This window comes from Drosophila virilis, chromosome X, assembly GCF_030788295.1.
Source record: "Drosophila virilis strain 15010-1051.87 chromosome X, Dvir_AGI_RSII-ME, whole genome shotgun sequence".
Taxonomy (NCBI): Eukaryota; Metazoa; Arthropoda; class Insecta; order Diptera; family Drosophilidae; genus Drosophila; species Drosophila virilis.
In genome coordinates, this window is record NC_091543.1 from 9,136,592 (window position 1) to 9,208,105 (window position 71,514).

At 41.7% G+C, this 71,514-nt stretch overlaps 4 protein-coding genes and 4 long non-coding RNA genes across 15 annotated transcripts in view; 3 read left to right on the forward strand and 5 right to left on the reverse strand.

Moving 5' to 3' along the window:
• The first annotated feature begins 1,207 nt into the window (after positions 1-1,207).
• On the forward strand, positions 1,208-4,164 carry LOC116652301 (uncharacterized). 3 transcript variants are annotated; one of them, XR_004305273.2, is made up of 4 exons: positions 1,208-1,363; positions 2,472-2,773; positions 2,850-3,166; positions 3,572-4,164. It is a non-coding gene; the product is annotated as an uncharacterized lncRNA (long non-coding RNA). The 3 variants fall into 3 exon arrangements; XR_004305271.2 differs by lacking the exon at positions 3,572-4,164 and adding an exon at positions 3,245-3,487; XR_004305272.2 differs by lacking the exon at positions 3,572-4,164 and adding an exon at positions 3,258-3,487.
• Positions 4,165-16,013: 11,849 nt separating this feature from the next.
• On the forward strand, positions 16,014-18,522 carry LOC138911368 (uncharacterized). Its single transcript, XR_011416916.1, has 3 exons — positions 16,014-16,142; positions 17,833-17,892; positions 17,974-18,522. It is a non-coding gene; the product is annotated as an uncharacterized lncRNA (long non-coding RNA).
• A 1,495-nt stretch (positions 18,523-20,017) lies between these two features.
• LOC6633468 (ubiquitin-conjugating enzyme E2 E1) lies at positions 20,018-21,109 on the reverse strand. 2 transcript variants are annotated; one of them, XM_015170000.3, is made up of 2 exons: positions 20,542-21,109; positions 20,314-20,474 (listed from the first exon to the last, which is right to left on the reverse strand). In XM_015170000.3, exons 1-2 carry the CDS (start codon positions 20,993-20,995, stop codon positions 20,446-20,448), a joined length of 483 nt encoding a protein of 160 aa, XP_015025486.1. In that variant the 5' UTR covers positions 20,996-21,109; the 3' UTR covers positions 20,314-20,445. The 2 variants fall into 2 exon arrangements, with proteins under 2 accessions (XP_002057059.1, XP_015025486.1); XM_002057023.4 differs by having other exon boundaries at positions 20,018-21,107.
• A 921-nt stretch (positions 21,110-22,030) lies between these two features.
• Positions 22,031-22,760, reverse strand: LOC6633469 (transmembrane protein 17B). Of its 2 annotated transcripts, none has more exons than XM_032440728.2 (2): positions 22,536-22,760; positions 22,031-22,476 (listed from the first exon to the last, which is right to left on the reverse strand). In XM_032440728.2, exons 1-2 carry the CDS (start codon positions 22,650-22,652, stop codon positions 22,087-22,089), a joined length of 507 nt encoding a protein of 168 aa, XP_032296619.1. In that variant the 5' UTR covers positions 22,653-22,760; the 3' UTR covers positions 22,031-22,086. The 2 variants fall into 2 exon arrangements, with proteins under 2 accessions (XP_032296619.1, XP_002057060.1); XM_002057024.4 differs by having other exon boundaries at positions 22,031-22,479; positions 22,536-22,752.
• A 396-nt stretch (positions 22,761-23,156) lies between these two features.
• LOC116652308 (uncharacterized) lies at positions 23,157-23,727 on the reverse strand. The gene is made up of 2 exons (XR_004305285.2): positions 23,499-23,727; positions 23,157-23,447 (listed from the first exon to the last, which is right to left on the reverse strand). It is a non-coding gene; the product is annotated as an uncharacterized lncRNA (long non-coding RNA).
• A 2,939-nt stretch (positions 23,728-26,666) lies between these two features.
• Positions 26,667-28,664, reverse strand: LOC116652305 (uncharacterized). The gene is made up of 3 exons (XR_004305283.2): positions 28,197-28,664; positions 27,974-28,048; positions 26,667-26,984 (listed from the first exon to the last, which is right to left on the reverse strand). It is a non-coding gene; the product is annotated as an uncharacterized lncRNA (long non-coding RNA).
• Positions 28,665-36,414: 7,750 nt separating this feature from the next.
• Positions 36,415-38,458, reverse strand: LOC6633470 (proteasome subunit alpha type-2). The gene is made up of 2 exons (XM_002057025.4): positions 37,023-38,458; positions 36,415-36,842 (listed from the first exon to the last, which is right to left on the reverse strand). Exon 1 carries the CDS (start codon positions 38,331-38,333, stop codon positions 37,629-37,631), a length of 705 nt encoding a protein of 234 aa, XP_002057061.1. The 5' UTR covers positions 38,334-38,458; the 3' UTR covers positions 36,415-36,842; positions 37,023-37,628.
• Positions 38,459-49,742: 11,284 nt separating this feature from the next.
• Pkcdelta (Protein kinase C delta) overlaps positions 49,743-71,514 on the forward strand; it is a 25,715-nt gene continuing 3,943 nt past the window's right edge. The window contains exons 1-7 of one of the 4 annotated variants that reach the window (XM_015170175.3): positions 49,743-50,163; positions 53,600-54,141; positions 54,985-55,313; positions 55,379-55,494; positions 55,553-55,638; positions 55,706-55,835; positions 70,533-70,634. In XM_015170175.3, the coding sequence (XP_015025661.1) occupies positions 54,037-54,141; positions 54,985-55,313; positions 55,379-55,494; positions 55,553-55,638; positions 55,706-55,835; positions 70,533-70,634 (868 nt within the window). In that variant the 5' untranslated portion in view covers positions 49,743-50,163; positions 53,600-54,036. Of the gene's footprint in view, positions 50,164-53,599; positions 54,142-54,984; positions 55,314-55,378; positions 55,495-55,552; positions 55,639-55,705; positions 55,836-61,460; positions 61,704-62,632; positions 67,360-70,532; positions 70,635-71,514 lie in introns of those variants that run through there. The other 3 variants (XM_032440649.2, XM_032440646.2, XM_032440648.2) reach the window with 3 other exon arrangements.

Here is a 71,514-nt window from a genome sequence, read left to right on the forward strand (position 1 = left end):
TCAGTTGAAAACCTTCTAATGTCAATTTGCCAGTGGGTTTACGTTGGGTCAGGGCAGTGATGCTTTTTGAAAAATGGTCAATAATATAAATTTCATCGGTAAACTAGGCAATGACAACAGTTTGCCGTCATTTGGTCATATTTATGCCCTTCTAGAGGTTTTTATAATTTTGTCAAGAAATATGTGACGCCTAGAAGAAGACATCTGCGAGTTGCGAAAGTATATGTAAATATTCTAGAATTTCCGAATCGGGCGACTATATATTCAGGAATAATCGGCGAAAATGATGTATTGCATGAAGAATCGGATCAGGAATACATTTTTGTGTTTCTTAATTTATCTTAACCAAACTCAGCTCAATTACCCAACATATTTGCAGCCCCGTTCCAAATTGGCCTACTCTTTCAGATATACATCAAAATATATATAGCTTGTATAGGAACAATCGGTTCGATAAGTCGAGGGTATTTAAATTTCGGTCTGTAGCTTTTTTGCTTTCGCTCCTGCTTGTAAGTATTTTTGTTGTTGCCTCGTTTTTCATTTTGGGCATTTTGTAGGCCAGTTTTTTGTGCAAGCTTCCGTTGCGCATTGTTGTGGTTGTCGTTATTGTTGTTGCCTTGCTGCTTCTTTTACTTCTGCTGTTTGTTTGTTTGTTTGTTGTTTCTTTTGGCTTTGGCTCTTTAGCTAAACGTCTGACCTCCGCGACGGGCGTTGAAGTTCACAGCTGTTCATTCGTAGGACTCCCATTTCTTTATTTCATTTCTTTTTTTTTCTAGCACTTGTTTCGCGTTTTACTTTTGCCCAACATCCGCATTTGTTTTTCTTTTGTCCCTTTCCTTTCAGTAATTTTTTTTTTTTTTTGGTATTTTTGATAATTTGTTGACCGTCACATTTTCCGCACATTTTGTTGGCCCGCAAAAGGTCCTGAAAACGTCTCCATTTCTTAGCGGACTTTATGACCAGCGCCGCATCTTCATTCCGGACTGCACTTCATTTCGTTTACGAGCATTCGTGCTGCTCTCTTTTCTCCTTTACTCAGGCAACCGTGCATTATTTATTTATAGGCGGACTCGCTCTAACTTGCCGCTTTGTCTATTCTTTACCCTAACCTGGCCAGGTTCTTACTTTAATATGAAATATCCAGTTTTCTTATAAGAAGCATATGTATTTTATTACTTTGGTCACACTTCGACAAACATCTCGATAGTGGACTTGATCCTATATAGTAGCCTGAAAAATATTTTCAATATATTATCAATAATTGGTTCGGTCAAAACTTAACTTGCCGGCTTGCCGACTTGGCGTTGCCACCTGGCGCACAATTTTGACAAGATTCGTCTGACGAGGGGATGCGCAACTTTTCGTAAGTATATTCAAGTGTCGTTATGCAACTATTAGCTCATTCAGCCTTGTTTTGTTTTAATTAAAACTGTTGACCGCCCAAGTGGTGTACCTCCCCTCTTTTCCCCTCCCCACTTACCCCATCGCAATATATAAACTTACACGAAACGCAGCCACAACTTCAGCTGAAGCTTCTTTTGGTCCCATCATCTTCGGCCGTTTCGCCTTTTACTTTTGCTCTCGGAGTCGAAGTTTTTTAGATTTGCTGAACCTTTTTGCAGGCGCATGTCTGTGCATTAATGTGGCTTATAATATGAAGAGACCTGCCCACCAACCTCCGCGCGCGCAAAAAAAAAAAAAAACCAAGGAAGAAGTAAAGTTGCCCAGTTTGAGAATCCCAGCCGGTTGTTTGTTGTTGTTGGGCAGCCACATCAAAGGCAAGGCCGCAATCCCTGGCAGATGCCCGGCTGCAGAGGAGAGAGTCCATCGATTGTGGTCGCATTTTTGTTTATGTTGGTTCCATTTCATTGTGCTGAATGAAATCTATCGCTTTTATCAGACGCTTAGCTTTGCGGTTGGCCTTTATTATCACAGCTAGCATTGATATTTGAGGTTTAGTTCCGCCATCAGCGCAGAGTATCACCAACTTGTGCCCTTGTTTATTTTTGATTGTGGCTGCAGAATTTATTCATCGCAACGTTTATTTATTGGCTCGTTCATATTAAAGGCTCAATCGCCCTCTTATATCCAGACAATGGCAACTGCATTGCGTTAGCATCGAATTAATCTGTATACTCATTAGACTAGCTATTTGAAATGTGTCAAGCGCTATAGGAGAGCTTTTGGTTAAGCTGAGGAGTTGTTTTTGGTTTGATTTTTAATGGCTTAACGGATTAATTAATAAATTAATCAATTAATGTGCTTTGAAAGCTTTCGCCTCCTTGGATTAAGTCGGTCAATTTAACATTAAGGCAATAAAATCCCAAGAGGTTTCGCATGCTAGTATTAAGTTCTCTTAAATATGCTTGGCGACATCTTTTACTACTTAATCCATTGATTAGGCGGCTAAGCAGCCTAATTGCATTCACACAAATTTAAGTTTATATTAAAAGCTTTCATGCACCTTTTAGAGCTTTTGGATTGCTTCTGTGATTGAATGGGAAAGTTAATCCTTGAACGCCGTGAATGACTGAATCTTCTTTGGATTGGATTGCAACACACACACAAAAGCTTTCATGCGCTTTAGAGCTTTTGAATTGTTGATTTGATGAAATGCGTTGTTATAATCTCAATCCTATGATTAGACGCCGATCAATCCTATGATTAGACGCCGCTAACGAAGCTCTTCTTATTATCTGGGTTTCGTTTGCTTAAACGCATATTTGATTTCATTTTTATTATTATTTTTTTTTTTTTTGGATCGATCCAGTGAGTGAGTATTGTTTTGTATGCTTTTTTAATATTTTTTTCGATATGATTAACCCTATGATTAATCTCCGTAAGATTAGATCTCCGCATTCATTGGATTGAGCTTACTTTTACGCATATTTTGTAGAGAAAATTAACGACATTTTGCGCTTTCAGTTGTTTTCTAATTTAAATTTATGTTTATGAGTTATGGCCGCTGCTCTGGCAGCGAGCATAAGACCCCAGCGCCCAGCCCCGAACCGAACTGAACCCGAAACCAGAGCCTATGGCCGAATACTATACTCTTGGCACCCCCTGCCACTGCCACTGCCATCCGCCCAGTCAACCGGTTGGTATCCAACCCAAAGCATGCACTTGTACAAAAGTATGATTATGAATTTTGGCTGCGCTCTTTGAGGTAAGCTATTAATTTTTAAGCATATCGCGGCGTACAGCACGAAAATGCCGCAAATTCATTACGAAACTCTGAGATTAGTTTTCTCGAGCAGAATAATTGCCCAACTGTTTGGATGCGTAGCGTCAATTAGTTTTTGAAATATGCGCCAAGCTGAGATACTTGATAAGCCGCGCCATGATTAATTGTGGCCCAGCCCGGGGTAGCCAAATAAATAACAATATACGCAGGCTGCGAACAAGAAGCTTAAAATTATTATAGATAATTAGTATGCAAATAAAAAACGATGCATCAAAAATAGCTTTGGCATATTCAAATAGAGTTTAATTAAGCCGATGGCTAGCAGTGAATATGGATATGGATAGGGAATATATATTTTTGTATATACTCTACTTTCCATACTTTCAGCTTCAACCAAAAGGAATTTGTAAAGACGCATACTTGAAATAAGACATGCGTTATGCTAAAATATTTTGAATCAATCTGAAGATTGGGCTATGAAATATTTACATGATTATAAATTAATTTATAAGGAGATAACAGACGGACAACAGGCAGAGGAGAAAGAAACATGAAACAAATGCCAAATATAGAACAAAAATATGAACAAGTTGAACGTTCATCAAATTAGGCAATGTAAAAGGAATTTCAATATTTTGATAGCAACCATTTGCTGACATTTTAAGAAATTCTACTTGAGTTACATTGGACTGTTTTTATGTTTTCCCATTTTTGTTTGTTCCTGCTGATGCTGCACTGTGAGAGTTGTGGAATCTTTGCTCTGGTTGGCCCCCCACACAAGGGCACTAAAACGGACAAGTACCGAGGCTGAGCATCAAGAAGTGTCCTTTGTGGATGCCCCCGAAAACTATGCAAGGCACAACAAGCGTTACCATGTAGCCTCAGCTCCCAGTTGTCAGTTCCTACTAAGGCTCAACTTCTGGTGAACTTGTTGTTGTACTAAAAAAAAAAAGAATAAAGGAGGACAAAAAATTCATTTATTATTAAAATCACTTTCGTTGCAATGAGGATTCCAAATGTGCTATCGTTTCGTTTCTTTTTATTGGTATGCGTGTGTAGCTCCCGCTCTATCTATCCCCCTCTCTTTCTCTCACTCTCTCGCTCTCGCTCTCGCTCTCTCTGTCTCTCTTTATCACGTTTGCCTCTTGCGTGGCAAAATCCTGACAGGAATTGTCTTCAACTAGCGTAGACTTTATGTCCTTTACCTCATGCCAAGCAGCATTGCTTCATGTTCTGCTCGTCATCGACGTTTCCATCCGTTTCTGCCCCGCCGGCTGCCACGATTTGTTATTGTTGGATTAACAAGTGTCATATGTGGTTGTCCTGCCCTTGGCACGCACCCCCAACCGCCCCGTTAGCCCTGTGGTAATGGCAACAGCTCTCGACGCTTTGCGCTCCACTGGCTCAAAGTCTTAGCCAGCCTCAGTCTCAGCCTGCAATCGGCGACCAAAGCCACGAGCTCGTCCTTAGCCACAGGCCCCAGCCACAGTCAGTTGCTCCTCCTAATAGTCCTTGTCTACCTGTGCATATTCTACACATTTAAGTCAAGTGTGCTTTGGAGATTTTGTAGTCGCTTTAAAAACCCACCTACCGCCCTACACACACGCCCACAAACACACACACACACACAATCCCGCAGCCATGTGTCCTGGTGTCCGCGCAGGGCGTGTTGCGTGTATTTTGGGCTGCGCAAATGTCAACGAAAGTGCAAATAAAATCTAATGTTGAAATCATTGCAAAAGTTGCCCTTTTCCACACACACAAGCACTCACACACTTGTTCACATGCGGAGGTGTGCGGGTGTGTGTATGTGTGCGTGTGTGCTTAATGTCCTTGTCGTTTGGTTTGTCGCACCCGCGTGAATTTGTTTTTATATGAACATTGCATTTTATTGGTCGGTCGACAACTGCGGCAACGCATCTTTTTCCATGGCTCTCAATAGCAATTTGGACAACGAGCCCAACACAAGCAAATAGGCCCCGTTTTTACATGTACCTGTCAAATTTAACAAGCACTTTGACATGTTGTCAAACTATATGTTGTTTATTCAAGCGTTCACTTTAGTTTAACTGCCCGCCTTGAATGCACTTTAAAGTTAAACAAGCTCTTTATCTGCCCTTTAAATATTTGACAAGCAGCTAGAATTGTAGTGTTGCCACCTTTGCCAGACCTTTACGCCTGGCAGCCTTCAAGCAGTGTTGGCAAACAATAAACGGCTTTCAGTCGACATATTCGAATATCCATTTAACAAGTTCTCTATCCGCCCTGTTATTCAACTTTTTCCTTTGTTGGGCGTTGCCACACTTGCTCATATTCGACAAAACCAACGAAGCTTAGTGCTTTGATCAATTTGAAACTAGTTCAAAAATTGTACCAAACAGGCTGATAAGTGGTTCAGTGTGTTGGCTTTCAAAGCACTTCAGACACAATGCAGAAATTTGGTCTGTTAAATATTAAACCAAAACGTATTTTTACAAGCCAACAATTTTTTTGCTTCTGAATATGAATTCTTTATTAAAAACAGAGAAATATGGTCAGAAATTTAAAAAAGTATTCCGTAGAGCTGTTCCCGTGTTGACTTGGTCTTATTTGACGTGCGGGTGTGGATGTAAGTGGGCTGTGTATGGATCGGAGGTGTGTGTTTGTTTGCTTGTGTGTGTGTGTGTGTGTGTGTGTGTGTGTGTGTGTGGAGGGGGTGTTGTCGGTCCTCACGAATATCGAATGATGTCGATTGGCAATTTGCTGCACTTGCCGCGGTACAACTGAATATTGAATATGAAGCGATTGCTTGCGACGGCTTTCTGAGCACGTTTATAAATATTTGATGTGCTACACACACGCACGCACACACACTCAGACTGCAGTAAAGTGTGTTATGTGTAATTGCGCACTATATACATATCCATATCCATATCCATATCGGCTTGCGCCACAACATTCCAACGGGACAGATTTAATAAAGCGCCAGCACCGAAAAGGTATCGCCTAAATTCAGAAATTCATTGTTGGCTGGCCAGATGATTATCCAAGCGGAGCTGAACAACCGCCAGGAGACAGCAACGAGGAGCCAGCAGGAGCAGAAGCAACAATCGGAAGTAGAGATGGTCGCGTGTCGCAATTGATTTCTTTGAAAACTCAAGTTTCCTACACAACCCTTAACAAAATGTCTAGATATTGGACTCATTATTATAATTGTAGCTATAATTCAATTTAATTTGAACTTTTAGCATTCTCACCCATTTTTCGCTCATGCGGCTGGATTTACTTAGAAACCAAATTCAGATAGAGCCTTAAACAGCTTATGAAGCTGTTAATAAACAATATTTCATTAGAAATCGTTAAAGATGTATACATTATGAATGCAAAAAAAAAGATATGCATGCATTTATCAATATATAATTAGAATTAGGCGAATTTGCAAACAAGTTTAATGAGCGAAAATGCAAAATACAATAATTGAAATTGAAATATTCATTTTATTATCTCACTTTTCACGCATTCCATCGCATCACGCGCTCATCTCTAGTGACAGACATAACAAAAGGCATCGTCTCAGTTTTATTTTTACCCCCGCTAGGGCTGCCCCCCTCGCAAACCCCTCTCCGTGACACACCCATGTTTTATTCAGTGGAGCCGCTTCGGTTATTGTATATCGGTGGCGTTGCCGCAAATAGTTTCATTTTGTAGTCATTGTATTTTCTCCGACTCAGCACAAAGCCAACCAAAATTGGCATAAATATTTGAGCACCTATTTCGTTGGCTGCTAGCGCCGTCTCCTGCTCCAAGGATAAATACAGTTATTGGGATGATATTTCTTCTTCTTTATCATGTTTGGATGCGAATCGTAATCAATGAAAATGTATCCACTTGCATTGATTCATTTTCCTATATTCAATTAATAGCTCTCTTTACCACAAACAAAAAAACACCGACATTGAAATTGTTCTCCCTTTAAAAGACCTTCACTTAAATATTGATATTGAAGTGGTTTACAAATATTTCCGAAAAACTGCCGTAACAACTAACTTGATTTCTCAAACATGTTTTAATTGAGATTTGTGCGAATGAGAGAAGCAACAGAAGTGCTTTGCATTTCCGCATTTATACATTGTGCACGTGTTTGCTCTCGAAGCCTCTTGTTAGTGTTAGGCAATGCCCAATTCTCAAACAGTGCTGCAAACGGAAGTGTGAGCTTAGCTGTTAATGTTCTGACACAAAAAGCAAGGAAAAGTTTTAAATACGCATGAGGATGTTATAAAACTGAATAAAGGAATGATTTAACGCTTTGGAATAGACGAGTACACTATACATAAATACCTGATCCGACTGACTGACTGGCTTTCAGTCTTTTCGCATGGCTACCTTGATCTTTGTAGCACTTCAGAGTTTCTTCTTATTGACGTTGAGTAGCTTCTGTGTGCTGAAATATAAATTCAAGAGTATTAAAAATGCTCCACCACAAAGCTAAAGAACCGCTTACCTGAGCACTTCATTCCACTAGAGCATACAAATTCAAGGCTTATCCAGTTAAAGTCCTTAGAGATTATAAGCTGACAGCTGGCGTAAGAATTCAGTCAAGTTTTTGTAGTTGTTGCTCTTGTTCCTTATAACTAGAGCTTTCCGAGAACATGGAATAAATTCAGTATAGTTGCAAGCACGATTGTGAAACAGTTCCGATTCGAAACTGTTCAAGGCCTGCAATTCAACCAATCATAAAACAAACCCAGGCTACAAGTGGCAAAAGATATTTAAGTTCTTCACATCAAATATAATTGGAAACATTTAGTCTAGAGGCTAAATTAGAAATAGGCACAATCATAATGTAAACCCGTTTGTTTAGTTGGTTAATTTAAATTAAATTAAGTTAATGACTTTGGCCGAATGTAAACGAGCAAATATCATTCAGATATGAAGTGCACCACATGTACATATATGTTCATACATATGAATATATATATGTACATATATACATATAGAGAAAGCGAGAGAGAGAGAGAGAGAGTGCGACAGGAGCGAGTCGGGTTAAGGGTTTATTTGTTGAGTACTTAAACAACAATTGAGCCACATTTCGGATGCAACTCATTTTCGATGTTAAGCCGAAATGTAAGCAAAAATCATGATGGCTTTGTTGCAATTACAAACGCAAAGCCCCGGCCGGACAGCTCAACCTGCATGTTGGGACTGTGACTAGCTGCCACGCCCCGACCGCCAGCCCGCCAGCCCGCCTGCCCGGCCGCCTCCTCAGAAAGCTGCTGCACATCTGTGTGCATCAGTAAATGTATCTGCATCTGCATATGTAAATGCAATCAAATTTGCAACGGTCATTTGGCCAGCCAACAGTCCAGCCAATCTAACGGCTATCATGTGGCATGTGGCATGTGGCATGGACGGCGCATTTATGTATTCATAAAGCTGCCGCTGCCGCTGCCGCTGCCTCACTGCTGCTGTTGTTGCTGCCACTGCAACTGAATGATGTTTACCTCATAAATAAATAATTGTTAAGCACAAATATATGTACACATTACATGGGCGTGGGCGGGGCTTGTTTGGACGGCAGCAAAGGGGGCTGCACTCCAACGGGCAACAGACAAATTACCAGCAGTCAAAAAGTAGCCGAATTTTCTTTGCCACCGGCCACCCACAAACCAGAGCACAGTCATAAAAAATTTCAAAAATAACCAAAAAACCGGAACAATTTATTTTGCATAGCCGAATATGGAATACCCTTCTACGGTGTTCTACCAACGTCATGCTTAAATTGTACTCATTATAAGAATATTATAATGGGCACGCATTTTTACATATTTTCAATTTAAGCCATGTATAAGCTGGTCTAAGCCGAAATCTGACCAGAAAGAAGTGCTTAATATCATCAATCTATGAAAAGGGTTAAGTATTTCGTTTTTGCAATAGGAAAATAACATATTAAGTTAACCAGCACTGCACTAAGGTACGCTAAAATGTGCTTTATCAACACTGCCAGGAAAAATGATTTATTGTGCGTTTTGTATTTTTTTTTTTTTTTTGTTTTATAAAAAGGGTTTAAAAATATTATTTTTTTTTTGTATTTAATTTATATAAAACCTAACTGAAAACGTGCTAATAGTAAAGAGCCCTCCATTTCAAACATACATATGTATGTACATATGTATATGAAATATGAAATTCGCCAACAAATCAGTTTCTTTAGACATATTGAACAGATTAAGTATTTCGAAATGCTGCACTGACAGGAGCTTGCAGGAGGTCACAAATTTCATAACAAATTGTTTATATCGATTCAGTCAAAGGTATGCATAAAATTAAAATATTCAAAATAATATTAAAAAAAAGTACTCAAATGAAAATCCACTTATACGCTGCCAAACCGTCTGACTGTTTGTGAGTGTGTGCGTGTACGGTGAGGGTTAACATTTTTATATGCAGCTTATGAGGGGATTATGCACAAGCCTATTAAAAGGTTGCCCTTCATTTTTGGCTTGGGCTGCGCCGTTGCACAGTTAATGGTTGCATGTGCAGCAGGTCGCTAATTGACAAAAGTTTCCATTATAGAAAAAAAGGCCCCTTTCCCCACCTGCGCCGACGCTTTCACGTGCAGCACTCTGTCAAGCAGCCACATATCTTTTTGGCCAATGCACGCCTCATCGAGCTAGACAGCAGCCACAAAGAAACTGCCAGGAGTCGCAGTGGTTAAGACCAAGGAGAAGCAGCAGTAGGGGTAGGAGGCGGAGAGGCAGGAGCGGCGCAGGAGAAGCGGGCACAACTGGCAACTAAACCAAATAAGTTCCACTCGAATGGCCACAAAGTGTGAAGCATCTCGCAGCGGGCGGCTGACAGGTGACAGGAGACAGCAGACAGCAGATGAAATGTCAGGTACTATATCATTTTTTAGTGTTGGGCAACCGCAGTGCAGCCGCAAAACGAAAGGGAGCAGCCGCACAGGACCACTGCAAGGATATTACCCAAAACATGGCACAGAGCCCAAAATACGTACGTTTCCGTGGCGAAAGTACGCGCCAAGAAGATATCCTCTAAAGGAACTTTGACAACTATGAGATTGTTAACTTAAAATATGTATCTAGCTTCGCTTCACATGGTTTTCCACCCATTTTCCGCTCGTGAGGGTGGCCTTCTAAGCATGAAGACAAAGCGAAAGACTTTTCCACTTATAAGGGTGAAATTATGGATTTCCTGTTGATCGTATTGACAGAAACTTAGCATATACAATTTTATATGTTTCGAATCTCTTGTATTTGAGATAAATGGGACGGAGATCATATAAGTGGAAAGGTTCTAGGTAATCTATAGATGCCTATCAATATAAGCTCTACCTGTTGTGCTTGTTTATGACACCTACTGTCTAATACAGGGTAACAGGATATGAAAGCCAGCAACCTTGAACACGAACACCGTATCCAGTATTCTGTGTACCCAAATCAGTATTGGGAAGGAGGCTAGCACTTGAATTAAAGATCTTACGGTACTTATTCCATGTGCTGAATGCGACAAGACGTTCCATATGCAGCCAGATACACTCACACACATAGACACACGCACACACACACAAGAGCATACACACTTGTGCTAAACCAATTTGTCTGGCTGCTTGTGGTGCCGTCTGTTTGTGTGTTAGGTGTGCGTGCGAGTGTGTGTGTGTGTGTATTCGATTGTAAACATTGCTGCTGCTGCTGCTGCTGTTGTTGTTGTTGCCAGCCCGGTGCAATCGAATAGTTGTCAAAAAACCCATCAATATTTTCTTATTAAATCAACTTTAACCATCAAAGGAAATTCCAGAATATCCGCACATTTCTGCTCTGCAATTTGTTGTCCACAACTTGTTGTGTTTGAGGCTTTGGGGAACTGCTCGAGCTGCCCACTGGGGCAAAAGCTGAAGCCACATTACAACTGAGCAGCAGCTGCTGCTGGCTCTTTGCTGTTGCTCATTTGTAGTGTGCGTTGGAGCAATGCGAAATGTTTAACTAGCTTGCGACCCATTTAATAGAAGCCCAGCAAATTGGCCAAATGCTTTGCCAGAGAGCTCAACAAGATTTCCGATTACCCGATATGAATCTTAGATAAAACACATTAACTCTTTGATGTTTCCCATGCAGTTCTCAAAGGGAGAGATCGTTATCTCGGGCAGTATACTTCTCAAAAGACTGTCCGTAGAAGCTGGCCAAGTTTTTGGCGGACAAAGCTTTAGGTTACTATATAAATAAAGCTAATGTGACTTATTTTAATATCTTTCGAAAACTTTGAAGTTGTTGCATATTATCAACTTTAAGCAATGTCTACTAGTTTGCGAACGACCACTTTTTCTTGGATCGGTTTGTTTCCACTATCTCAATCTATGACGATGAGCTCATGCTCACATCTCTATCTCTCTCTCTCTCTCTCTCTCTCTCTCTCTCGCTCGCTCTTTATGTCTCTCTCTCTTTCTCTCTCTCTCTCTCTTTCTTCGTTTCGTAAACGTTTTGTAAATGTGTAACAATTGCTGCCTCTTCTCTCGATATCATACGCGCTCGTAGATTCTTTAGGAAAAAGCGAATTCACATGAATAATTGATTTTTTAAATTCCTCCTTTGAGCATTCGTAAACGTTTTAGGGTCTTCAAAGCATGCTTGGCCACAACACAAATGGAAAATGTCTTTGCTTGTTTAGGAAGGCTTTTCAATTGATTGTAGGGTATCTACGCTTTGGTATCAAACAACTAGTTGTTCTGCCTTCTTGTTGATGTTAAAGACGCTGTCGACGTCGTCGGAGCTTTCTTCTCTTTGCAGCCTCATAAGAAATTCATAAGTATTTCCGCTTCTGTGATTTTTGATTCAGTAATTAAAATGCAACTGAGATTGCGCTACGAACGTGTGTGTTGGTGTGCGTTTGCAGGTGTGTGTGTGTGTAGAACATTTGTGCAAAGTAGAAGGATTTTTCATTTGCCAGGCGTGTGTTTGTTATTGTTGTTGTTTGTGTTTTGAGTTTTGTTGATATACTTCACACACACACATGTACAGCCACACCCACGCACACCCACACACGCACAACTTAAGTTACAAAAGGCGTCGGAACTGTTAGAAACTGTTATGCCAGGTGTTCAACTGCTGCAAATGCTTGGGCTATAAAGAGAGTTCGGCGAGTAGTTTTCCAGCTATGTGGACGCGTGGGGTGGCAATTCTTATGGAGAGACTGTGGGTGGATTTCTGGCACTGATTGCTTAAGCGCATTGTAGCCGAGCTTTGATTGCTTGAAATGGTTTCTAAGCACCTGCCCCGTCAAGGCACGGCAAATGCAACAGTCGCAAAACGCATTATCTGCTCTTTCAGCTGCCAAGTGGACAAGAAGTGGAGGTGCAGCAGAAATGAAAAACTAAAAAGAAAAAAATATTGATTAAATAAATGTATATGGATATAAAATACAAAAAAAAAAAAATGTAATAAATATATATGTATATAAAATCAAGATAGTGGCAAAAGTAGTAAAAAATAAAATAAAAATAATGCGGAAAATATAACATTCTGCAATTTCATTTACAAAAGTTTATCTACAAGTGCGCGATTGCCCGGCTAGGCTGGGGTAGGGGTGTGTGGCAGGTTGTGTGCCATCCCGGAACCAGAATGCGATTTAAGCAACAAGAAAAAGGCCCGGGCTAAGAGCCCTGCCTCTTGTGGCAGCAGCAGCGGGCCAAATGAAAGCAAAAAACTAATGGCATCAAAGAAGAAAATCAAATATTGCTCGAGTGCCACTGGCAGAAAAGCCACAGCAACAACTACAACAATAACAACAACATTCAGCGGTTGCCGTGTAAGAAAACATGCAGATGGTCCGTCAAAAGTTTTGGCTGTAACTCGCGAATGATAAACCGCGTCGGAGCTAAGCCAAAAGGCAGCCGGGCGGGGGCGCGGGGCAAGGTGGCTGGAGAGGCGCTGCCTTTCGAGGCGAACGAGTTTATATGATTTTGATGAATTTCCGTGGCAACGACGCCAAAATGAAAATGAAAATGAAAATGAAAATACTCAGCAAGAGAGACCAGAGCTGGGCAGGAGCTGGAGCGCGCGACTCGATAAGTAGCAGTTAGGATTTTGCTGCTCAACATCCGCGGTTCAAGACGCTGGAACAGAGTGTGGGCGAGTGCCGTAAATGGAGGAGCAGGGGGGCCAGGGCTGTGGCTCAGGCCGAGCTACCTGCTTTGAGTTTAATATAAGAAATTGCAGTGCGAACGATAAAAATCATTGAAGCTGCGACGGACAAGCCGAGGGACGGCCGACGCAATGTGGAGCCCGGAGAGATCGGACCGGGGCGTAACATGGACAAGTGAAGCCACTCGCACTAGCTCCCGCCATGGCACTGGCACAAAGTAATTTCCTGCAATTTAAACTTAAGAAAAATAAGGAAGCGTCTTTGATTTCCGTGTGAAATGATGTGCGCATCCGAGATTACAACAACAAGCGGAAGAGCTTTGAGGCACCGAACGAGCGGAGCACCTGCCGTTGGAAGAGTCGCAATAGAATTTAATGAAGAACTTGCTTGATTTGATTTATTATTTGCTTAGGTCCCGCGCTTAGCTCTATATTAATATTGGATTATGATCAAGCGACCAAGCTGCATTCACAGCTATTGCACACATCCTACGAGCTGCACTCGCATTGAAGAACTTTTATTTGTGCCGGCAAGTGTTCAGCCAAATAAGAGCGAACCGGTTCGTAGCTGGAACCGTCTTTAGTAATAAGTCTACTACAAACCTGTACTGTATGGTACTGTAAGGTTGGGCTTGAAATCAAATACTATTGGGAAGGATCCATCCTAAAAGCATCAATTGCATTTTAAATTATTTTTAAAATACAATTTTAATAAATTGTAATTATAATTTTACCATATTGGGCTCAGCTCATACTTTGCTAGCTATAAAATATATATTAAAATGTTACAAAATCTATTGAAATTAAAATTAATTAAAAGAGAGTTGCTTTCAATTAACACTTGATACCGCTTTCTTTGCGGATCAGTTTGCAGGCTCATGGCAACTGCCTTGTAACTTTGCCATTAAGTTGCTGCGCTCGCCTCTGAATGTATTTGCAGCGATAGTTTCTTTTAACGGTATACCCGTCTATGAGTATTACGTTCTGCTCCCTTTGCCATAGTACGTACTTTGTTAAATGCTTGTTATCTCGCGTTTAAGGAATATGTACTGCGCTCCACGACGAACTCGTTGCCATTTAGTAGCGCATGACGCCAGTTTTTGAGCTGTTTTTTCTATATTTATTTTCTTGCTCTTGCTGTTTTTTTTTTTTTTATTTTTTTGCCAGAGACATTCATTCCAATCAGACACTGGCTACCGATATACCGTTTGTAGGCTCACCCATGCCAGTGCCAAAAAAATGTCATGTATCGCATCTATTTCTGCCCAGTTTGTACTCTCGTTCAAATGATAATAGCGAGTATATTGGTCTCGTGGTATATCCATGTTGCTGCTCCTCCGTATGACCTTACAATATATTGAGCTACACCTACTAGGGGCGCACCTAGCTTTAAGGCTGAAGTTAGCTATAACCTTCGTCAAGGATTGCCCGCCTACGTTATTTGAAATCGCGAAATCTTTTATAGCTTGACAGCTGAGCTCCTTTTAAGAGCAATCCCATTAGATTACAGCTGCGCCTATTGCACTGTGAACGAGCATCGCGCAGTCAGTAACAGCCGACTGCAATATTCCAACTGGTTTTTTTCTTATTTACTTCTTTTTTTGTCACATTTCGGAAATGTTTGCGCCCAGAGCAGCAGCGGCAGCGGCATCAGCTCTTCCTTCTCCAACTGGCCGGCCAAATGAAATGCCTGAGGGCAGTAAATTTAAGCGGCTGGCAGCAGGAGCAGGAGCAGGAGCAATAGTAAGAGGCAGTAGTAGTAGCCGGCAATGGCCACGTGGCGTGCAGAGTATTTACCGCCATGTGCATAGTTTGCAAGTCTGCGCGGCCGTCGCGACACCTGCAGGAATGGCCATAGCTGGAGCTGGAGCTGGAGCTGCACTCCGACATGGCCACTAACAACATCAAAAAGTGCCAAGTGCCGAGTGTTTGCCTTGGTCAGCGCTGCCCAAGCCCGGCACCGACATTTAATTTTTGTTTTTTTCCTCTTTCCCCATTTTTTTTTTGTCACCATTTTTGGCGCTGTGACATTTTCTGGGCTCAGACCCATGCACCAGCCACCAGATCCAGACCGTGGCCTAATATGCTAGCCGTATAGTTGGAAGTTTTCTATTGGGGTTTTTTTTTATATTTTTTGTGCACTTGTTGGCTACTCTTTTATGCACATCGATTTTCGCTCAGTGCTTTTTATTTGCCAGACAAAATGGACAGCGGACAGCTGTAGGGCTGTTTGTTTGTCCACCGTTTGTTTATGTGCCGTTACTGGGCAGGAAGTTTTTAAAGCGACATTTAACAAAGCACCCAAACTCGGTTGATACACCCTGCTTAGACTCCCAGCTGTAGTGCCAAGAGTGCCAAATACCCAATGCCGGGGTCTGTCTGAATGTCGTCATTCCACGTTCTGACTTCAGATCGTATTCCAGATTAAATCGCAAATCACATTCTGCTATATAAACCAACATTAGTTCAAATTAACCCTACTTTGATCAACAGGTGCCTACTAATTCAGTTCTTTTGGATGCTTCATTCATTAACCAACACTGCGGGTCATTGTTTTGTGCTGGCAATGCTGCACCCAATAACAACTATTTAGATCCTGCTCATCTTTCAATTCAGCCCTGACCGGATCACATCAAGTGCGTTTTAGCTTAATCTTTCACAATTTATATTCACTATTCTTAGTTCACTTGAAGTTTCACAAATCATAAGAAATGTGTTCTAATTGAGTTAAATCTAGCAGTTACAATTTTTTAAATTTACCTAGGCTTAGAGACGAATTCATTGCGGCACTGAATATATTGTTGCATACATTTCGCAGCAAACATGTATGCATTAGACAACACTGGAACTTCTTGAAGGCAGCTGCATGGCCAATTAATAAAACTAGTTTACTTGGATAACTTAGTTTGTCAAGCTCTGCACATGGCAATACCCCCACAGCTCCAACCCTGCCCCTGCTCTATCAGTTGGTTTAGTTTGATTGACGGCGTTTGAGGCGGCGGCTACTGCATTTGCGTCTATGCCACCAAATCGTGCGACAAAGTGAAATGCACTTAGGTCTTGAATGTGTGTGTGTGTGTTCCTGTTAGTGCCCTGCATTTTGCAACATTGCATATTGTGAGGCACGCTTAAATTCAATTAAGCTACAAAGGAAGTTACACAAAACCCAAGGACCACATGCGTCCATCCAACCATCGCCCCATAGCAAAACGATGACAAAATCGACTACAACGACGACAATGTCAGTGTTGGAAAGCATAAAGTGAAACGCTGGACTACTTACTCCGTATGTTCTGCATAAGTTGTCGGGATGGGGAAGAAGTAGAATCAGGATAGCATTTCTACTGATTTTATCCAACTCTATGACAAATCAGATTTCGTCTTCTGTGAACCTATTACCTGTTAGGTCTGTCAACATTCTCTTAGCGGGATACAGATTTTAACCGTGCCGCAGCTTGTAAATAAGTGCTCTTTTTCGTTATCTTTTGGGTTCTGGGAAGAAGCAAAGTCTAAGTGAATCGAGACTAAACTGTTTTCACCTATCGCGTTGAACCAACCACACTCTTTAAGCTGTTGCCCTCCTGGCGCAAATCCATTGATGCACCGATTCGCTCAAGCATTCAAGCTCGCACTCATTCAATCACAACTGCTGCTTCGGTTGCCGCTTGTTTGCAATATTCGAACACTTCACGTTGCACTCGGGTATATTCAAAGGGTTTGTAACAAGACCTGGTCGAAGCATAAGGTGCACCTCGGTTCACATGAAACGCTCTTCTTGATGGAGAATAATTTGATTTATGTTCGCCAATTATCAAAACGAAATCAATTGCAATCGAGCACAGGATATGAGTTTTATTTTCTTATCAAGATTAAATTGGCAATTGAAAAAAAGATTCATTCAATTTGCCAAGATGTTTTCCCTTGTTCCGTTAAAGGCGCCAATTGATTTTAAGATGAATTTTATAAAATGATAGAATATTTTTGATTTAATTATTTACCTAAGGCTGGCATGATTATTGACTCTATTGAATGTTTAAGGCAATATAAATATTTCCTAGAAAAATTTACTTTCACTGAACTTGCAGTTACCAACACTGTATTTGACCAAAACTGTATTATATGTATTATATGTATTTCTCAGGCTAAGATTGGTATCATTAATCTCAGACTGCATTATCCACAGTCATTGCCTGAAACACAATCAAGCGCTCTAAAAGTTAACATTCGACCTCAGGCTTCTGATAATTTAGAGATAGAGTAGATGGTTATCGACGCATCGAGTAAAATATTTTCCAATTTTGTTTTTTGTTTTTTTTTTTTGTGCTCCACGCCTGAGTTGTGCAATAGAGGGATGTGTGAGGCAGGGGAAGATATGTAGATGAATGGATAGATGGCTGGTGGGTTGTTTGAGTGTGTGGGCGTATGGGCGTGGCCATGTAGCTGCTTTTTAATTTCATTTACACGCTTTTCAACACTGCTCAACATCAATCGAGCTCTATTCAAATGTTTTTCTAGGTGTTCGCCCAACTGGCTGACCGAAAGGACACACATATGTGCATCTATGTATGCATACGGGTAGGTAAATACATAAAGAATGGCTCTATGCACACACATGTACGTGCACGCCTGTATTTAGATAGATGTTTTACCTTTTAGCACGCACGCAGGGTTGCATTTGCTGAAGCATAAACCGAAAATGCGTCGCTTGATATCTTCTGCATGTGCATCTGGAACTGATGTTGATGATGACGCCCGATGCTCGGCTCCTGCTCCTGCTGCTGCTGCTGGTGCCGTTGCTGGTGCCGGTGCTGATGCTGGTTGCGTTGCTGCTACTATGTACAACTAATTCCATTAAAGCAAGCTCTAAGTTGATTTTCAATTGACTCCTCATTTGAGGAGGGCCAACGTGGCAGCGGCAGCGTCTGCGCTGTCAGCAATCAACATGTTCAATTGAGCATATCCTGCCTGGGCAGGACACAGCCAGAGCGACGCAATGTGATTACCCGACGCTATTTCGTACACACACGACAGCAGCAAGGAGCAGAGGTAGAAGCAGCAGCAGCAGCATCGCCCAGGACACAAGGACATCCTTGATGGCGTCTGTCCAGCGGGCGCCCGTTGGTTGCCTTTTACATTTCATTGGATTTTATGCGTTTTACTTTATGCTGATGTTTTTATTATTAAATTTCCCTGAATTTTCATTTACATTTTTTTGTGTTTCGCTTCACTTCTGCTTAAGCTTGCAACACTGACCTCCCTGCTCGCCGCCCACTTTTCGGTTGTTGTTGTTGTTGTTGTTGTTGTTGTTGCTGTTGCCTGCTGCTGCTGATGACTCCTCTTCATTTTCACACTTTTCATTCAATTTATCGCATTTCGCAAATTGAGTGTCGCTTTCCTTAGATGTTCTGTCCCGGTCTGCTTTATTCCCGTTTAACCTCCACTTCCACACAGCGGACGTGTCCAGGCACAGTCCTGATACCAATTGTGCTATTATCCTTCATCCGCTCGCCCCCGCCTCGACTCGTATTTCATAATTAGCCATTTTTAGATCTGCGATTTGAAGTCTATATACTTAAGCCAACAATTCATTTTAAATAACGATATTCATGAATATTTGGATAAAAAACACTCGAGCCTAACCCTAAAGAGACCCATATAAAAAAAACTGCTCAATTGAAATATAAATATTAATATAAATGGCGTTTATACAAAATATAAACAAGTGTTCAGAAAAAAATGCACCTACCCGCGCACGATTTTATTAGATACACATGCACACATATCTAATACTTAACTTACTGCAGAAGCCTAGAATTGCAAGGCCTACTTGAGTTCATGAGAATCACATAGAAGGGTAATATTTAAATGCGAAATTAGGACACACATGTTTTCATACATGCATGCACGCATATACATTAAATATATATATACACACGCACAGACATATATACGCCTGTAAGAGCTTTAGAAACTTTCGGAAATTTTTCTTAAAATAAAGTTTATTCCTGCAGCACACTAGATATTAAATATGGCAGTATACCGATTGTATTAAAAGTGTAAATATCTTTGCCCTAATTAAGTAAAACCCATACCAAAAACCGTCTTCGCTCTGCTCCAGGAGTTGCCAACTCTGCAGTTCAAGGCGAATGAATGTGTGTGTATGTGTGTGTATGTGTGTGTGTGTGTGTGGGTGTAGTCTTGTGTATATCGCAGCTTGCTTTCAACACCTTCAGCCGCTGCCCAAAGCCCACTGCTGCTTCCCCTCCCAGCTACCGCTCATTCAACCTATTCGCGTTCCAATTCATTTTTCAAGCTACCCGCACTACTCTGCCCCTTCCACCTACGCATCCCGACGACCCTTTGCCAGCTTCGCCTTGTGCACGCTTCATTTTTGGCAGCTCATGAATATTCATGGACATGAACGCGGAAAGGCTTGGCTAGCTATCTGGCGGCGTCAGCAGCTGACTGGACGGGGTGGTGCGCTCTGCGGTTGCTGTGGAGGGGGCGTGGGGGTATTACCAGCCACCAGACACCAGCCACTGCGCTGGCACATTATGCAAGCCATATTTTTTGTCCGCTCGCCGCGTTTACACAAATTGTTCACGCCCTACACTTAGCGCGGGCAAAGGCAAACCAGCTCCCATTCCGACCTATTCCCTGGAAGCTCTCCAAGAGGAGATTGTATATGTGTTTTGGTGCGTGTGTGTGTGTGTGGAGACTGTTTATTATGGGAATCTATCTAAAGTTCGCTACGACTGTGGTTAACGCTAACGGCAATTGAGCTGCTCGTCGCACTACTGAGCGCTGGCTCCTGCTCCTGCTGTGGCGCCGGGCTCTGCTGATGTTGTTGCTGCTCTTGCTGTGGCTCTTGCTCCTGGTCTGGCGCCGGATCTTGCTCCTGCATGTAGGGCAGCAGTAGCTCCTGCTCGAGCTTAGAGTTCGGCTTGGCCTTTGGCATTGCAAAGCGTTTCGTCCAGTAGCGCGCAACTTTGTCATGCTCCTTGCGATTGCATTTGTATTGATCGGCAATGCCCATGACGAGTGGATCGTTCGGATTGCATTCGCCGATTAGCACCCAAATGGATAGCAGAACCTTGGCAATGTTCATGACTGGCGACCAGCGTTCATTCAGCACATCGAGGCAAATGACTCCACGACTGTCAACGTTGCAGTGATAGATGCGCGTTATGAAACGGATTTGTGGCGGTCGGAATGGATACGCACCCGGAAAGCGTATGTCTAGCTTAAAAATGCCGCCCTCATAGGGAGTGCCGCTGGGTCCCATTATGATCGCTTTCCAATGGAACAGATCCTCCTTGTACAACTCGGCGCTGCAGTTCGGCGGCGGATTTTCAATGATTTCATTCAGTTCCCGCTTAATCCGCATTACCGGCCCGTTCAGCTGTGTCATTGGCGTTGCCGAGCCCATTCTGTTGTTGTTGTTGTTGGTGTTGGTGATGGTGGTGGTGGTGGTGGTGGTGCTGGTGGTGTGAGTGGTGCTGCTGCAGGCACCTCGCTGCTGTCCCTGACTAGTGCTGGGCGCATTCTCGTCCTTGTTCGCCTCATCGCCAGCTGGCAACGATCTGGCTGCCATCGTAGCCGACGGCTCCTCCACGGTCATCGTTTCGGTTGTGCTGCCTTTGGCTTTTTGAGGTGCCACGTTCGACAGGTTCGACATGCTTCCGGGTTTTAAAGTTAAACGGTTGTGCAATTTGGAAATTTGTTATTGGAAAAATTGTTATTGGGAATTTGCTATTGTTTTCTTGCTGTGCTCACATGATTTTAACTTACATTTCAGGAGTTTCATCGAAAATTCAACAAGAATTATATTCAAGAGCTACAAAAAGAACTCGAACTCGTTTCGATAAATTATCCCGATGCACTTAACGTATGCATCGCACAGAATCGCCAAATAGACAAAAGCGTAAATGCTAAAAAGTATGCTTTGAACACTCGGTAATCGCATTGCAGTGTGCATTAATTTTCATTTTATAAATATGTCACTAAACTAGTTGTCGTTAATCTTAAATTGTTTTAAGTTTTAGCTCTCCCGAAGCGATTGTCAATAGGCTGACAATGCGATAAGTCGTATGTACCCAGCTTATGTATAACGATAATTACATATCGCAATATTATAACCTAACAAATGTTGCTGTTAACCTACAAATATTCTAAAATTACCTATTTAAACATACATTTGAAGATAGAACAATAAAGCACGCAGTTTTGCCAAATGAGATGCTACCTTTTCAAGAGAATGTAGCGAACGCAATATTCTCCTGACAATGCCATCAAATGGCACGGATTCAAGGATCCGCCCATTCGCTGTATCGTCGTATTTTCGCTTGCTTAAGCAAGTCAAATGTTAATGAACTTAAAGAAATTAATTAAAGTGCCACACGAGCATCCACACAGCCACGTCTCATCTGCCACATGTGTGTGTGTGTGTGTGTGTGTGTGTGTGTGTGTGTGTGTGAGGATGGCTTAACGCCTGCGACGCCTTTATTGAAAATGACATCCGGTTCGGCCATCAAGCGGCGTCATTGGCCGCTGGATCGTCGCTTGTCGCAAAGTAAATGCAATAAAAGCAACACCAAAAGGGATTGGGGATTCAAGGTGTACACACAGACACACACATGGGGGCGTGGTCTGGCCTGGCCGTGCGCTGACAATATTGCAAAAACCTGTTAATTAAAAAGCAACCAACTACCAGATGCTCTGCAATTCAAACTGAGTACAGACATGTTTATTAACCCCTTATCCGGGGATTCACAACTTGTATAGTTGGCCAGGCGGGCGCTGAAGACGACGACGGCGCGCTTTAAGATTCGCCTCAATAGTCGACCAATTCGGCAGCGTTTCCACTTGGGACTTCTTGCTCCACAGTATGCCCACAGCCGCAACCAGCTCCAGTGCTATGAAGATCGCCCAAACGTTGCAGATGAGCTGCAGCCAGAGACTTTGATTGAGCAGCAGCCTGCGCAGGTACCAGAATGCGCACAACAATGGCAGACACAAGGCCAGTGTTGAGAAGAGCAACAATTTGGGTCGCAGCCCATGCGGGCTCAGGTTGAGGGTGTAGCCCACATAGATACGCAAGCTCTCGGTGATCACGGCCAATGAAAAGACCAGCAATACGGCCACTCCCAGCTGGCTCCACTGCTGCAAATTAACCAAATGTCAATATATACTCGCGGATGCTACGAGAAATTAACTACATAGATGAGCATGTAGAGCACATAGCTGACACACCACGTTGATGCTATATATAGATTGCCCTCCAATAGGATTTGCAATAAGAGATTGGAACGTATCGGCGACACAATATGCGGCATGATTTATATCTTTTCCACTTAAATTAATGCTGAAACTCAAACTGCCGTGTCCAGCACCAAGTTCTCTTGACAAACCAATTTATCGGCTTAACTTATCGAAAGCTCGCTTTCTCAAAATGTCTGTCGATAGTATCGACAAGCATGCCTTGTTGTACAGCACTGTTACTTGACAGCACTGCAGGCACTGCAGCTACAAGCTTAACTCCACAATTATGACCCTTACAAATATTACCTGGCTTTGCGCGTATTATCTGGGTTGGTCGCAAAGAATATTGTATAGTCGAAATGCCGCACACTTGTTAAGTGTATACGTGTATATATTGTCACATATGTTTCGCAGAGCATAAATATCTGCGCATGTTGAATGCTGGAGCCAATGTCCCGCGTAATACCACCTATGGACACTCATGGCCCTGAACATTCGACGGTATTGCGTAAAATTAACAAATGAGCCTGACAAACGCACATGAGCCGATGCGATGTACCCCAAAAGCCGTTTCGTCGTTTGCGTGTCAAACAGTTTCTGCACTCTCAGCTTTTATTGAATTCCATTACAGTTTCATGTCAGTCAACCGAGAGCGGCGTTCGTAACGTCATCATAAAAGGATGCTTCTGCACTGACCAACACCCAGCCCCCACCAGGACCGCCCTCTCCCCTTACGTTACTCGTTTTTATCTCCGCCTCTGTCAGCAGCCCAGGCACTTGGGCTGTTTGCCTTTTGCAGCCGCACGACCAATATAATGAAGAACAAAAAAAAAAATAAAGAGAAAAACATCATTGGACAGCCCGAGTGCCTGAAATTGACATTGTTGTCATTAATGGAAAATTGTTTTAGATGTTCTTACCATTAAGATGTCCAGACGGCTAGTCTAGTCGAACGCTTTGTGGCCTCGTGTCCGCGATGCATATTATGTAGTAAGTATATAGAAGCGAATATCTCATAGGCTGGGCCAACTTAATTAACTTTGACTAACAATTGGGACCGGGGAACATCTAGTTTTAGACATTTTCTTACACCGCATTAAATCTAGTTATGTCGATTACTCTTGGGCAAAAAGCGAACCGTTACATATCCTATCGATAGTTGGCCACTCGCAACTATCGACTATGGCAACAGTTGTAGCTAGCTGGTGCCCGATTCTTACGACTATGTGGCAACGCCATAGCTTGAATAACAGTAATTTTAATGAAATTATTTGTAGTACTCCGTTTCCGCACACTCCCTTAAAAAGAGGAAGCATTTGTTGGGCATGCTGGAATTGGTAGACTTTTGCATTGTTCCCACTGGAACTAGCCTGTACAGCGGTGACAGTAAACGGGATGCGCATCTGTTGGTGACAGCGGCAACTCGGCTAACAAATTTGCGGCTTTGAATGTTTGTGCTCACCATGCGGGTGCACCAGATTTGGCTAGTGATAATGGCAGACTATAAAGCAAGGCAGCCAGCTCCGGTCAGAATTGTATAAAGTACAAATAGAACTGTGTGTCTGGACAGACATCCGTCACAAAAACCAGACAAAGATGCTTATCCAATGTGCTTTAAGGAGTAGTTTAAGCTGCGTCTATGGAGCTGTACAAACAAATTTTTCCTAAGCACCACAACGACAACCCTTCAAATGCTAAAATTTTTTGTCTAATTATATTTATTTTGAACATTAAAAGCTAATTAAGTCAACTATAAATGGAAAGCAATATTGAATGAAGTCTTAGCTAATAAATAGTGACAAGATGTTCAATTGCAGAATCCGATTAGAATCGAAATAAACATGGCAGCGATAAGCATGAATCTTATTGAAATGTTGAACAAAGTTCAGGATATTGGAACATTTGACTAAAATATGGGTAAGTCATTTATATGGGTAAGTCATTTAGTTGTAGCCGCTGTCAGTGTTGAAAATGGCGAATGCAAATTTTAAAAAATATGTTATCGATAACAATCGGAATATGCATAACTAAGCCAAAATTATCTAGTTTCCCAGCGCGCTACCCAGTGCGTAGTTATTTAAATTAATGAACAAATATAAATTGTCTTTGGCTGCATGCGAGTATTTAATTGCCATTTTACCCACTGCATGCATGAGCCCTTTGACTGCGCTGTTAACCATGATAAATCCGTCAACTTCCGCCGGGTCTGCCGATTACAATAATGTAATGTCAATTAGAAAAGCAGCTAATTTCAAGCCCATTCGAAGTCATAGAAATGCAAATGCTTTTACAGTCGCACCAAATTTGAGCTATGGATAGACGTTGTAAGTGGAAGGGGGGGGGGGTTGGCAACAACGGTGCAAGTTAATTTCGTCAACTAAAAGAGAGAAACTTGTGCGGCTTCTTGAGTCAATCTGATGCGACACAAAAGCCGGCAACTGGCAACTGGCAACTGGTTGTTAGCTGAGCTCTGCTTAGGGCTGAGCCTGGCCAGACTCAATTAATTTAAGGGCTTTTCCCAAACTAAAAGCAACATTGCTGCGGTGCATTCGCTGCCAACTGCCAGCAGTAGACTATCGACTGCCAGCAACACGAATCCGGACTCACAACTGGCTTTGGCATTTCGCATTTGGCGGTCTTCTTGCGCAGATTTTCGGCCCAGGCAAAATTTAATTAAACTGCAAAATTGCCAAACTGGCTGAGAGCGGATGTATGTATGCGTGTGAGGGACGGTCTGGTGGACGGGGGCTGGAGCCACCAACTGCAGCCTGAAAGTTGGCATCTAAATATTATTTTACACCACGCTTTAACTGCAACTTTTGCATGCCTCATAATAATCATAATAATGCCGCGAGCAACAACTGTTTCATTAAAAGAAAAATAAAGCAAGTTAAATAGCGAGAGGGCTGCATTCAGATCATATGATGTCCTGGCCGGGGAGGAGATTGGGTGGGATGGGAGGGTGGGCGGCTGTTAACCTGCAGCGACTGGGGATTTGGGGGGTTTTTCGTCTCGGCGTATGTTGTTTTATGCGTATGATATTTTGCCAAGCAAAAGTTGTAAGGCAAAAGAAGATGTTGCAAGCAAGAAAAGGATAATTTCTTTACCACCATCCCCTAACCATCCCTCTGCCCCTCGCTGGCACTCTTAATGTTGTTGTTGTTGCTGCTGTTGCTGGCAACGCTTTTGGCGTGGGAAGCAAGGACTTGCTCTCTTTTAGTTAAATGTTTCAAAAGAAAAATTAAAAACTTTTTACAACAGCACACGCGAGCTGCCGCCACTGCCGCCGCTGCTGTTGCTACTTCATCTTCATAATATGCTGCAAGCTGTGGACGGGGCACGAGCGGAGGCTGTTGCAAGTGCAAGTGAAAAAAGTTAAGCGGCCAAAGCAGCCCAAAGATTACGTCGCCCACACACCCAGACACACACACACAACCGGCACTCCAAAGACATGTTCCACATGCGACTTAATCTTCACAACAAAAATGGGGGAGGAAAAAACAGAAAACAGCTTCTGGACTCGGCTGCATGTGGCACATGCCACACCACAATAACAAAAGAGCCGCGTGTTTATGCTTCAGGTGCGCTAAGATAAGTTGTCAAGTTCTTGGGCACACTTAAGCCCAAAGATTAACAATCTTCACTCCACTGAGAGCTGTGCTGTATATAAAATGGATATCTGTTTAATGCTGTGCTGGCCTTTGCCTGACTTTGTGAAATTGTGTCAATTAATTTTAAATCATATGAACTATTTTAGTTTACTTTTACCAATAAGTGTAAAATTCTTGATCTATGTATACTATACGATAATCTACATACCAAAATTTGCCTCTCCAGATCTTAAAGGCCCCAATATGTGCTTAAGAAGGTTGAATTTGTAATCGATTCTTATCGATTTCGCGTTCCAAATTTCTGGCGGACAGATGAACATGCCTACCTTGTAAAGGTTATTCCAAACTTCAGTCTAGTTCGAAGAGGATGTCCAATGCCAAAGGGAACTCTATAAAAAATGTTAGTTCATTTCGAGTGCTTACATAAGATACTTCGACACAATCCATTCACAAGAGCGACATAGTTTATTTAATATATTCGTTTTTTTTTTTTTTAATGAATATCTTTAGTTCGGCATCCACTTAGATTCCATTCAACTTTGGACTAGTTTGTGCCCATTTGGAGTGCCAAACAATTGTTGATCCATTTCAATGAATTATTTATGGCCACATTTGTCGAACCGACGATTTCTTTTACATAGACAATTTTGTTTAGAGCCGCTTTAAGGCTGTCCACCGTGCCCTGAACCGCCCCGCACCACCTCACTCTACCTCATCCCGCGCTGCCATACAGCGTCTTCACCTTTTGCACAGTTGGGCACATGCGGTGAACAGTGTGCAAAGTGTGGATGGGGGCTAAATGGAAAAAACAAGAAAAATTAGTAGAAAAAGACAAAAATAAAAGGCAAATAGAAGGAAAAGAAAGTAAACTTGTAGCAACTTTTTTATGCCTTTGTATAAGTTATCTTAATTTTATCATGCATTGTGTAACACATAAGGGATATACATTCTTGATCAACATTAGCAACCGAAGCGATATTTGCATGGCTCTGGCATTACATATGCATGTCAAAGCTGCCCGGATCGAAACACTATATCATATGCTTGCGATAAGCATGATCGCTCGTTAATGAAGCTCCTATCTGTTTCTCTAGATATCTTGAGCAAACTTATCGCTACCGAGCTCGACTTATGAGCATGGTCTTATCAGGATCGGACTACTGTAGCATACGGAAAGAAGAAGTCGATAAATAAGTTTGTTGCGTTTTTTAAACTCAGCAATGACGAGCTTCTCAATTCTGGCCATATAACTACACGCCATCAAGGGTATTTAAATTTCGTTCTGGCTGAGATATGAACTCCTCCTTATTTTTGTCTCATACATTTCTGCTCAGCTGCCTTGGCTGCGAGTTGACTGGCAAGTCTTGTCCTTGTCTCGGCATGTGTACACACGCCATCCAGATCCGGATGCGCCCGCTTCAGTTGCCCCCCCACCCCCTCCATATCCTAGCCGGCCATGTTGCTGCTGTTGCAGCAGGGCTCTCGTAACTTTTGCTAGTGCGGCGACATCTGCCAATGTTTTGAACATTGCAATACACACACACACACTCACACACACACAGGGAGGGACAGAGAGTTGGGCACGGGGGTGGGGGTGGGGTACTGAGATACGGGGACATGCGAGCCAAGTGTCTTTGCCGAATGTGTCGCACACGCAAAAGGACAAACTCCTTGGCAAAATAATGAAAAAGTAACTGAAAGTCGTATTTGTATTTTCCTTCAGCATCAGCGTCAGCTTCGTTGCCGTCTCGTTGTAGCATGCTACCAGCTATAGACCGGCTCACCTTCCCCACTCAGCATCCGTCGCCTCAAAGTCGAACTCTTCCATCATGTAAGGCTAGGAGAAAGTCGAAGGCAGCCTGTGGAAATTGGTGCGAGTAATTGGTTTGTTAGAACAAAACTTATAGCAAGGCAAATGGCAAATGCCCCAACCCCTCCCCCTAGCCAGCTGGACATGGGCAAAGTTTTTTTTCTTTGAGTATGTTGGCGACACGGGGGGGCACTCACCTGCGGCAGGGGCAACGGGCTGCAGCGGCAACAACCTAATAATAATCTGCATGTGCATGCCAGCCGAAAACTTAAAAGCATGTCACAGAGTTTTCAGCTTACAGATTTCGATGCTGCACAACTTTGCTTGGCATCCAACCGCACACACACACACACACACACAGACACACACACGCACACTCGCATCCTTGGACCTCAACATGGGCGAGGCGGCGCCCAAGCCGAAGAGATACACGTGTAGCATGTCAGTGACATGTAGAAGCTGCTCCGGCTCCAGTTTGCCCAGCTTTGGATTCAACTTCCAGCCAAGGCACAAAGGTTAAAAAGCAATTTTTCGAAATGTCAGCGCACAAAATTTCATTACAAATTTTTATTTGCCTCTTGCGTTTTTGCGCACTTTTTGGACAGTGTGCATGTGTGTGTGTGTGTATGCGCGTGTATATGTGTGTCTGTGTGTGTGTGTGTGTTGCAACTATTGTTGTTATTTTGGATGCTGATGCGATTATAGCTATTTTATGGCTAGAAAATATTATTAAAAGAAAATAGCTCTCATCCTGATTTAAAGTAAAAAGAACGCGTTGGGACAGAATCAAAGGAGGATGCTCCGTCTTTGATTTTAACATTTGTCATTTGTTTCCCTTAACAAATGAATTGCAGAAAGTATTTCATCAATCTATTGAATGTGATCAACTATAACTGAGTACATCTAATTCAGATTTTACACTGTAGATTGGTCTAAGAAAAGAACCAGAAAAAACCAGTGAGAGATTTATCGTATGCAAAAATAGGCGATGTGCTTAGTTATTAGTCCTAATCAATGTATTGATACCTCAATTAAATACTATATATTTTATATTCTTTGAATATTTTTTAGCACTTTCCAGCCTTGTAAAACAAGCTTGTTTAGCAGCACTGGCTGCGACCAGTTCACAATAAGAACAAAGATGATCATGAGAGCGGGCAAGGACCAGCAACAGTTGCTGTTGTTGTTTTTGTTGGACGTATTATTATTATTTTGTGCTCAACTTCTATTTCCGTTTCTACTTTGCATCGTCCACATTCAGTGTTCAGTGCTGATAAACGTCACCTTTTAGCAGTGTTGGCGAATCACAAAGGAGTATTCAAAGTAAAACAATGATAATTGAGGGTAATGAATAATCTTAAATGTATTATGCATTCGCATATCCGAATACCGAATGCATCAACAATCGTTAGCCAACACTGCAATAAATTCGTCGTTCTTTTCAATTATCGCTGCTTTTAATCGCAATTGACACAAAGGGGGAAGCTGGGCCGCTGGAGTTCACAAGATTCAATTGAAAATAAGGAATATATTTAGCATAAACATCCGCAACGGTAACATTCTTTTGCCTAAACTTTATAATCGATTGCTGAGTACAGATACATATACATATTGAAGCTCGCTTTGAGGGCATTCCGTGGTAAATGAAACGCAAAAACTTCGTGCTCTTCTTCTGCGTGGGCAGCGCTCATTCAGAACATCTAATTTATTATTATTAATAACAATAATACGCATATGCATATGCAAAGTACTCGACAGCACAATGGGCGGTACGTGGCGAGGACCAATAGCCATGGCCATAGCATCCTTCGGCTCTGACTGCAGTCGAAATCAACGTTTAAAAAGGATTTGCCATGCTAAATATTTTCAAAAGCCTTAAGCTATTCAAAAATTACATCACTCGAGTAAATATGAAAACCTTGAGAGTCGAGTTGAACAAGGACCAAGGACCAGGGACCAGAGCCACACCGACTACATTGGACGGCCATGAACACAAGCCCGGACAACTGAGGCCCTCAAGATGCCAGCCAGCGCTGCCGGCCAACTGGGCAGCCGCAGCCCCACGATTAATGGCAACGAAGAATGTAATGTAGCGAATATGCGAGTTGCCGTACTGATTTCAAATGGATATACAAGTATGTGTATTAGTGTGTGAGTGTGTGTGTGTGTGTGTGTGTGTGGGCGGCAAACAAAACAAAGGCCCCAAGTTGTTATCCGCCAGCTGAAGCAAAAACAACAAAACGTGTAGCTGCTGCCTTCAGCGGACGGGAGCGGTTCAATGGTCGACCGCTGGCAAGCGCTTGCTTGATTTAACCATGCATTGGGCCGAGGACTGAGCGCGGAGATGCTGTAGTTGGCGCTGGCGGCAGGAAGTGGAAACTGTAGAAGGAATTGGGGTAAAACTGCGGTCGCCTACCCCGGGCCACAGCACGGTCCTCGACATCATCGAGAAATGAAAACAACTCAAGCGAAAATACAATCATATTTTTATTGCCGGCTGGTTGGTTGGTTGGCTGGCTGGCTGGCTGGCGGGCGGGCGGTCTGCCTGGCTGGCTGCATGTCGAGGGCAACTGTGTCGAGTGTTGGCCGGTTTGGGGACGGAAGGGTCGTCGTCAACCAATTCTCGTTTGCTCGCTCGTTTAGTCGATTATTCTTGGAGGCGTTTTTCTTAATAGCAACAAGAACAAACGACAGCAACAATGGCAACAATAACAGTCACTGGCGCCGCCAACTGAAATGAATTAAAACTGAATCAAAACATCTGGACGCACGACCATGAGACAACATAAACAGCAGCCGGACCAGGAACCCAGGACCCCCGAGCCCGCAACCCGGACAAAGGAGCACTCCACGCTCCATTGGCACTACTTATTTTGACGGTCTGCACTCCAAGCATCTAAACAGAAACAAAATGATACTCCAAAGATGGCAACCACTGTGCGCAGTGTGACATGGCAATGCAAGTTAAATTCTCAGACTATTGATTAAATGATTAATGAAAATACATATGTATATTTATATATAATGCTTTATAGACAATCGCTCCACAGGGACACTGTTGCCATTGCTGCTGATGATTGTTCGGAAACCAGCTGAACTGTCAATACGATTAAACAGGAGCCAATTAGGGACGCAGACACTTGTTGTCAACTACACCCAGTCATTGACCTGATGATTATGCCACTGCATTCGCTAGACAATTGCAAGTAAGCAGCAGGGCAACTTGGATCATTAAACTATACTTATAAATATCCAAATGGCTTCACAGCTGTCATTTGCATTGAATAAGGAGTCTGATGGCCTCCTGGGCTGAGCAGGTCTCAGCATGATTATAGCTGGTGGACACTTATCTAATATATGCCCTGGAAAGTGATCCCTCTCAAGGCAGAGTCTCCACAATTTTTGAGTTTGTTAAAAAACCTTTGTTAATTTTTTCAGACATTCATCAGTTGGTTTATTGTATAAATAGCCCCGATTTGTACTGAGAGACAACGCAGAATGTACTCTCTACCCATGCATCAATGCACTTAATTCTGTTATGAAGCTAAACTTTTCAGATTTCAAGAGCCGCTTATATACTCAAATTAAAAATGCAATAAAACTACGAACAACTCAATAAAAGTTAAGTAAAATTGATTTTTTCACAAATGACCCAAAGGAAACAAATTTGAATATTCAACATGGAGGGAATACAAAAAATGACTTCGTTTCAGAGTGTCAGCCGTTGCTTATTGGCTAATACACTGTTTAAGCCAAAATACTTGAGACATATCTACTTGCCGGCAGTTCTTTGAAATCCAAAGTTAAGAAATATATGCATACAAATAATAAAACTATCAACGCGGCTGGGCGCACTTCAGCAACATCAGCATCTGTTGCCTCTGCGCCCCAGCCAGGTTGCAAGAGGGTTGGGCAGAAAAGCAAAAAAAAAAAAAAACAAATAAATAAAATAATAAGATTTCTTCGGCACACCGAAACTTAAATACCCTTTTAGGCGTGCGGCTGAGAAGTGCTGCTATACAGAAGCTGTCATTCCGACCCATGAGTCCTACAAGACTTCAATTTGATATGGTCTGCCAGATATGTGGTAATTGCTGAGAATAGTCAAGATACCCTGGAAAACCAAACAGCTAGTTTTTCAATCGATTCTTCATAAGGAGCATATTGAAGTTTATAATGATAGCTTTGGTCTGGTTATGTTGCAAAATAAATAGGTTTCTCATAAAGAGCTGATCTGTTTTGGCAACTGTTTTGGATATGCAGTCGAATCCAAGTTTCTTGCTGAAAGCCAAGCTGGCATAGAAATAGACAGTACAAGAATATATTTAAGTTATGTTTCTATGCTGCACAGCTTTAGCAACAAAACTCGAATACCCTCTACGCAAGGGTAAAAAACGAAGAAAATATAAGAAAAACAAAAGGCATAAAGGATATGCAAGCCAAGCAATTTGCATTTGCGCACCGCAAACGGTGAAGCAAAACTTGAAACACAGCAGACGACAACAGCAAGAACAACAACAATAACAGCAGCAGCAGCCACAACAAAATGCTTTAGAAATATGCTAAATTACCAAAAGACAAAAAAATAATAGAAAACACACACCCACACACCCACACATACTGTTTATGTATTTGTGCATGCCAACTTGTCGGACGATGGGCGGAGGGGGCGTTGATGGGGGGTAAAGTACTTTCAAGAAGTTGCCGAAAGTCGAGAACGCAAGCAAAGACAAAAACCAGTGTGGAATAACGAGAGGCTGGGAAGATGCGCTGCAGCACCTGTGCGACTGGGTGGCAACGCCGGCCCCATAGACTATACGCCGGACAACAGTTCGTCTTGGCCGTGTCAAGGTAGCAGCGATAGTTAAATAAGCCAACCCGTGAGCCAGAAAGAGTTGGATAAACCGTAGATGGGTGTAGGGCCAGGGTCAGAGAGATGGGCTATGCCTGAAAACTTGAAGTATGCTGGTTATTGTGTGCTGTTATTGAAAATAGTTGTACAATTTATAGAGTGCCCACTGTGGTCATGGACAAAGGTCAGAATCAGATTCAAATTCAACAGATAAATTCAGAGTGGGAGAGAGTTTGAGAGGGGGAGGGGGGGGAGACAGCATTTGCACTTTGCATGACAAAGGCCACATTGCCTTCCACCCAGTCCCATGCCCACCCCCTTCCGCCGTTCAATTTGTCAGTTGAAATGTCTGCTCAAGATGCTCCATCCGCAACAACAAAAAGAAGAAGAACAACAACAACGCAAATCTAGTAAGCAGCTTTGTCGTCTTACAAACATTTGCTTACATTTCCACAGCCACAAACAAATCACAGACAAATTTACTCAAAGGTGAGTTTACCTATGCAGCGATAACCGGCGCATTCTAGAGTTTGGTGTGCAATCAAATGAATAAACATGCATAGAATATGCAGCTATGCTAATTCATAATATTATACCTGAAGCAACTATATATTGTTACAGCTTAATTGATGTGACAGTTCGAATTTGCTAGGCAGTAATTGAGGTGCAGTGCTGCCACCTTGACTTTCTGCAGCTCACAGTGTTGAGTAGGCACAAATTTACAGCTACATAATTTCAATTAGAAAATATATTTTTGAGAAGGTGCTGATAGATTAATTTTTAAATGTTGTTAGAGTGTTTGCTAACTTTAAAGTAGCTCAAAAAACATTTACGCATTATCATAATACGACTCAAAGCTAACGAACTCTGTTCCAAAGGTCTTAACCGTGTAACTCATTTAGGAATTGGGTAAGCGTTGTGCGGCTGTTGTTTATGGTGGATCATGCTGCAGCCTGTTTCGAAAATCAAAAAGAAAAAAAGTACAAAATTGCATGAATTCGTAATGAAAACTACTGTCAGTTCGTATTACAGAACTTTCCATCATTGCCAGCACACAAGCACACACAAACACACAGATACACATATACACAGACACACATACACATAGAAAAGCGAAAACCCGCGATGCCGCAACCGTTGCTAAAGAAACAAGGATACAGGGACTTAAGGGCCAGGTTTGAGTTGGGTGCACACTGGCGTCTGGTAAATCCATTGGGGATATTTCCGCATGCACAGCGTGCATTCCATATACATGTATGTATGTATATCCCCGGTTATTCGAGTATGTAAGTATGCTCGAATAGGTGTATTCTATTTTGCGATTGAGCTGTCCAAATGCGCCTTTTAATGTAATCTCTTACGGATTTGTTTTGACAAGCGCCATTCTCTTGCCTCTCCAAGTGTGTGTGTGCGAGTGTGTCTGCGAGTGTGTATGTGATTCTGCTTCCACCAAGCGAGACTTTTTTTTTTGTTTCAGTATTGCGCGCAGTTATGGTTTATGGGGTTGCTTAGGTATATACATATATACGTACACATATTATTTGGTTGCCGCTCATGTTTCATCATAAATATTCGATTACTCAAGCGTATCTAATTTGTTATATTATATTTTTATATAACTGCTTTTTTTTTCCATTTTATTAAACCTATGCAATACGTAAGATTGAAGAGGGTCGTTGCGAGTTATGAACATACTGAAACGAGCTTGTCAAGCTCAGACCTATTACGTTAAATCTTTTTCTTAATATAGAAATTATACAAAAAACCCTGGTGCTCAATAAAACACACAAATTTCCATTGCTGAAGCTTTAAGCTGTCGATCGAAATTGATTGAAATTTCGCAGCTCTAAGCCCAACGGCAATGTTGTAGTCCTGAAAATATCATTTGCTCAGATCCTCAGATACCTTGATTGCTTTATATATCGATACAAATAGAGTTCGATTGGATTTGAAATAACTGCCAAAAATGCATCTTATTTTGATTCGAATCTAATGCGGTTTGTTTTGATTGTGCTTTATACTCTAGACAATTTGGTTATATATATTTTTTAACATTTTTGACCTGAACTTCTTCCTAGAAACACATATGAATGTTCGTTTTAAGCAATAGGCTTGACTGTTTAACTCAACACGTCGCAGGCACTTGGCACGTACTTTTACAGCCGTATTCAACACTCCGCCCTCACTCATATACAACACTGGCGGGCGCCCTCCGCCTCTCTCGCTCTCCCGCCAACTCATTTGTGGAGCCAACTATGATATGTAAATATTGGGGTAGCGCCAAGTGGATTTTTCCCATAGGAAAATAACTGAACGCTACGCCATACAGAGGCGCTGATGCGAATGCGAATCTAGATGGGGCTGGGGCTGGGGTGGGCTGAGGGCCTGCGGTTGCAGCTGCAACTGGAAAGCCTGCTGACTCTGAGCAAACTCCACTTTGGCACTGGCAATGCGATTTACATATTACTAGGAGAGTCTGCTTTGAATAAACTCACTCGCTCGCACGGCCCCTGCACCTCTTGGCACTCTATACTCTACACTCTCTAGCTGCCTCCCACTCGCACACTTTCTAACTATGTATTTGCCGTCTCTTTTTGCTGTGAATATGTAACTGTGTGAGCGTGTGTGTGTGTGTGTGTGCAGTTTTTAAATTTGCAAACATGAGCATGTAAATTTGCAATGAATAAATTAACCAGAATCTGTACCGCTCATCCGTATGTTTCAGCCGGCAACTGCCATGCCTGCCGTCTGTGTGTGTGTGTGTGTGTGTGCGTGAGGCGTTTGCTTTGCGCCGTTACTCAACACTTTCGCTATTTATTTAAAATAAATTGGCAGCACTGCTGCAAGTGAGGTTAGGGCAAGCGCCTTAAAGTCAAGTTGAAATACAAGTGCGCTCCGTTTTAATCACTTTTTATTATGCCTGTCCTTGGGACGTCCCAAACTAGAAGAAATCACTCAGCCTCAGGCGCGCCGCTGTCTGCCAGACCATTGCCCAACCTCCCCCCCCCCCCTCCCATTTCGCTCTCTGCCCCTCTCTCTATGTGACTCTGCTGTTGTTGTTGTTGTTGTGGCGAAAAACAATCACGTGGCGCTAGATAGACAGGCCTGGCAGGCTGAAAACAACTCTTTTTCGCAACATCAACAATAAAAAAAGGAAAAAGAGAAAAAAGAGTAAGGCTGGAGATGAAGACAGGCGGCCACAGATCCAGATGGAAAAAGCGTCAACAGCAGCCACGGCGACAACGACGACAGCTCCAGCTGCAGCGCCAGCTCCAGCTCCAGCGCGCCAGGACGACTTAACAGAGAGGAATGCTGGATAAACTTCTAGCCAGCCGCAACGACAGCCAGCGCCAGAGATGTCGACGAGCGCCGAACAGGACGACAGCAACAAAGCAGCAGCAGCAGCAGCAGCAGCAGCATCGGCAGCAGCAGGACAAAAACAAAGTGCAAAACAAAAAGAGAAGAAGCAGACGGTTTGGGGGGTAAAAAAATGAAGTAGGGAAAAGAAACGAACACAACGAGCCGAGAAAACTCAATTAAACTTTTGTAATTACAGCTAAAACGGAAGAAGATATTTATCCAGTATAATTGCATTGAAGGCAAATGAAATAAAAGTATAAAAAAAAAATGTGGAACCAAAACGCAGGCAAGAAAATATATAAATAAAGGATGCCGGGAGACAAAAACACGACAACTCTGGTCGCCAGGTAAACGCCAACGCCAACGCCAACGCCTAGCCCCGGCATCGGCAACCAGTTAGCCGGGTCTCTGGTCAAGCAGCCCGGCAAGCGCCACTTGACACATCGGCAAACGGAAAGGCACACAGAGTGCGAGTTTTTCCCATCGTTGTCCACATCTCCACCCGGTCATCCCCTTTGGTCTGATTATGGCGTTGCATTGTGGAGCTTCCGTTTGGCTAGTTTCTGGCTATGCTACTGGCAACCCTTAAGTGTAATCCAAAACAATGCATCAAATCGGATGCAACAGATCGCTGTGAAAGATGAGAACACGCCCTTATAGTTATGGGTTGCACAGGAAGCGAGAGAGCTTAGCGCGGCTAACCGAAGCGAGTAGCGACAATTTATTGTTGCTTATCGACCGGAAGCGGGAGAAGCTTAGCGAGCATTGTCGCTTATCGCGTTTCGCATTCGCATCGTTTCTAAGCGCTTACCAAATAAAATGCGTTTCATTCCATTGTGGCTTGTGCAAGGTTGAAAGTATTAACATTAGTATATTACATTAGATTGATTGATGATCGATTGACGATTAAATTGTTTGCTTGAATGAATGCTAATGTTATACAAACACTTATTATTGTGCATTCGATTGATTGTCAATCAATTGATTTATTGAAGTTGACGTGTGACCTTGATTGATCGATTGATAATTAGTTTGTGGCGTTTGCTTGAAATAATGTTTAAACTATCCAAATGCTTTTAAAATATGGTACAAATAATTATATATCACACAATTGTATTAACGATTGATTGATTGATGCGCGGATTATGCAGCGTTTGCTTGAGAGAATGCTCGTGTTTTATTGTTTTTGCTCAATTTTTGATCCATCGTTCCGTTTTGATTTGTCGACCAATCACTTACCAATAGTGTTGAAACTAAAAGTCTATCCAGCCACGATTAATTGCCACTGCATAATATTGAAAAGGTTTTTGTAAGTACCGAAAACGTGATCAAATTAAATGTGTTTCATTCCCAGGTATCACACTATAAACTTGCACACTAAAAGAGCTGCGTTAGATTTCCGTCGTGTTGCTGACACTTAGTTCATATTCATTAAATAGGACTCGATTGTCGCTATGTCCAGGCGCCTGAAGCCAGTCTTATCGATTATGCCAATTTCGAAATGCTGGGCCGGCAATGACTGCTCGTCACCCATCCTGATTGCCTGAATGGCCAGATATACGGCGGCTTCCATAGTAAGTCTCGGAGCATAGTGGCGTTCCAGAAATTCCATGCGTTGCTCTGCATCTTTGCCGACGGCACAGGCTCTAAAGGGCAGAAGCGAACCAGCGGCATCCAAGCGAAAGAGACGTGCACGCCCCCTCTCCCAGCCGCCTAGCAGGACGGATAGTCCGAATGGACGGACCCCGCAGGATTGGGTGAACTCCTGCATGGTGTTGGAAACGGCCATCGCCATGCCGTCGACAGGCACAATACCCGAATGGACCAAGCTGTATGCGGCGCACGTCTTTTGGGCCATCTTTGAGAGTATGCGAAAATCTGGAGCCATGCCGGAATAGGCCATCGCCATATGCGAGCTTATCTTCTCTAGCTTCTTGACAGTACGTCCGATCGTAAGCTTTGAGTCGATTCTCTTTTCTGTGGCCAAAACGAGTCCGTTCTTCGTTATGATCCCCACAGTTGGCGCACCCTTCGACCCACAATTATTGGCATACTCCACCTGCTTCAGCTCGCCAGCCGGATTGAATGTGGTTAGCGAGAAGTTATAACGATTTACACTCATCTCGAAAGAGCGCCTCAGTCACAATATGGAACAAATTATATATATACATATATATAAAATTTATCAAAATAAAAAAAAACCCACGACTTTCGAGTGTGCTGGAAAAGTTGTACTGATTGTACCGAGTTTCCTAAGAGTACTGAACTATTGTAGTTGTAAAAAGTGAAGGCCTCAATAGGTTAGTCGATGCCCACTTTGATTAACAGTTTCCTATTTTTCACATTCATAATACTCCATTATGAAGATATGCAGATATGTTTACGCTTGGACTCTCGTACTGATATGTATAGTATTTTTTGGATTCCGCTCGGTCTCTCCAAAAGGATTTCGCATTTTGGTATATATACTTAAAAAGGATCAGATTATAAGCCCTTAAGTTATTCTAGAATATTATACTATAAATATCTATAAGCCTTTTCGCTTCGTTTTGTGACTAGACTACGACTAGAGTACTACTACTTTTTTTATAATGAGGCGGAACCAGTTAATAATCAACCGCGAGCCGGTTCACACAGTTAAACAATTGATTGAGCCGGTGCCTGAATAAACCGACTCCAGCCCTATCCATCATCAAAAATTAATCTCGCTGGAAAATATGCTATACAATTATAAAACAGCTCTTGATTAGTCAACTCTCTGAACTGGCAGTCAAATGTAACAAGTGCAACCGGATTTGGAGTGCTTACCCCCACTTGACGTGTGAATTGTTTTTGACCTTTGTCAAAAATGATTCGTTCGTTCGTTCGTTCGTTTATCCAAATTGTCGCTCTGTTTGTCCGTTGATGAAGACATTAATTTGATGCAAATCGCGTCAACCCGAACACAATCGAAGTGCTAATTGCGCTTCTATCAATGCACGGAACGAGTACCAGCCCGCACCCCACGCACCCCGCACATCCTGCTCATATCTGAACACTGAACCAGGACCCACCACAATGCGCGCTAACAAACAGTCAGCCAATCGCCACCAGCCCCAAAATGGCAGCAACAGTAGCTTCATTATCAACATCATCAACATCAACATGCTCATCATCGTCGTCGTCATCGTCATTATGTGGAACAGGAACTGGTACAGGTAAATGCAACAGGCGTGGAGCCAGCGGGTAGCTAGCTACAGTTCTGGTTCACTTCATTATGTATGCGCGACACAGACAATGGGCCACTGATGGACGTGCTGCAGCAGCAGCAGCAGCAGCAGCAGCGGCAGTAGAAATGGCATCAACATTCGTCCCTGGCCACCGCAAACATAGACGTTGCATGCCCCACAAATGCCCGAACCCTTGCCGAATCTGAGCTGTGACTCGAACCCTCGCCCTCAATGTATAAAATGTTTTGTAAATCTGAAACGCTTGTCTGTGGCATGCACATGCTGTGTGTGTGGCAGCTGTGTGCTGTGTGTGCCTCGGCCAACACCTTGCCACCTAAGCTGATGTGCAATGGAGTCAAATTGCGGAACATGTGGCGCCAGTTTATCTATTTGGCCGCCTGACCAGCTTGTTAAGTTTTTGTTGGAGAGTCCGCTCTGCGCTTGCAGCCCCCCAGCCTCCTCTTGAAGTTTAAGGACCGTCCAACCACAAATCGAAACCGGACTGCCCAAATGAATACCTTCAGCAGCTGCAACAGCTACTGGAGACACAGTCCAGCTGCCGGCGTCACAGGTGCTCTAGTTGGTCATCCAAAGATGTTGCCCAAATGGCCAGCTGCTCCGATTACGACACAGTGTCCAAGTCCTGTGCCACACGACGCACTCCAGTGGCAAAGCTAGCCGTGAAGCTTGTAATTTTATGTGGTCATGTGGCCATAAACGCCCATTTGTGCACTTCATTTATCGGTACTGGCAACGGCAGATTGGATTTGTAAACGCAATTTTGCGTTAACATGGCATTAATTTAATGCAATATTCCTATGCTGCTTTTAGGCTGGACCGTATCCGTTGGCTTAACCTAAAGCTCTGCATTTGTTTCTGACAGCTTTTTCAAAATATACAAGTGCAAAAGCTCGAAAGATCGATCTGGCGCTCCAGCTGCAAGTTTAAGCAGAACGTCAATCAAAACAAAAGGAGCTTTTGCAGCACATAACATATTGCTTAAGAGTTTATTATAATACTAATTTGAGCAAAAGCTCAGCATGTATGTAAAAGCATAAAACAGGTCCAGCCTAAAAGCGAACACCACCCTCCCAAACCATATTATAATTTATACTATGCAGTATTTTATGCATTCTTATATTATAGATTTAAGTGCACACACATTAAGGACGTTAGGACAGCATTATGAAAGCGCAACTCTATTAAAATACTTTTTGTTTTCGCAATGCGCATTTTATAAGCTTTTTGCATGGCGGCGGGAGCAGTGAAAATAAAACAAAATGGCGGCCGAAAGTGCCAAGTTTAACGCATATTCGAACTTAACGGTCCCGGCGAATGTTTTCATAAACGACCATCGGCGATTTATGTGCATCCCCCAAGGCGTTGCGGCAGCAGGAGCAGAATGTGCGGCAACTCATTAAGTTCCATGTACTGTCTCTGCTGGCCATCAAAGTCGATTACCTAGAAAATGCCCAAAACGCCACAATGCCAATCGATTAAGTTGCATAGGGCCACCCACGAGTCGGGAACTCTGAACTCAGAACATGTTGCCCTGCACAGTGCTTTGAGGAAACAAGTTAAATAAAACTGGGGCCAAACTGGTTGAGAACTACAAACAGCGATCAGATCGTTGATATCGATTGCTGTTATCGATATATTTTACTTGAAATATCTGTCAGACTTGAAGTTTAATTTCTTGTATATCTAAGCCCATGAAAGGATATGAAAATATGTCTAAAAACCCATAACATTAGGCATATAAAAATATATAATTTATAATTATATATTGATTGAATATATTATATCCAATTCTATTTTCTGGTTGGATAAAAACGCAATTATATATCGATTAATTATTGCAATTTAGGTTTTAATTGGAATAAATGCAATATATTCACTGACATTGATTGGAGATATGATTTTCGTTCCATTCCACCATATGTTCGAAGCACTGTGCGGTCGGTTCACAGGCGACTGGTACAGTTGGACTTTGGACGCAACGATTCATTGTCAAATTACATTTACAGCCCGGGCACATAGGGCGTCTGTGTTTTGACAGCTGCTCTTGGCTATTGACATTCGCTACTTGGCAGCCAACACTCGCAGACACACACACACACACACACACACACACACACACACACACACACACACACACACACTACAATGCAACGTTATGGTCAGCCCAATGACAGCTATGGAGCAGTACTTAGTCCATGTTGCTTTTACTACAGACCATCTTCTCTAACCTTCTATCTCTGACTGCCAGTGTGTGCTCATAAACGGCATGTTTAGGAGCCAATGAGCTGCGTTTTTATGGCACCCACCCACACACACACACATACACACACCCACACACAGTTGGCTATTGGAGTATGTGTCAAAGTTAATTTTCGGCCCAGTCTTTATGAAGTGCCACACATTTTGCGTATAGGCAACTGCTGAGTGCCGCTTGGGGCACTGACAATGTTGCCACACAGCGACAACATTAACTGTCATCTCAGTTGGCCCAGTAATTGCAAAAGGTAGCTGAATTGAAAGACTGCATTAGCCAAGTACCTGTTACCAAATTGATTTTTAATTTGCAATGCATGCGGCCCCCAGTCCTCGCTTCGGTTTCTCAGAGTTCGAAGCGAATTGCACGAAAATCAACTTTCGGGCATCCCCAGCATGATTTTTTTCAGTCGAGAGTGCACCTAAGATGGAAAATTAGATCCGCCTGTGGGGAAAAATGTGAACAAAGTTTCATATTAAAGATTACATCAAGAGGTGACTTAGTGACTTAGGTGTTTGAGCGTCAGACTAGCAAACGACTCGCCGGTTCAAACTCAGCAGCAATTGTCAATTTTAGTATTTTGTTTGATATTATTATATATACAAAGAAAATGGCAATGATATTAAATTGAAAAACGACAAAGAAATCAAGAGGAATATTGCAGTTGGATGCAACAGACCGCGCGATACTCTGCACAAAGTTGAAATACTTGTGCCTGCAAGGCTGTAAACTGTAAACTGTAAACTGGGAGCTGTGGCTCTTAAATTGTGAACTAAGAAAATTTGATCTACGCCATTTTGTGAGCACGAGACGGGTCGTGTGGGGGAGAAGGGCATTGATAGATAATTTGTGAACATTTGTGTATAGGTGAACAAAAGTAAGAGATTGCGTTAAATCTCTTGAGTAGGAAAGCGTATAGGGAGATAAAAGCCCAGAGCTGAGGCTCATGGAGAATGTCTACTGGGTATCGCCGAGTCGAGCACTCCTTTCTTTTGGTGCTCAATTTGCTCGAGCTGGTGATTGTAAAGTAATCAATGTCTTGATTAAATTGCCATTTAATCCTTTTTTCTTGTTCTTACATTGAACTATTGACTTCGCCTCCAACCATTCCAACCGTCCCATTCGTATAACCTTTCTTGAGCCAACCTCTTAAGAGTCAACTAAGCAATTTCATCATAATTCATAGAAAAGCTGTTGCAATATTTTCATTTAAAACAGCTAAATGAGGGAAGGGTGAGGGTCGCCTTTCTATGGGCAGTCCTTCAAGTTACTTAACAGCTGGCTAACTCTCTCTGAATGCCTTTTTGGCTGCAACAATAAGAAAAGTGAACGCTGCAGCCATTTAATGGCAACTGGCTAAAAGAAGCCGCATAAAATGAGCTACAAAGGCACAAAAGGCCAGAATGTCGACAATGTCCTGACCCCATTACGGTTATTCCACTTGCTATACCTGTGCGTATGTGTGTGTGTGTGTGCATGTATGTGTGTGTTGTGTCCGGCACCTCCGAGAGTCCTGTGGCCTTTGTGTCACCACCGTCATCATCAGCATCGATGCCGAGGTCCGAGCTCACGTTGTGCGTTCCAATAATAAAAATCACTTTTATTGCTCAATATATTCTAATTACGGTAATTCTCTCACATAAACGTAACAAACTTGACTAATTTTCAAGCTAGAGCAGCAACAGCAGCAGCCGAAAGGAAACTATCGAAGCAGGAAACAGGAAACGCCACTGCGGCCACTCGATTCAACTTTGTGGCCCCTTTCCAGGTGCGTGTTAATTCATGAACTGCGCTGCCTTGATAAAGTGTAATTATTCTATGAATATCGAAAAAGTGTGCTGCCTTGCGGTCAGGTGGCAACCCCGGCAGCGACAAATGGCAACGCGAACAACCCGTAAGGCACGAACTCAACTAACGGTCTATGTGATTTTATGGTAATTTGACTGTAATGAAAACTAATAGCAATTGATTGTACGACGTGAATAGCCCTTTCAGTTGGTGTCTTGCCCTGTCTGTCTTGGCCTGTCTGCTACCACAGTCCCACTCCACTCCCTTCCGTTCCGCTCCTATCCCTACCATTCCGTTTCCTTGTGTGTGTGTAGCTCGTTCTTGACCCTCAATATTATAAGGCCAGCGATTGCTGCCATATATGAACACACTGGCAAATGGAATTTGTCGATGTCTTCGTAAACATCGAAACTGACACCTGATAATCGGTATATATTGTATCAGACAGTGCCAGCCAGCAGTATAATAACACTCGCTTTCCCTTGCTCGAGCACTTCTCCTTCTCCATGTATATACGTATTTACATTATTTTCATTGTGTTTGTTTTCAAGCTAAATAAACACACTCGCCGATCTGTACATACATATATACAATAATAAGATACAGATATCAACGATCCTGAAGCTAAAAGATATTGACAGAAATATTGTTCTTCAGATAATAACTGAACTGGTTGCTTAAAGATTAAATAATATAGAGGAATATGTTGGGATAGTAAGATATAGGTAAGATTTAAGAGAAGATTGAACGAAATGATGCTATTTTAAATAAAAATAATAAAATAATAAAAAATTACATGCAATGAAAAATTAGGTGTCTATCGAGCATTTTGTACACAAATTAATATTCTGTCGTAAAAAGATCTTCTTATATACGTCACAAAATGTATGTCTTCTTGGTGTGGACTCCAAATTGTGAAGCCAACTTCTTTGTTCAAAAGTAGCTACCATATTTAATCAGATATTTTAAGCTGCCAGGGACAACAAAATTCATATAAATGTTATATAATTTTCAACTGTTACAAAAGCTTATGCGTTTTGTGAGTAGATAATACAGGGGTTAAAGGCGAATGGGGAATAGTGCATCATCTAAAAATGTGTATGGCAAGTGCATTTATTAGTTAAATGGACTACAACAGCTTTACGTATCTTAGAACGAGCTGCATGCAATCCACGAAGCCAACAGCTGGCCGCGTTCCATTTGGTTCCCAGGGGTGGTAGGCAAAGGGCGAGGCGGGGGCTTAGCAGAAACACAGCTCCAAATGATTGCCACATGCAACCGCCACTCACACACATAGAAACTTATACTTATAGGCACAACGCACGCGACTATCTGTTATGTAAGTCTGTGTATCTGTGTGAAAGGGCAAAGATACAAATGTATCTTTAAGATTGAATACAGAAAACCGAACTAAAGCAAAAACTCTTAAACTGACCAAGGACTTGACCAGATTCCAGCATGCAAATTGGAAACAACTAACAAGAAAATACAAGTCGTCCTTTAACATTTCGATGAATGGACCTCCGTGTGAAGGGACGGGAATGGGTTGTCTACGAAAGGAAAAACGTGAAAAATATTTGCTTGATTAAGTTTCGAGATGCATATCTATAATAAAAGATACATAAGCACAGCAATATGTTTATACGCTTGCTGAGAGTATGCGGATTTTGTTAACAAATATGAAACGCCTTAAGCTTGTATTATTGAAAAAAAAAATACAAATAAATAATTTAGTACCTACAGATAAAAGCTAATCTCTTTTAATGCTAACACTTTGATAGGAAACTGAATTGTCTTTTTTATTTCTATTTAATTAACTTGTTAATGTTGTATTCTTTTAACATAAAACTTTAATCAACAATCACAATAATAATAATATTGCACACCTGTTTTGGTTAGATCTGCAAGACCTTAGGGAAAAAAACCAAATCATTTATGGCACAAGTTTTTGAACGTGAAAAGGAAATTCTTCTTTCAGTACTCAAATAAAGAACCATTTCAAAAGGTTTTAGTCTTATTTCGATATATTTTACTTAATTCAAGCCTGCTTTTAGTTTTGTAACTTTATTTTATGAACAAAGCTGTTCGAGGGTATTTCATATTCGACATTCCAGCGCAAAGCTGAATTCTTTAGCATTATTGTCTCCCTGTACAGATTGATGGCATTCAAATCGCTTTCGTTTGCCCGAGAAATGATGTCAATAAATCAGTTGGGTCAATTCGGAATATAGAATGATCTGCACTGGAAACCAAAAATGCTTGAAACACAAGGTATAAAAGTATTCGAAAAGAAAGAATATATACGTTTTTTTTTTTTTGTAGAATATTGGCCTCAGGATTTAGAGAGTCTTTTATAAGAATAGGAGCTGTCATATCATAAAAGCCGATCTGTAACGTATTTGAATAAATTATGAAGAATAATAGGTGTATGTATATTTCTTATACATGTATGTATATAAAGCTTATTATTGTTATATTATTTTTAGCACTTCGCGAACAATTGGATATTTATATATATGTATAAATGCAAATCTAGTTACTAAGTTATATATATATATATATTACATCTGGCACGTATATTTACTTTGGATAAATAATCAGGCTTAGTCCCCCATTTTTCACATCGAAACGTGGATTTGGCGGAAAGCAGGAAAAATATAGTTTCAAAACTTATCGTCAGAAAGGCCTACAGCGCAAAGTGCAGCTTGTTAGCTCACTTAGTCAATTTGATATAGATAGATATTTATTATTACATATAGATGATAGATAGATATTACTAATTTAAGGTCATAGTCTAATCCTACATTTGATGCTCTGGCAAAACCGTCGACATCACAGCCCGTATTGTGCTTTAACGAGCTGGATATATTGTCATGGTTGCCTTGCAGTCCAGGTGCTGCTTAACTGTCGGCAGGTGAAGCGTTGTTGGGTCTATGGACTTAAGAGAGAGAATGCAATATGCACATTGCGAGCTGGATTTTTAAACTATATATAATAAATAAATTCATGGGAATATTATAATTAAGCGTTTGTTGTTATTTCATTAGATTCCAGCTCCTCGTCGTCAGTTTCCAGCTGTGACTCGGCAGCGTCAGCTTGCTCTGGCTCTGTATCATCTGTATCAACTTCCTCGACCTCCCCCGCCTCCTCGTCGTTATCTCCGTCTTCATCATCCGCTGCCTCGTCATTTTCATCGTCTTCTTGCTCGTCATCACCATCATCATCCCCGTCCCCGTCTCCGTCATCATCGTCCTGCTCCTCAATCATCACCGGCTGGCACTGCAGCTGCAGCGGCGGCAGCGTCACGCTTGGAGCAATGGCATAGCGGAGCGTCCAGTCAATCGCATTGTTGTTGTACTCCTGGCGATTGTCGCGATAGAGTGCGGCCATCAGCTCGTCGCACGGATCATCTGCGTTGGGTTCGCGCATCAGGGCGCAGACAGCATGTAGAATTGTGGACACATTAATCAAGGCGGTCCACTTGGTGCTCAACAGATCCCAGCAGATGTAGCCATCGAAGTCAATATTGCAGTGATAGATTTTGGTTAGGAAGTTCACGCGCGGCGCCATAAACGGATAGTTTCTGTTGAACTTCAGCCGCAACGAGAATACGCCCAGATAATAGGGCGAGTCCCTTACGCCCAAAATGGTCGCCTCCCATAGCATCAGATCCCCGGTCACGGGCCAGGCGCAACAATTGCTCGGCTGCAGCTTATACAGTTCATTCAGTTCCTTTCGCAAGCGTCTTTCGGCCATGTTTGGATACATAAACTTGGTCAAAAAAAAAAAAAAAAAAAAAAAAAAAAAAACAGCAACAAACTAACAACAGCACTAATAGAACAAAACAAACAAAACACTTCTTAGATCGCAAAAAATAAAAAATAAAACAAACAAAAAAAAAAAAACAAAAACAATAAGAAGTTGCGGCTATCAGTCCCTGAGCCAAACGATTGACTATGCCAAGCTTCTGCAATTGCCGCCGGTTACCCGGTTTCCAGCCGCACGTTCTGTTCGCAGTTCGACTCCGATTGGGTTCCAAAAACTCAGTTTACCTCACAGCTTTAGTTTTTCGTCTTACTTATTTCACACAAACAATCGCCAGAGACACGTTTGATAATATTTGGGCTTGTAAATCGAGCAGCTGCGCACGAAAAGTCGGTACATCAGCTATTGCACAATCACGATGACAGATGTGTCAAAGTTTTAAGCTTCGATCTGACTTACATTTTGAGCTGTACAGATAACAAATATATATCGACATTGTATCAATGTATTTATCGATGCTGTGTTTTTTACTTGTGCCGTTTGCCGTTAACACTAGCATATACTTGAAAAAAAGACACCAATATCTGTCATTTCACATAAGTAAATATCTCAAAATAAAATAATAACAAAACGCACAGCTATTACTTGTTGCCATTCCGATAGATCACTTTGCACGCCGACTTATCGATACACAAGAAGATATCGATAAACGGCAGCAGCTATCAATCAGCTTGCAACTCGAATTATGTGGACAGTTGCTCGTCGGGAGCTAAGCTTGCCACAGTTGGATTTCGGGGAACTGGACTTGGTGCGGTGGCATGGGCAATCGTTTGGGCCATCAGGGCTGTGCGCAAATCAGGGAGGAGGATTTGGAGGCTGGCAGGGCCATACACCATCTGCCTGCCTTCAATCGCTCCCAGCCGGCCGAATGGTTCGCCGGGATTGAGGAGCTTTTCGAGGAGCTTCACATCTACAGCGATGCGGCCAAGTGTGAGCTGCTGATCGACGAACTGGACCGGGACATACTCCAGCTGATCCACAACCTTAAGCTATATACTTAGCACCGACCTGGCAGCGGGTGACCAGCGCTACGAGAGCATGAAGGGCATCATATTACACAGTCTCTTCGTAAACGGATTGTAGGCGGAGCTTTCTCTGAATCCTAAACTCAGCTGCTCTTAAAATTATTGTGCAAAGGGCATTTGTTTGTTTGTTTTTTGCTGTTGTTGTCCTTTTTTTGTTTTCAATTTATTTGTTTCAGTTTTCTTGATAGTTTTCTGTTTCTCTCTGTCTCTCGCTGTGTTTTTCGCACTCTTTCAGAGCTTTTTCTCTCGCGTTATCTTGTTGAAAATTTAAAAATACACAATGAAATATTTAGAGAAATGCGAGGGCGCGTGCCTATAAAAGCAACAATGCTTTTCTTTCGGCCATATGCGACTATCAAATGCTCTACGTTGGATAAATACGATTTTGCAATGTGAGAATATTTACGAGACCCTGCCTTTAAATTTTTGTATAAATTATTAATTGTGTGCATGTGTAAAATATATTTCTTTAACTGAACTGTAGATATTTTTAATTTTGGCTGTTCAAACTTTTGTAACTGTTCCCGTGTGTTTCTAATAAATTTACAAAATATTTGAAGTTCCTTAACATAAAAACAAATAGCCCATCAATCTTATGCTTGATATAGAAATATGTTACGGAACTACATGAATAAATGAAAGCTGACTAAGGTATAAGAAGTATTTAAAAGGTGTCATAAGTAGTCTTATAAGCAAAGTTAGGGACCTCATTGAGGCTAGAGAAATATGTATCTACTAAATGTACTAAATTGTATGATATACATAAAATGCAATAAAAGAATATTGTATATTTATTATATAAACACGAAGCTGAAGGACCTTATAATGAAAGAGAAGAAGTGTATATGCGTGCTCCTGCTCACTCACATGCCTACTTTCTCTTCCTCCTCTTCCTCTCCTACTTCCGCCCCCGCGAGCTCTCTCTCTCTCGCTGTGTGTCTCTCTCTCTCTCTCTCTTATTCTCTAGCTCGCTTTCTAGCTCTCCTGTCTGTCTGATTTAGTAATGTAAGATATTGATTTTTGAATGCTTTGCTCAGTTCGATTTCTATATACTCGCATAGGCGTGCATATTTTAGCAGATTAATGTGAAGAGCACATGATACTTTGCCCATAACTCTACACATTATGCATATTAAACGATCGACAAATGCGCTCTTTATGCGTTCTGCACTCTCAGAAGAGCTAAAGATAGCGGCAGAGAGAGTGAGAGAGTGAGAGTGCGCTGAGAGAAAGAAAAAGAGAGAGAGAGCACTGGCAGATAGACACACACACAGACACACAGCTAAAGATACTGCCTGGGTGTATATATATATCACATTCAGATACGGATTCAGTGCGCTCGCCGTAGTCGAACGGCGGACTTTTTTTTTTGTTCTGTTCCGTGCCGAGATCAACGCAGCAGCCAAACAGAGCGGAAGATTTCCTTTTGCCTTGCATTTTCCCGAGATATTTTCCACAATATTAATTTCGCTCGCATTTATATTTCTTTCAAATTGTATTCTTTATTTGTTCGTTCGTTCGTTCGTTCGTTCATTCGTGCGCTCGTTTCACGTTTGTTTGGCCGAACGGTTAAAACTCAATGGAAAATGGAAAATGGAAAATGCCAAATAGAAGTCTCAACTAGCCAAACAACAAACAAATGACAAATCACAAATCGCCGATTGCAAATACAAAGTGACAATCGCCGTACAACGCGGCGTATGCGTGTTGCACATATAAGTGAAAAAAGCGCGTAGTGTGTGCGCGCGTGTGTGTGTGTCTTTTTTTTTATATTCGTTTTTTTTATACATTTTTTTTTGTGTGCTCGGTTTTCCACAAGGCAAGCAAAAAGTAAGCAAGAAATAATAAATAACAATAAAAAAAATGAAAGTACGAGCGCTATAAAGTGAAGCCTAACCAAAAGCTGCTAAGCACATTTCGCGGCTCTGATGACGTCACATATACACACATATTTATATATATGTATATATATATGTGCAGCTATAGCTATAGCTATAGGTATAGCTATATAGATACATATTTAAATGACTGCCAGAGCCGCCACAACGGCCGCACAATCATCCAGTCAATTTGCGCTGTGTTTTGCGGGGCATTAAAACAAAAGCATTTCACTACGAAATATTTATTGTTGTGTCTATGTGTGTATGTGTGTATGGGTGTGTGTGTGTGTGTGTGTGTGTGCGTGTTTTGTACCAATGCGGAATGTGTTTATAGTAGCCGCCGCTGTTGCCATCGAAGTTGCCGCCACGCCAACCCAAAGCAATCCAATCCAATACAATCCAATCCCACCCGTCCATGCGAGCACCCATCCATTGTCCGCTTCCATCGCCCTCATCGCCCCCATCGCTTCCATTGCCCACATCGCATCGAGAGCTGTTTACCACAAATGAATCGATTCGTATCTGAAGTTGACACATGCTTTAGAGTGGCGCTGGGATATATCTGGTTTCGTTTGGGTTTTATATTTTTATCAAATCGCCCGACTAGTTGTTGTGTTTAATTTGTTGTTTATTTTTTTTCCCCCTTTACCGGCTGATAAGAAATTTTTCACTCACTTTTGCAAGATGCTCGAGGCAATTATAGCTTATATATTTACTAGCAATAAAATCTTAAATAATATAGCTAGCACTTCGCTTTCGGTTAACTATCATATTGAGGGTTTAGGGGTCAATATGCCCCTGTTGTTTGAGCTGAACCGATTTCAAAAAGTTTGGCAAGCTGTCCACAATATCTTATAGACCTGTAAGATCGTGTAAGCTTGAAAAATCGCTAAGAACTATGTAAAGCGTTTCAGTTAACTTTTCTATAGAAATTATCCATCTACATTTAACTACGGAAAATCGTCAAATATAATGAAATACACTATCAGTCTATAAGATAGTGAAAAGGTTTATGTTTTCTTTATTAATTACTCAAAGACGTGATTGATTAGTCATATGGTAGCAGTACCCAAATGATCTCAAAGATCTGTTCTATCTATTAACCTCTTTTAGAGGTTACCCAATCCTGTCCTTGGCGCCCGGAGCTAAGCAACAATAAGTGCAAACAACTCTTTTCAACAGGCAGAAGCAAGCATCTCCAACCTTTTAGCCATATTCTCCATTTCGAAAACCACAAAAAAACTGAAGACTTGAAATAAAAAGTAAATATTCTAGAATACCATAAACAGAATGATAGCTTGATAACATTCGTTTTTGAGACAATTCCCAATCCTCAAGTTTATAACAAATTTAAAGAGCTCATTTTGAAATCTGGCACTTTGATAACTGAATTTGAAAATGATCGGACTGTAGGCACCGATGTAAATCAAAGAAGAAGAGGCACAGTCGCTGCATTCGAAACGTGCTTGGATATTGCAGGAATATCCTGGTCGAGGCACTCTGACTTGTTCAAGTATCGAGCTCTGGGCATTATAGAAATACCGTAACGTAACAAAAGGTAAAAAACATATCAAAGTTTGTTTTGGCACTTTTCATGTTTTAATCATATCCGGCAATCAATTGGCACGCAATCTCACAGAAATCGCCACTTAATTCTATTTATAATAACATTAACAAAGACAACAACAATTTCAAATGAATCCAAAACTTATTTTTGGGTGGCACCTACAAAATTCACAAAATAAAAAAAAAATAAAATTATAATTATAATAATAATAAAATCATATTTTTAAACGCGACGATGTTGACGACTCATGAGCCCGAAACACGCTGGTGGATTCCCTACACAAATACAGCCACAGCATTAACAAGTGTGTGGCAGTGTGTGGGTGTGTGTGACTGTGTGTGACTGTGTGGGTGTGTGCCCTTCAAGCCCAAAGCGTGCAAATACATATTGTAAAAATATATTGTATATAGATGAGCATTCGAGCAAAACAAAATGCCGTCAAATATCGCATCTCGAATTGGTTTGTTTTTGTTTTTGTTTTTTTGGTGCAATTTCTCAAATGAGCTTCCACAGAAATTGGACAGCCCACAGCATTTAATCAGAAACGAGAACATAAACAATGAACAGCATTTGATACATCTACTCAAAAAGCACATGAGTCAATTGTTTATTGATGGTCTGTGCTTGGAACCCAAATGATTCCCCCCTCCCCTTCCCCTTGGCACGCATTAGACATTAGCCAAGGCAAATGCAAACAGTTAAGAGTAGCACAGCATTGGAAGAAACCCCCCCCCCCCCTTCAAATATATGTATATATGTATATAGAGGATATATCTATCAGTAGATGCCATAGATCAATCACACTTATCATCAGTTTATCAATTAATTATCTCTAAATTTCTATAAATTTCGGTTTTTCACAGTTTTTGTTTGTGCGTCAGGAATTTGTGCTTAATACGTGACAAAGTGCCCTTACTATTTGAATGTTTTGTCTAAAGGCCATGTCCAAAGACACATTGTATATATATGCATACTGTATACACAAATATATGTGTTTGTACACACTTATACGATTGACTACTTCCTGCGTGGATCGTGTGCTTGGCACGATCCATATGCACCATGAAAAAGCACTTGCTGCTACGTGATGTTTTTATATACTCACAGGAAATTGACTGACTCGTGGCTTATTTAGCAAAATGATTTATTTCATTTCATCTAGTACAAATAAACAAGGTTCGCCTCTGTAAAGCCATACTAAAGCCTGTCTGTCTCAAATATTGAAATTATTCAGCGCTGCCAGTCAAAAATATTGCGATCCATAGTAAATGATCCTTTCTACATCTCAAATGCAAACATACGACCTTAAAATTCCTTACGTAAAAGAAAAAATAAATAAATACAATATTGGATCGATTTTGATAAAGAAATTTTTTGATAGGTTCTTTGAATGTCAAGTGTAAATAAGAACAGAGTTTGAGAAGATAAACCATAAGCATCACGACTATCGATGTAGGCTAAAAAATGCTTAATTTCGCCCAAGTTGGAAAACAATGGGGACGATTTAAGACTAAAATGGGGTTGGCTTTTTCTACCCTGAGCCCATTAAAAATGGGTAAAAAGGGCTGACAGTTCACCTCAGCGTGAATAGACAAATGAGGTGTATAAGAAAATTAAAATTATCTAATTTATTAACATGAATATTAATAGTTTCTTCTACATGGCCACATATTTCTTATACATATAATTTATATGAAAAATGGATGAAGTCAGAAAAAAAAGTATTCTAAATACAGTGCGATTTAATTAATGGGGCTGAGCGCTTATCACATGTGAATGTATTTAAGTTTCTTTGTTGTTTTTCATACTTTTTTTTCAGATGTCCATCAACAGGGCTTTAAAGTCGCTTGCAGCTGAACAAAAATGCCAACACAGCAGCAACAACAACAGCAACAACAGCAACAACAACAACAACAACAGAAGCAGCAAGAAAACTGAAAAGCTTATTTAATATAAATACTTATAAGAAATACGCTTCGTGCTTGCCTTTCGTATCGTTAAACACATAACACAAAACAGAAGCAACAGCCGGATAGCCCTGCCGCCCCCGGTCCCCAGCTAGCCAACAGCATCCCCCGGATCTAGGAGCTCGCATATGCGAGAGTGGATCGCATCGCACGGAATTGAGGTTCGGCAATAAGAGGCAATACGTGGTCATCCAGTTACCGCTGCGAAACGCACGGCAGCCGCAATAACGGCGAGCGAATCGTGTAGAGATTTTGTTGCGCCGTCGACGCGGCAGCGGACGCCGCCAAGATGATGTTCACCCGCGCCCAGGTGCGCAAGCAGAAGACAAGCAGCTCCAGCAGCAGCCAGCGTCCACGCAGCTCCGGCAGCTCCTCACGGCTATTGAGCCACGATGTAAGCGAAATCAGACAAACAAAAGGTGGCAACTATCCAAATTAATCAATGTTAGCTTTTTCGATATATCCGCTTCGCTATAGATTCAAGACTTGCTCCACAAATTATTACGCGCACAGGCATACCAAATTTCAGGGCTCTAGCTAGTTGAATCTCTAAGGTTTATGTGTTGAGCGACACATAATGCGATTGTTAGTGTTGGAATACGTTGATAAATATGCATATCAGAGGAGAAAACTAGAACTTATTCCAAATAAATAAAGCTATTATATCGATTTGATCCAAAGTAACTCCAGCTGTAGCAGCTTGCACACCTCAGAAGCTTTCACTATTAATCTGCGAACAGGTGCATATTTAGAGGGTATACTTTAGTTCAGATGTGGATAAACTGTATGTGTTAGTTTAACACTGTTGTATATTTAAAAAAGTCTATAACAAAACAATATTTATAAACTATAAAATTAATTGGTTTTACCCATATGCACAATTCTTATTGAAAGTGAAAATTAAAACAAAATTTTGTTTGTTATTTTTATAACCAACTAATTGCTTTGTGTTCGCTAAGAAACCAATAGAATCTGGGCCGTTTTTGTATTTTTTTTTTATTTCAATTTTGTTATTTTTTTAAGAACAATTATGTTTTTAATAACTCGTGTCAATCGATCGGATATTCACGATGGAATACATTGTTATTGTGAGCGATTTTTAGCGGCACTAAAATGATTCTTATTTTATTTTACAACACTGGGTTTTGCTAATTGAAAACACAGCCAAGCTTGATCGATTTGTGAGTGCAATCTGTCTAACATCCTTTAAGGCAATAATCAACATTTATTTTCGCAGGTGCGCTATAAACAGAGCTCGTCCAGCAGCAGCGGCGCCGGCAGCGGCATTAGCGGATCCAGTGCCAGCGGCACGCGGCGTGATCGTGACCGTGACCGGGAACGGGACTGTGATGATCACTATAACAATCACTATCACTATGGCAAGCAGCATTCCTTTGAGCTACCACGCCAGCACTCCAAGGAGGAGGCATACACCAGAGACAGGGACAGGGACAGGGACAGTGGTGGTGGCAGCAGTGGTGTTGGTGGTGTCAGCGGCGGCTATGTGGACAGACGCACGCGACCACGCAGCATTACGAATCGGCGGGGCGCCATTAAACATCAAAAGTGAGTCGGCCGCAAGTAGAGTGTTGCCATATTTATCCCAATTTAATGTCTAACAATTCTTTCAGAACCCATGACATAAATGGACACCGCTTTGTGGCCAAATTCTTTCGCCAGCCCACATTTTGCGCGTTTTGCAATCTGTTTCTGTGGGGCTTTGGCAAGCAGGGTTATCAGTGCATAAGTGAGTAAGGTGGCAACTCTGGCAGCTCGTCGATAACTAATCGACTTCCGTTTTACAGTTTGCCAGACGGTCGTGCACAAAAAGTGCCATGAAAAGCTGCTTGGAAAATGCTCCGGCTCCGTCTTCAATTCCGCCAGCACAATTGTAGGTCCCGCCAGCACATTCAAGTCCTTCCCAAGGATTACCTCCAATTACTACTTTTCTATTGCAGCTGCTGCGCGAACGCTTCAAGATCGACATGCCGCACAGGTTCAAACCCCACACCTTTATGTCACCCACATTTTGTGATCATTGCGGCTCGCTGATGGGCGGTTTCTTTATTCAGGGTCTGAAGTGCGAGGGTAAGTGCCAAAAAGTTCTTAACCACCCCCCCCCCCCCTACACCCAACTACCTGTCCCCTGAGCTTTTACTGCGCTGCGATTTATTGGCATGTGTTCCTGGTGCTTTCGCCAGGTGGCGCCAAGTGTCAAAGCTTTTCGCTTTCACACTAGTCGCGGCAACAACCCGAACGCTTGCTAAGCTTTTGGCTGGGAAATGTAGCTAGAGAAAATGTAACGGTCAAATGGGAAAACTGGGATTAGCTGAACCCTATGATTCCCATGCGAAATAGTGGTCTACAGCGTGTATGCACATAAATGGATGAATCGATAAATATCAACTCAATTAATGGTTTTTAATCATATGCTGAAACTTACAAGAGCTACAAACCTCATTCTGCGGATTGTTCCCTACAAAATTGAAAATATAGCTATGCTCGTTGGTATAAAAACACTTTTTGATATAATATTGCTGTCCTAAATATTTCAAAAATATCGGACTTTAAACACCGAAGTTATTTAGGAAAGCAGCTTCCATAGTGTAGGCCTGCCAGTAAGAAGAAGCACAATCACTGGAGGTGCTACCAAAAAAATACGTATATTTCTGCGTGAATATTGTTGAAAAGAACTTAACCAAATACTATCCAATAGAAACCTCGGTTTGAACTGAAAACAATATACATCCAGGTTATTTAAGCTCAATGTTCCAGCTGCAACGAGAGTCATAAATATGATGGATATATCTTCTGAACTTGTCACTAAAAAAAAACATAAGAATATCATTAAATATGTTTTGTATTAAAAACTGTATTTTACAATTGACTACAAAACCTGCACATAACAATGAGGTTTCTTTTTTACATAAGTTCAGATTTCAATGAGGTATCTTTTTTAGGTAAGTTCAGATTTAGCTGATATAATACTTTGGCATATTGTATTGTTATTAAAGCTTCTTATACTTTGTAGGTTTATTTCTATCCATTCGAAAATGTCTTATCATTTGACGTAGCCTCGAATAATATATACATATATATGTATGTGTATATATGCATACATATATACGTATAATTGGCCCATTCGTATTGATATATTCGTACGTATTTTAAATGCCGTCATTTGTTTTGGGGTCTGACAGCCTTGCAGATTTTTTGTATACTTTTGGTTAAATGTCTTCCTGTTGTTACAATTTCGAGCACATTTATTTTAATCGCTCTGAATGCAAATGACATGTTTTTACGGTGCAGCACACACGGCACACGTAACGCCAAGCGATATGACATGCCTAAGAGTATATATGTATACATAAATATGAATATAAATGCTTAACGAATGTATGCCTATTTTTCTGTACTTTTTTTTTTATTAATTTTTTAAGGGTGTTAGGGAAGCTGGTACGTAATTCATACACGTATTCTCAAAATCATCCTGATACTCATACTCATACTCATACTCATACTCATACTCATACTCATACTCATACTCATACTCATACTCATACTCATACTCATACTCATACTCATACTCATACTCATACTCATACTCATACTCATACTCATACTCATACTCATACTCATACTCATACTCATACTCATACTCATACTCGTACTCGTACTCGTACTCGTACTCATACTCATACTCATACTCGTACTCGTACTCATACTCATACTCACACAGCATCTTTATCTCGCTCCCGCTCTCTATCCCATATTTAATGCCCCTCTTTCATGCCTGAGTAGAGGCTGCTTTTCCAGCTGACCAAAATCTGTTCGGTTGTTCAGCGGCAATTAAAATTACACAAAATGAATAATGAAACTGCAGGTATTAATGCAAAAAGAAAAAAATGTGCCATCGTTTCAGATTTATATTTATTGCATTTTGTATTTTTGTGTCGTAGCGAAATGAGCGCAACGTCTTTTAAAATAAGTATATGTTCGTTGAAGCATTTACAAACATGCATATAGAAAACACAACATTATATTGTCGTTAATAGATTGCCCTAGGCAAGACTGACAGACCTGAAGTTACCCTCTAATGTGCTCAAGTAACTGAAGTGTTTTACGAATCATATCAACATTCTGTCTATATCTGTGATATTGTAAGCGTTAACTGTGGCAAAGCATCAGATTGTGGCAACATAGTCGCTGTAACACTCTAGTTATATGATCGTATAGTTGCTAGATTTGTTTTAATTATAGTTCATCCGAAACTTTTATAGAATCGAATTGGCCTTCACCCTGAAACTTGGCCAAAGCAAAAGCCAAAACATTTACGAAGCGCTGATTAAACATGGCGGAAATGCCTGTAATTTGAAATCCCAATTAAGCCCGATTCGCATTATATAGTTGATATTGATGTGGACAGGCGGGACATGCGGTATTAGAAATCAATTTATTGCGCGTTTGCCAACAAGCAGCGGGCCAAACAAGATACAAAAATAACAGAACAGCAAGTGGCAAAGTGTGGCTATACACGAATCGCAGATACCATCTAAGTTGTAATAGCCAATTGAATATGGCTAAGATGGCAAATATTGAATGGTTAAAGTATTGTCGACCCAGATGTAATAAAAGTTTAAATGGGAGTTGTACACATAATTAACGAGCGAGTTGTTTTCATAACATTCCTGCAACACTCAACATTCCTAGATTATAATGCTGGAAAAGATATAGCTAAGTAAAAATATTCTAGAATGGAATATAGTTAAAGACGCATAACAATGCATGTTAAAGGGCTTACAAAAGTTAAGGAGAAGACATCTATTACTGCCCTTGTGTATATGATATGCTCGGCTAACTACAAGATAATTTTCTAGTTTAAAAAAATTGTTTTTTGTATCCTACGGATGCGACTCACAAGCGCAACAACATGGCACGAAAGGAATGCAGGCAAAGTATACAAAATTACAGCAAATACTAAAAATACAAGAGAATATGCATGCAAATATATTATAAATATATATATAGTGTGTGTGTGTGTGTGTGTGTGTGTGTGTGTGTGTGCACATATACGAAACGCGACAAGCAAAACGTTAAAAATAATGGAAAGTCGGCCTGGCTATAAATCGCAAAGATTAAGTACTCGCCGAGGCAGGCGCTACACGTACTTGTACTCGTACTCTTACATGTTGCATTTCTATTTCTAGTTGAACGACACACACACACACACTCCTCTCCGTCCCCGCCCGTCTGGCGCTAGTGCCACACACACCTTTCGCCGCACAGTGTGTGTGTGTGTGTGTGTGTGTGTGTGTTGCCGGCTATAAATGCATTTTGCGGAACCGAAAAGCGTCACCGTCAAGCGTCGCATCGCGTCGCGTCGCTGTCAGCGTCGTGTGGCAGCAAAACAAAAACAAAAATAAATTTTGTTGGGGTTTTGTGTGGCATTTGCTATTTCCTTCCCTTGAGGGGCCGAAGGGGCGGAATGTGACCAAAAACAACGATATCCGAAAGATGCGCAAAAAGCATTTCTTCGAGCAGGTGTACGAATCAATCAGCTTCCAAATTGAGCATTATTTACCATAACATAACCAGGGTCCATATTTTTTTTTTTTTTTTTTTTTTTGGTGTATCTATATTATATCGGGCTTTACATTGATTTGCTTGTGGATTGGCAAAAAATAAAAGAAAACCCTTTCGAACGTTTCGAATATTCAAGAATATTGTTGTTTGACAACAGCATAATTGGATTTATAATAAGATTCGTTTTGGCTCTATTTATTTTTAGAGGATATTATACAGCGTTCAATATTTAAATTCTTGGGCATTTGCACAGCTTTCATTAGGGTTAAGTTTACACGTGCCAGCTAAGTGTCAAAACAGTTGCTTTATTGCTAAAAACAAACACATCTAATTCATATAATTTTGGTTAAAATTGGGAAAATAATGCGGATACTAAACAAAACAAAAAAGCAAAGCACAAGCCAAATATATGCAGAACAGGTGTGAGGTTTTTTTAATAGCAGCTGAGTTTTTCGGTAAAGAATACGGGCTTAGTATATGGTAGAAAGTATAGTGTAGATAATACAATCTATATATATTTATATATACATTATTCAGTCTAGACAGGATTGTTCTGTCCTGCCCAGAAATGGCACTTAAGGGCACCCAAATACATTATATATACATTATACATTAACTAAAGATTACCAAGAACGTAAGGATATATTCGGCATCCCGAAGACTTAATACCCATGTTGACATTCCCCTCCAGCTAAGATCCTACCATTCCGCCAAACTTTCCTATAGCACCTATATGATATAGTGATCCGATGTTGATAACATGTTGCAAATGAGTAGAGAGGATAGTGAAACTTAGAAATGCCGAGTTCGGTTAAGATATTTTGATATACTTTATATTGTCGAAGATATCTCTTTCTATGCGTTAAACATTTCTAGACAAAATTATAATACCCTCTAAAAGGGTTTACAAAATGACATTCCTTTAAGTACACCAATTTGAGTTCGCTCTAGAGATTGCCAGGTGATATCTTCTTCTTCCAATCTTAGATCAGAAAACTATTTATATCTGTTTTATTTTTCAGAGTAGAATGTGAACCATAATAAGCACATCGGTAGGCTTATATATGCAATATTAAAACCTGCTCTGCTGCTTAAAAATCAAGTTTTTGTTAAACTCAAGTCAAATTTTCCCGTGCTTTCTTCAAGTATTTGCACTAATTTCTTGCCGAGAAACATTTCTAATAAACTGACTTAACATATTAGATAATTAAATCTTCTCTGGTGCTTTCTTCAAGCGTATTTTGAGTACAATTTTATAAGTTATCCTATCATATATTAGATAATTAAGTTACGTTGCGCGATTGCAGCTGATCGAAAAAATTTCGTTAAAATTCACTCGAATTCGTGGGTTCATAAATAGTGCTGAAAACTTTTGAAACGATTAACAATTTGACAGCAAGCGCAAAATTTCGAGATCGTTGCTCTTACGTTTGCTCAATAGTTGCCTTTCATATTGTGCTCAATTTGATATTTCTCGGTCTCTCTCTCTCTCTCTGTCTCTCTCTTTCTCTCTCCGTCGCTGTGTGCTGTCAGCTGGTTAGCTTTTACTTTCGCTATGCAAAAACAAAGAAATATGCCGAAGAAGAGGAAGCATATGCCAAATGATTTCAAAACTCATTTTTGATGTTTTTCGAAATTCGAAAACATTTCTCGCGCTCATGTTGGGACATTTAATTTATGACTGTGTTTGTTAGCTGTGTTAATGTGTGTGTTCGAGTGTGTGTGTGTCTGGCATATTTCGAAATCGGAAAGAATATATAGAACTTTGACTGAGAGCGGCAATTTCGAAGACCAGGCAATGCCTGCCGCGCCTGCCTGCTGCTGCTGTTGCTGCTGTTAGTCTGGGGCCTGTTGCTTGGCCAACTCAACACGCACACAGTGACAACAGCAACAGCCACAGCAGCAATATCTACAGGCACAGCAGCAACATCTACAGCCGCAGCCAAAGCAGCAGCATCAATAATATCGAAGTTAGCCCCCAGTCTCTGCAGAATCTTGGGTTCTCTCTTGCTCTGCTGTGCATGTGTGTGTGTGTGTCAATGTGTGTGTATGGTGTGTGTGTGTGTGTGTGTTTGTGTGTGTGCGAGATCAGGAACAGCTCCAATGCCTGAACATTTTTGCGCTGTCTTTTCACATTTCAGTAGTTTCCGTTAATGCGTTCGGCTCGTTGAAAAGTGTCTGTACTTGGGATTTGATTTTTAATTTTTTTATTTTACGTTTCGGTTTAGTTTTCAAAAAGTAACGCGTCGCTGCTCAATAAAGTGTTACAACAACAATTCAAAATAATAAAAAATATTAAATATAAAGAAAAGACAGTTTAAAAAGGGTGCCCATCAAATTCTTGATGCGTGCCCGTGGAAATTCGCCAGACAGGTTAGCAACGACAGCGACAACGACAACTACAACGACAACTACAACAAAGTTGACGACGACAACTCGTGAGCTTACGTCATACAAATTAATATACTAAACGAAACATGGTCTATTTCTATATGCCGCATGTGGGGCCGGAGCTAATATAGATATTTGTCTGCCCGTATCATTTTTAACATATTGCCCGTATCGTTTCAAAGTAATTGCAGAACACTCGAGAAAAAACTTAAAGTTTGGCTTACATTTTGTAAGAGCTTTCAGCTCGTAGCTCTTATTTAAATGCAGAAAAATTGACTTGAAAGAACGTGTTCTTAAGCTTAGATTAGCTAAAGATCGAAGATCGATCAGGCTACAGCTGACTTTAAGTCAGCCGCAGCTTAAAGCTCGCAAAGCTCAGCTAAAGTTCAAATTCAATAGAAACACAAAACTCGCATTAAATTATGTAATGATTAACTTATCTATGATAGTAGTTGAGCTTTAGTAATATTTCAATTTTAATACAATATGTATATTCTTCTTGTTCAATTTCTATTCAAATTCAATTTACAATTAGCCCTTCAATCATTGGCAATTAAAGCCCATTTCGAGATAATTAATGTTGCTCAGTTCTTGGCAACATTATGACAACAATTTTGAAATCTAAAAACAAAAATATTGTATAATTAGACTGAGACGTGGACATTATATATTCGCATACATATTTATATACACATATTTATATATATATATCTGTGTATATTCAAAAATCATGCAAGCGTTAAGCTGTGAACAAATTCAAAGCCGTTGAAATATTTGATTTTGTGACAAAATTCAAGAATTCAAAAAGTTTGTATGCAATTTGCACAGAAAATGCAAATATTGAGAACTTAAGGCAAACATAAACCAATTGATAGCATGGGGTATATAAATATAGATGCTTGTTTCTTTAGTTTATGTAAACAAAACTAACGCAAAATAAACATTAAAAAAAAAAAAAAGATTAATCGTTAAATAAAAAAGAAGATAAAAACAATTGTGTAAAAAGTTGAGTCGATTTTTGTTAAATTTTTTGTTGAGTGCAAAAAGCGAGAGAAAATGCCGCTCTATTCGGATTCGAGCAACTATTATTACAGCGGCGGCAGCAGCCAGCTGTATTCACCATATTATAGCTCCGGCAGCAGCGGCAGCAGCAGCAGCCCCAGCAGCTATACATCCAGCTATAATCGATCCTATACGGGCAGCTATATGGTGCCGCTGCTGCCTTCGCCCCGCTCGCCCAGCTACACCAGCAGCAGCGCCATTAGCAGCATTGGCAGCGGCAGCCCCAGCGGCAGCAGCAGCAGCAGCATCTTGGGCTTATCCTCGCGCTATCAGCCCAAGCTGACCACCATAAAGGAGGTGTCGGCACTGACGGGCCGGCACAGCGGGCACAGTAGCCTCATGCCGCTCACACGCATCCAGTCACCCAAGTACACGTCTGTGTCCAGCTATGGCAGCAACAGCAGCAGTCGCTATATACCGCCGCGACCCATTGCCATTAATACGGCGGATATAGATGTCAGCTCGGCGAGATATAAGCGCTCAGCTGAGTCCGTAGAGCGCAAGCGTGAGACTGAACTGGCCAAAGAACAGCAGCAACAGCAACAGCAGCAGCAGCAACAGCAGCAACAGCAATCAAAGCAGCAGCAGCCAAAGGAAGAGCACCAGCAACGAGAGCAACATCAGCAACGGGAGCAACAGCAGCAACAGGAGCAACAGCAGCAACAGGTAATGCAACCAAGACGGTCGACCATACGCCGGAATCGCGCTGTGGTGCGTCTATCCACCATACGCAGACGCAGTAAGGAGCGCGTTGAGGAGACGCCAGCGCAGATCGAACAACAGCAGGAGCATCAATTTCGGGATCTGCCGCCGGCAGCAGAGCCCAGTCTGAGCTGGCGCCAGAAGTTGGCTGACGAGCTGGCCGCATTTCCCACAGCCAGTAATAAAAAGTCACCCGGCGAGCTGCTGCGCGAACGTTTCTTCATACGCGATGAGAAGCAAGAGACAGCAGCGCCGCGGCAACAACAGCAACAGCAGCAGCTGCAGCAGCCGGCACAAGCGCAGATTCAGCTGCAACAGACGCCTGCGGCAAGCAGCGATGAGGAGTCCGAAGTGGAGCGCGAGCAGGAACAGGAGCAGGAGAAGGTGGAGAAGACCGCCCAGATAACCGAGTCCATACGCCGCTTGAGTCTGGTGCAGTGCCCCACATTTCATGACATTTGCGAGGACATCTCCTCGGACAAGATCGATGATGATTTGAATGCCGGCGAGCTGCGACGTCGCGCCTCTATCATACAGGAACAGGAGCAGGAGCTCCTCAACAAGCTGCAAAAGTCGAGCTCGGGCAGCTTCCAGCTGATACATCTGGAGCGGCGCAGCAGCCATGACAGCACCACAGCGGACGAGGCGCAATCCTCGAATGCCGTCAAGCAGCCCAAGAAGAAGAGCAAGAAGCTGCGCCACAAAATCACCGCCGTTGTGGATGTGGATAATGCATTGGTGGGCCAGCAGCACATGCCCAGCGTCCAAGAACTGGAGGAGGTGGTGGCGCCTGCCAGCAGTCCTAGGCCGAAGTTTACGGCCAATGTGGAGACAATGGAGGAACATCATCAGATACACAAAATCTTTAAGTTGCCCAAGAAAAAGTTGCCGCCGCCCATGGCGCCACAGGAGGTACATGCGCTGCCTGAGGGCTTTATGAAAGCAGCGCCCAAGGCAAAGACATCGCCGCTAAAGAAAGCGCCCAAGTCGAAGGAGCAGCAGCAGCAGGAACAGCATGTGAGCGTTGCCCAAATATTTACCTTCGATGAGGCGTCCATTCAGCAGAGTCAGGCCACAGGCACGCCCACCACAGCCGTGCCCGTCAAGACAGAAGGCGCTGCCACGCCCATAGTCGTACCCGTCAAGACAGAGGGCGTTGCCACGCCCAAACTCATACGCAAGGCCCTGCAAAAGTCGGAAAGCGGCGAGGATTTCTGGTCACAGATCGGCTCCCGGGAGACGCTTTACATGAGCAATCGCAAGAAGGCGCTGGTCGAGCGTCAGCTGGAGGTAACCCCAGAATCAGCTGAGCCGTCGACAAAGGACGCTGCAGCAACAACAACAGCAGCAACATCAACAAAACCTTTGCTTAAGTCAGAAATTGTTATTGCACTGACACCAATTAACGCAGAGGTAGCAACACTGCAGAAAACAACCACAGATAAAGGTCCAACATCAGGCGAAGCAACAGCTAAGGTGGCAGCAGCAGCAGCAACAGCAAAGACAACAACAACATTGGCAGCCACAACAACTACACAAATATCAGCAGCAAAAACAACAGCAACAGTTACTAAAACTGAAGCAACAACAATTGCAGCTGCAATAAGTTCACCCAAATCCACGCCAGCAACACCCAAGCTAGCAACAACAACAGCAGCAGCAACAACAACACAAATACCAGCATCAAAACCAACAGCAGCAATGTCTAAAAATGAAGCAACAACAACTGCAGCTGCAATAAGTTCACCCAAATCCACCCCAGCAACACCCAAGCTAGCAACAACAACAGCAGCATCAACAACAACACAAATACCAGCATCAAAACCAACAGCAACAATAACTAAAACTGCAATAAGTTCACCCAAATCCACCCCAGCAACACCCAAGCTAGCAACAACAACCACAGCAGCAACAGCAAAGTCAACAACAGTAGCAGGAACAACAACTGCAGTTGCAATAAGCCCAACATCAGCAACAGTCACAACTGCAAAATCGGCAGAGGCAGCAATCGAAAACAAAAACGAAGCAGCAATAGGTTCACCAAAATCCACGCCAGCAACATCAAGCTTAACTGCTGCAACAACTGCAGCAGCATTAAAATTATCCGCAAAAACAACAGCGGAAAATGTGGCAACAACTGTTGGAAAAGGAAGCACAGTCAAGCCAGCAGCAACAGTTGCTGCAGTAGCAACACCGTCTGGCAACGCCATCGACGGCGCTGTAACCATGGCAACGGCATTAACAATAACAACAGCAACAGCAGCAGCAGCTGGCAAATCAAAACTGATCGAAATGGCGGCAGCAACAACAATAGCAAAAACAACGGCAGCAACAGCGACAGCAGCGCCAAAAATAAATGCCGGGCAAGCAGCCAAGTCACCTGAACAACAACAGGCAACAGCAGCAGCAACAGCAATGGCTGCGGCAGCGGGAGCAACGAAAATAAATAAAACAACGCATAATAATGATCGACAGCAGCAGCAACCACCAGACAACGCAGCAGCAGCAGCAACAATAGCAACAACAACAACAACAACAGTGAAACAACAAACGGAAACTAAATCGAAATTGACGGAAACCGTTGAGCCAAAGTCAAAGGTGCAATCACCGAAAACGACAAAGCAAAAAAGTGCTGGCAAAACTGCGACGCCAGCAACAGCAGCCAAAAAGAAAGTCGCACCGACTCCCACAGCAGCAGCAGCAACAGCAGCAACAGCATCAACAACAACAACAACAACAACAACAACAGCAACAAGCTCGTTGCCAGACAGCAATGTGACCCCAATCAATGCCGATCAATTTATAACGTTGGCCCCCACTAAGGCGGCCATTGCAGCGGCAGCGGCCAAAACGTTGCCGGCGGCCACAAATGCGTCATCACCGGCAACGACTGCAATTGCAACAGTGGCCGCAGCAGCATCAGCAATTGCAACCACAGCAACGGCGACAACGCCTACAACAGCAACAGCAGCAGCTGCAGCAGCGGCAGCAATAACAATAGCAACAACTGGCGATGAGCAGAAGATTCAGCCACGATCTGTTGCTGCTGTCGACGCGGCCGTTGCTGCTGCTGCTGCTGCTGCTGCTGTCGACAATGAGCGCAGCAACAACAGCTGCGGCGAAGGCGTCGGCAATAATTTATCAAAGTTTGCAACAGTATCGAATTTGGCACAGTGTCTGCGAGACGTTGACGCCGAGCTAGAGGACTATATACCCTCGTCCGCGGAAAATAGCGACGACGACGACGACGACAGTTCAGGCGATTACTCCAGCGCGGACGGTTGTGCGAATTTGAGTGCCAGCATGAAGAAGAAGCAGCGCAAGGAGAAGAAAAAGCAAAAGGCTAAAGAAGCGACGCCCGCACGCTTCGATCCGCAAAAGAAAATCAAAATCGATACTACCAGCAAATGCTATGTGAAAGAGGAGGCGCCACGATATCCGCTGGTGGCCACACCTCGTCCGCTCTGGAAGCGCGAAAAGATTGTCTACTCCGATGAGAATACGGATGATGAGAGCAGCGAGGAGAGCAGCGAGGCAACGGCCGGCTCACTAGATGAGGAGAGCGATGAGGATGACAGCGATGCATGCAGCAGCAGCAACAGTAGCGGCAGCAGTTCCTCCGAATTCGACGAGGAGACGGCAACCACAGCGGCAACCCACGAGAAACGCACAAATGCCGCCAATACAAATACCGCCAACACACTGGCGCCGACGGCCAACAACAGCAACAGCAACAGCTCGGCCAGCGCCTCGGCAACGGCATCGGGCAGCGCATCCGTCTCCAGCTCGCCATCGATCATACGGATGAGCACGTGCAGCAATGATTCCGGCTTCGAGGGCGGCACCGCACCATCCAGTCCCAAAAAGATGCTAGGTAAGCGCCAAATAAAAATCAAAACCAGACAGCCAGACAGATAGACAGACAGACTGCATTCATACCGCATATGGAACATATGGTCGGACGAACGGAAAGAGAGACAAACGGACGGACGTACGGACAGTGGGGTGCAGACAAGCGCCGACGGGTGGTTCCGTTGGCCATTTGAGTTGTGGGCGCACGTGCCTCGCGAAAATATAAATTTCTGTTTGTTATTGTTGTTGTTGAACCCGCGAGCATTCCGGCCATTTACTTAGCAGCTGATCCCCGCTTCCCACACCCAACCCCACGCTCAACCCACCCAGCTTTTTCTTAGATATTGTTGTGCCTAGAATTAGCTTTCATTTTCAATACCCGCAACAAGAGACAAGAGAGAGCAAAAGAGAGAAGAGTAGGGGGAGAGAGAGAGAGAGAGCGCTAGAGAAAGCGAGCGCAAAGCATGCGGAATATTTAGTTGAAAAACAAATAAACATGCTATAAATCTGTGTATCTGCATATACAAAAATGCCTTTTAAATGGCCACATTATACTATATACTTAAAAAAAAGAAAAGAAAACAATGAAAATTTAAAAACAAACTTTTCAATGCTTCGCTTCTTAGAACATTATAACTTTGCGCTAATGAAGTCATGCAAAGTTCCAGGAAATAAAATCGTGTCTATGTATATATATATTTTCTTTGAATTTAGTAGCTTCAAAATCCTTGAAAATCCAAACGAAAAAAAAAAAAAACAATTTCAAATGGTTGTGGAATGTTTTGATTTTCTATGTTTATGTCAGCTCAACAACTCGAATTTGAAATGCAATTTATTAAACTAATCTGGGATGGAGATTTCTTTATTCTATAACTATGTTAGAATTGTAAAAATAATTTCTGTTCAAACATCAATTGGATGAGATTGTGTCAGTTATCTAAAAAGAACAGATTTTCCAATCTGCACAGATAAAAAGCTTAATGATATCTGAGCATGTTTTATGCATTTCCTTATATAATTTGAAAACAATTTTGGGCATTTGATTCTCAGCGAATGTTGAGAATTTACTAGCACGATGTGGAAGAGCGAATAAATGCAGATACAAATGCAGATGCAGATACGAGAACAAACCGCGGAGGCGAGAGAGAAAGACGATTTGGCATTTTACTTTTAGCGAATTGTATACAAAATTGTTTGGGTCAGCGTCGTGTTTGCCTTTGTCTTACGTCTTATTCTTGGGATTTGTCGTCTTTCATCTTATGTTTGGCTGTTTTCCTTTGCTTCAAACTGAAATCTCATGCATGGCAAATAATTTTTGTTTCGCACACAAACATTTGAAATATGTTCAGAGCTTGTTGAAAGAAAAATGTACGGCAAAAAAGAGATTCCCCGTTTCTTCAGTTGTTTAATGCAACAATTACCGAAAGCAAAAGTTTAATAAAATTTCAATTGCTTTTTTGCCCAGAAACACAATAAATTCGAAAAAATGTAAACAAGAGGCTTTCTAAATATTTGCAAATAAAATCCACACATGTATCTATAATATATCTATATATTATATATTATAGATATGTATGTATGTATGCATATACAGATGGATATATACTATAGATATCGAAAGTGTGAAACGAATACGAATTTTAGACTCGACTGACAACGTGGCTATAAAAAGGGTCAATATCTCAAGGGGTTCAATGTTCAGCTATTTAAAAGCTGCTTTTCAGAACTCATCAATAATATTAAAATAATCTTGAGCGAAACAAGAGCTGAGTGCAAAGTGGCTATATGTCAATTTATATGTTCTACCAAACTTTGCTTGGCTTTGTTTAGGGCTTGTCATAAAAATGATGACAAATCGAAGTTGACTTTTCCGATACCTTAAAGTTAACATTTGTATATATCGAACCTCTCTATGCTACAGATCACATTAGAACTGTTGCTAAAATGTTATTCTAACTAAGCCTGCAACATCATATCAAAATCGAATCACTCGAAAGATGAAATAGTATAGTTACCTTATATGATAAAGGGGCATTTAAGGACGTGGTTTTAGGAAATTTCACCCGCAAGTGTACCGAAATCTCGAGAAATGGTTGCATTATATTTGTATAAACGGAAGCTGTTTTTTTAAGCTTTAAGAAAACACAAATTCTAACGAATTTTTAAAAATATTTACGTTTTCATTAAGATAAGATGGAGTTTAAAATAGGGATTGATTTTCAAATCATGAAAGACTTTTCAGATAATTTGGCTTTGTTTAATAATTGGTTAACAACAAGCTTACTTTTTCTTCTTTAATAACAACTAGTTCGCAGTTTATCAAAAAGTTATACTAAATATGATTTAGTTACGTTTGACATTAATCTCAAGTATTTGCCAGATTTTGTTTGTGCACACCTAGCTGCAGGTTAATACATGTACAAAAACTGTCTTCAACTCAAATCAAACACAAAATCAATACGCAATCAATGCTTAAAGTCTTGAGTTTCACATTTTGTGGCGCAAGGAGCACGCGGCGTATGCGTGATATTTGTACAAAATGTTTTCTTGTGTTGGCCACGTTGACTCGTAGCAAGAATATTCGTGTGATTGCATGCAAATATTTGTTGTTTATTAAATTTGCATTAAACGAACAATAAACACTCACACACACACACATACAGAGGCAGCAACACCTTCTATACAGCCTTTGGGAAACGGCCAAAACGGATGTGCGTTTGAATTCAAATGCGATTGAGCGTTGTGTGTGGGTGTGCGTATGCGTAGTGTATGTGTGTGTGTGTGTGTGTGTGTGTGTGTGTATGCGTAGTGTGTGGCATATAGAGTAAGCAATTTGTATACTCGACTTGTTGTTATTTGCGATTTGCTGTTTTTTAATTGTTGGCAAAGCTTTCTATATATGCCAAGTGCGAAAATTGGAGGGAAATGCTTTTCTATATATACACCTGCTGGTGTCGGGGCGAAGGGGTTCGCTTTGGCCAGAAACGTGCAACCAATAAATCGCAGCAGCAATAAACGCCCCCCCCCCCCCCTCGCCCCTCCACACACCCCCTTAATACATATATATATGCATATACATGGTCGCATTTCACAATCATATTAATAACGATTTGTTTTAATTAATCTCAACATTTGTGCTGCCCACGCTGCCAAAAATCGAAAAATCGAAAAATCGAAAAACCAAAAAAAAAAAAGAATGTGACGTGAATTGTCACAAGAAATGCGAACGGCTCACGGCCAATTTATGCGGCGTCAATCAGAAACTCATCGTCGAGGCGCTCAACCACGTAAAACGAGGTAAACGCGGCACAAGAATCGCTGAATTATTAAAAAATAAATACTAAAGTATAAAAAAGCATGTGGCAAGTCTGACTTCGGCAGGCCGAAGATCAAATACCCTTGCAGGCATATCGTTTGGCAGATATCTGAAGAGAATTGGATAGCTCGCTTGAAACTCCAAAACAACACAGTCGAACATAAGAGAATCCATTTTCGATTCGTTCATTCTATAAAGTCCGATGTTGATCAGAATTACCTTATATCAGAATTACCAATAAATGATTTCCATGGCAGCTGTATGATATGTTCTCTCCTCTCTAACTCTCTCTCGCTCGCTCTCTTTCACTCACTATCTCTCTCTCTCTCTCTATTTATATATTTATATAGAGAGATATAGACATAGAGGGAGAAAGATACTGGCTATGTATTACGACTATGTTAACGGCTTATTAAGCCATAAAAAGTGAGAAACTCGAATCCCATTAAGACCTCAACTATATACTTTATGAAGTCGGAGATGTCTGCTTGTTGAGGTTACTTATTGCATGACAAACTCATAATAGCCTCTGCAAGGGTATAAAAACGACGACGACGAAACGGAATCGCTGCGAGCCCCAGCAAAATGGAGGCGCGTGCGTTTCGTTTTTGCCATCAAAACAAAATAAAAAGCAAACAAAAATCAAAAGAAAAGAAAAATCCATAAATAATGGCGCCTAAATATGGCTGACATTACGATTTCATAATTGACTTTGCCAGACTGTGTGTATGTGTGTGTGTGTGTGTGTCTATATGTGTGTGCATAGAGTGTTGAAAGATTGCCAAATTAATAAATAAAAGCGTAAAATATATCAAGTACTTAAACTGATAAACAAATGATTTGCTCCAATGTGGAGATAAG

Bases quoted from the DNA above. Each gene is read 5' to 3' on its own strand.
- LOC6633468 (XM_002057023.4), bottom strand. From the start codon at position 20,995: ATGTCGAACCTGTCGAACGTGGCACCTCAAAAAGCCAAAGGCAGCACA.
- LOC6633469 (XM_002057024.4), bottom strand. From the start codon at position 22,652: ATGCCGCATATTGTGTCGCCGATACGTTCCAATCTCTTATTGCAAATC. The intron at 22,480-22,535 runs GTAGTTAATTTC...GTTAATTTGCAG, and splicing joins TGCTCTACATGCTCATCTAT to CAGTGGAGCCAGCTGGGAGT.
- LOC6633470 (XM_002057025.4), bottom strand. From the start codon at position 38,333: ATGAGTGTAAATCGTTATAACTTCTCGCTAACCACATTCAATCCGGCT.